At 40.8% G+C, this 72,089-nt stretch overlaps 2 protein-coding genes across 4 annotated transcripts; both read right to left on the bottom strand.

Moving 5' to 3' along the window:
* Positions 1–18,751: 18,751 nt before the first annotated feature.
* LOC135513054 (volume-regulated anion channel subunit LRRC8D-like) lies at positions 18,752–30,625 on the bottom strand. The gene is made up of 3 exons (XM_064935713.1): positions 30,135–30,625; positions 24,321–24,433; positions 18,752–23,524 (listed from the first exon to the last, which is right to left on the bottom strand). Exon 3 carries the CDS (start codon positions 23,520–23,522, stop codon positions 20,982–20,984), a length of 2,541 nt encoding a protein of 846 aa, XP_064791785.1. The 5' UTR covers positions 23,523–23,524; positions 24,321–24,433; positions 30,135–30,625; the 3' UTR covers positions 18,752–20,981.
* An 11,638-nt stretch (positions 30,626–42,263) lies between these two features.
* LOC135513053 (volume-regulated anion channel subunit LRRC8C-like) lies at positions 42,264–65,306 on the bottom strand. Of its 3 annotated transcripts, XM_064935712.1 has the most exons (7): positions 65,146–65,306; positions 59,396–59,541; positions 51,172–51,561; positions 48,207–48,814; positions 47,647–47,968; positions 47,204–47,566; positions 42,264–46,870 (listed from the first exon to the last, which is right to left on the bottom strand). In XM_064935712.1, exons 2-7 carry the CDS (start codon positions 59,531–59,533, stop codon positions 46,304–46,306), a joined length of 2,388 nt encoding a protein of 795 aa, XP_064791784.1. In that variant the 5' UTR covers positions 59,534–59,541; positions 65,146–65,306; the 3' UTR covers positions 42,264–46,303. The 3 variants fall into 3 exon arrangements, with proteins under 3 accessions (XP_064791784.1, XP_064791782.1, XP_064791783.1); XM_064935710.1 differs by lacking the exons at positions 59,396–59,541; positions 65,146–65,306 and adding an exon at positions 59,136–59,190 and having other exon boundaries at positions 51,163–51,561; XM_064935711.1 differs by lacking the exons at positions 59,396–59,541; positions 65,146–65,306 and adding an exon at positions 59,136–59,190.
* Positions 65,307–72,089: the final 6,783 nt, after the last annotated feature.

Raw genomic sequence — 72,089 nt, 5'->3', positions numbered from 1 at the left:
GAGACTATCACAGTGCAGGTGCATTTATAGAGAGACTTGATTACACACAGGTGGATTGTATTTATCATCATTAGTCATTTAGGTCAACATTGGATCATTCAGAGATCCTCACTGAACTTCTGGAGAGAGTTTGCTGCACTGAAAGTAAAGGGGCTGAATAATAGTTTGAAATATCCAATAAATGTCGTTCCACTTCATGATTGTGTCCCACTTGTTGTTGATTCTTCACAAAAAAATACAGTTTTATATCTTTATGTTTGAAGCCTGAAATGTGGCAAAAGGTCGCAAAGTTCAAGGGGGCCTAATACTTTCGCAAGGCACTGTATGTGCTTTCAGTTTTGCGTGAATGCTGCCATTAATCCACGGTTCCTGGTTAGTGAAAGTTTTAATATTCACCGTGGTTACAACATCTCCTATACACTTCCTTATAAACTCAGCGTATAAGTCAATGTTATTGTTTGAGGCTACCAGGAACATATCCCAGTACACGTGATATAAGCAATCTTGAAGCGTGGAATCCGATTGGTCAGATCAGCGTTGGATAGACCTCAGTACGGGCGGTTCCTGTTTAAGTTTCTGCCTATAGGGGGTGAGCAACAAGATGTCATGGTCAGATTTGCCAAAAGGAGGGTGAGGGATGGCCTTGTATGCATCGTGGAAGTTAGAGTAGCCGTGGTCAAGTGTGTTACTCGCTCACGTACTGAATTCAATATGCTGATAGAATTTAGGTAGCCTTGAATTTTGGTAGCCTCAGATTAGCTTTGCTAAAATCCCCAGCTACAATAAATTCAGCCTCAGGATATATGGTTTCCAGTTTGCATAAAGTCCAGCGAAGTTCCTTGATGGCCGCCTTGGTATCCGCTTGGGGGGCGATATACACGGCTGTGACGATAACCGAGGAGAGTTCTCTTGGGAGATAATACGGTCGGCATTTGATTGTGAGGAATTATATGTCAGGTGAACAAAAGCACTTGAGTTCTTGTATGTTGTTCCAATTACACCATGAGATGTTAATCATGAAACATTCACCCCCTCCCTTCTTCTTACCAGAGAGATGCTTGTTCCTGTTGGCGCAATGGCTGTACGGACTCCGACAGCATGTCCACAGCCTAGCCATGTCTCTGTGAAACAGAGTATGTTACAATCCCGTGATATCCCTTGGGAAAACAACAGTTGCCCTAATTTTGTTGACTTTGTTAACTAGGGATTGGACATTTGCGAGTAATATACTCGGAAGCGGTGTGTGGTGTGCGCACATCCGATGCCTCACTAGAAGACCGCTCCAGCACCCTCTCCTCCGACGGCGTTGCTTTGGGTTGGCCTCTGAAAACAGTTCAAATGCCCTGGGAGGTGCAGACAAAGGATCCGCTTTGGGAAAGTCATATTCCTGGTCATAGTGCTGGTTGTGTTGGTAAGTTGACATCTCTCTGATATCCAATAGTTCTTCCCGGCTGTATTTAAAGTTTTTCTGGGCTAACAATGTAAGAAATACATTAAAAAAAAAATACTGCACAGTTTCCTAAGGACTTGAAGCGAACCTGCCATCTCTATCGGCGCCATCTTGTCATGTGTAAATATGCCTATAATACAAAAATTATGTTTAAATGAGAATTACGCCGTTCTGATCAAAAAGAGAAAAAAAGGAAATTGTTGCCCCCTTCACCCATATTTTCACAAAGAAAGTAGTTTCAGTAGTTACACCACTACATGCAAAAGAAATTATTAACTACTGATTAGAATTGAGTAGAGCTACCACCAAGCTACTACAAAATGTAGATCATATACTAGTTGAGCGACATGAAGTTCACTACTCCCCAACACTGCAAAGAGATGAAGTGCTCTGAGTCTGTCACTGAACCCACCTCGCAAAAGGAATGGCTGGCTCTCCCCAAAAATGTACAGTTATTAGACAACAAAACCCTGGTCTGTCTGCTAGTCCCCACACACTCCTAAACCATGTGTACTAACTAGACAGAGGCCAAAGAGGCAGCCAGATTGCATCAGGACATCTGTCACTTTACAGCCACAGTCTCCTTAATAAGTGACACAGCTACCCATGATGCCCCTGGGCACGCAATTGGAAGACGAGGAGTGAGGGAGTGGGTGGTTAGCAGTGACTAGGGGCATTGACGGGGCGACACAGCTGTCAAAGTCATCCGATGCCCTTTTTCTAAAACAAGTTGTCCCAATTATAGCCAATCAGGACGATCTTTGGCCCTAAACTATCAGGCGCTTTGGCCAGGAAGGCAGCAGACTGGAGACATCAAAGCTGCCAACCAACATACCGCGGGTGCCCATGGTGCCCATGCGAGGTTCACACTGTGGTAATTAGTAGACTTCATAGAGAGTAGAGGGTGTGTTCCAAATGGCACCCTATTCCTTTTTTAGTTCATGACTTTTGGCCATGGCTCATAGGGTTCTGGTCAAAAGTAGTGCACTATAAAGGGAATAGGATGCCATTTAGGAAGCCTGCTAGAGAGTTTCATCACTAAATGTTTTCAAATTACTCTACGTCTTAATTTGTAGGGGGAAAGAGGGAAGGTGGAAGGGATAGGGGTTCGCACAGAGGGGGGGAGAAAGATGCCCTACAGAAATCATTAAAACATCATTTGAATCAAAGTGCTATCGCTGGAGATCTACTCCCTGTACCTCTGGGCAGAGATGGCGTAACAGGCCATACACTCATCCAAATTCCCCTTCACAACCCAGCCATCACTCTAGCTTCTCCCTTTATCGTGCACTACTTTGACCAGGGTCCACAGTACAATAAAGGGAATAGTGTGCTATAGTATTTGGGACTCAAACAAAATACATATTATCACACTTCCTGTTAACAGCTTAGTCCTAGAGTAAAAACACCTGCTCAATGGAGAATCTGAATAGAAATAGTTTTTAGTCCAGGACTAGTATTAACTTGTGCCCCGGAAACTCCACATGTAAAAGCCCCATAACATAAAACCACTACATTCTCATATTCCTCACTGTTCAGGTCAAATAGGTGTGCAACCACAGACCCTGTCCAATCACATTCCACACTGAGCAGTCAGTGATTCCTCCATGCATACCATGTCATTAAAACAATAACATTGTTTCCTTGTTGGACATGTCAACCTCTGTAGACCTATTAGACTGCCGAGCCACAGTTTGGGCTGCCAGTAAACCTTAAAGTACCCTTTAACACTGGACATGCTGTCTCTGTCCCCAGGCCACACAGGATGAGTTGAAGGCCATCGGTATGGTCAATGACCACCTCACAAATGGACAACATGGCAGGAGTCTTCCATGATGGAAGAGTACATTGAATGTTTGTGACCAAGGACAAGGTTATTCCTAGTCTTTGATTTCAAGGAAATAATGGGCTGGACTCTAGGCAGTGTTTTTCCCTGGTCAACCTGATAGGAGAGGAGTCATAACAAACACACTGTCATTCTAGGTCAAATTCATCTGCTCACCAGAGGAGGCTGGTAGGAGGAGCTATAGGAGGAATGGAATAAATGGAATGGTATAAAACACAAACATATGAAAACCATATTTGACTCCATTACATTTATTCCAGTCCAGCCATTATAATGAGTATGTCATCCTATAGCTCCTCCCACCCATATTTAACACTTCACCGTGACCTGTATCAAGTTATATAGTATATTTGTGACAGATTTTCATGTAAATATTCTACATTCTGCATAAAACAATATGTGCATATGCATTTCCCCCCGGAGATGTTTTCCATCAAACTGACTTTATGCGGATAAAAGTCTGTGCATGCTGACGTAGAGCACAAAAAAATAACTCTTGCCATTAAATTCCCATGTACCGAATGAAAAATACAAGTGAAATGGCATCACATTTTCAACTCTACTGGTGGTTTTGTCACAAAAACTGTTGTGTTGCGTTATATAGAAAATGGGCCCACTCTGACCTTGGCACATGCGCTCTAGCCAACATCTCGCAGAAACAATGCGGGTTGGCGACCTACATTATGAGATTATTATGAATATCATTTGTCATTTTCAAATCGGCAGGCTAGCAACATTCATCATGTCACCAGAATAAGACCCTCAATATTTATTGGAAAGGAACATCAAGCTCCTCACCGTGCACATTCACCACCCTGTGACATTCATCATAAAATGCATTATTTAATCTGTAGCTAAACCAAGATAGAACACAGCCTGCACTTCCAATGCAAACAAATTAGTCACTGTGGGCAGAACAAGCAAGGAGGTGGACAGAGCCAAGCACAAGCTAGCGAGATCCTATTAGCCTGTTCTAGCATTCATCTGCATATTTCCAGTAGGGAAAACCTACTCTGTGAAGTGCGCTTGTGCAATATCTCAATTCGCCTTTGCACTCCTTTTAAACAACGCAAAAAAACAAACATTTTGCAAAGGTTAAAGTCTACAAAGCGTAGTCCACTCTGTTCATAACAGATTCTAGTTTTGGGAACAGAAAACTGTATTGAGATCAAATCTTTCATTGATGAGAAAATTTGCAGAATGTCAGCAAAAATCCATCTCCTTCCACCATCTCCCACTGCCGGCCACTGGGCTTTCACTACAATGAGACAAATATTCCACCGGATTTATAAATGTGAAACCTCCGCTTGGCGATTCCACTCACTACCAAAACTATTATTTGGTAGTGAGTGGAATCGCCAAGCGGAGGCTTCACATTTATAAATCCGGTGGAATATCTGTCTCATTGTTCTAGCTGTGCCGGCACAGTGGACGAGTCATAATACCCATAAAACCTAGCGGTGAAACCCGGGTAATGGTTCCAATCATTTTTTCCCTGTTCATTTTTGCATCTCGAATTTTAGAAGTCCATATAAAGTCTGTGTTTCATGTAGGCTTAACCGGGCGTGGCGTTTTGACAGCCATGTAATTCTCTCAGACAAGGTGAGTTCTCAATATATTCACCTCAATTTACTAAAAAAAAATGAAATGCTAATTAGAAACAGAGAAGACTGTAGCAAGAACACAAATTCCTGCAGGAAGCTCCTGCACACCATCTATCGCCGACACTGTCAGCTACAGTTCACCAGCGTGATCAGAGAGACCTTTGTGCCCAATCGATGAATTTGCGTCCCCATTCTTGGTCTTTGCCTGCCACTGACTACACTTTAGCAGAGCAGTAAATCAAAAAAGCATTTTGCTTTACATAGACTAGATACTTTTTGTACAGTATGTAGACTTTGGTGTCTATTTCAGACCTTAAAGGGGAGAACACCACTATAAATCTGGCCATGTGGAAAAGTGCAGCTATTGCGAGAGGCAATTTACCAGTTTGGTCAGGGCCAGAATGAGGGATAAAGTTTATCCTGTGTCGGAGAGTGTAGCTATTAAGTTAAGTTTGAGCATCTTAGCAATACAATGCTTTCTAATCAGCTGTCAACATTCTCCAAGGAAAGAGCCACTTAATGAATGATACTGTATATTCATTAATCAGATTACCCCAAATACCAGACTTCAGTTCTAGAATGTTGTCATTGATAAGAATTCATCTAAAAATCTATTGACATTCAAAATTGACTTTGTTTAGACATCCAGCCTGTATTGTAGTTTCATGACCAGAGACAAATCTTCAAAGGCACAGTATTCATTTGATGTGCTACATGCATTCCCAAGTTATCAATTAAAAGTTTATGGAAAAACTGCACTTGTCCTCATGTGAAAATGACAGTTTATTAAATATTCTATAGCTGTAATGTCATCAATCAAATCAAACTTTATTTATATAGCACATTTCTTCGAACGAATGCATTTCAAGGCGTTTACAGTCGTTGGATGGAGTGTTGTCTATAAAGTGGGGCACAGATAACAATAAGGACATCAAGGCATTATAAATGGCTACAGTGAATGATGTGCAGTGGTCAGGGCTATAAGTCACAGGGTCTGGGATCCTGAGTGCACTGGATCAGCGTTCTCGTCTTGCCTCCTGTCAGTACCTGTTTTCAGGGAAGCCAATGGTCAGACAATATTACACATAGTTCATACAAACACATTAGCCTCCCAGAAAAGGTTATGTTAGATTGCTCAAAGCAGCCAACTAAAGTCATGTAGTTAACATTATCATGGGCACATTGGGGATTTATATCTGTGATGTTCAGATCCTTTGTTACACCATGTGTCTTACCTCCTGAAGGCCCCAGTCATCCCTGTCTGTACCTAAGTTCAATCACAAAGGCTGCTCTGAGTGCATCTCCTCACAATTTCATTCAGTAGTACAACGCAATTCACATTTTATTTTATCATGGGCATACTATGAATTTGTATATGTGATGTTTAAATTATTTCTTTGTTGTGTGGAGATTCCTTTTATAGTAAATGCAGGGACGGTTTTCTTTTGCAATGGAAAATGGAAGCTGCCTGTGTATTTACATTAATTAAAGTAGTTAGCAGATGCTTCCGCTTAACTCATTTTGACCTTATACCAGGTCATTTTCAAATGTCATAGCACAGCATCATGCCACTTCTCCTCAAACTATTATTTAGCCAGGCAAATTTGTATGTTTGTTAGCCAACTAACCAGCCAGTTTAAGTGGAATGATTAACTCAAATCAAATGACAACATTTAAATGACAACATTTCAAATTAACTACCAACAAGAACTCAAAAAGCTCCTTTGCCCATGAGTATTTCTGGATTTTCCTCTGGGTATAATAAGTTTTAAAAAATAGAGAGAGAGAGATAGGGAGAGAATTTCTTAACTTATTATACTCAGAGGAAAAACAAACAATACTCATGGGCGAAGGAGCAACAGCTCCTCTTGCAGCCAAATAAGTATTCTCCTGCCATAGCCTGAGGGTCACTTAACGACAACATCTGCATAGTAAGCAGTAACTTACTTATTATTGTTGTTATTACTATTATTGTTATTATTGTAATTATTGCAAATAGTAGAGGAATGGGTAGTAGGGGCGATGGAAATCATAATTTTATGATGGTGGTGGTAGTAGTAGTAATGATGATGGTAGTTGTTGCACTAATGTAATGGTGAGGGTGACCGTTAGTTATAGTTTCATTTTCCATGTTTAGCCTTTTATATTTCTACTATTGACTTACCATTTTATTGTTGTTATTTTTTAAATGTATTATTATTATTTACTACCATTTTATATTATTATTCTTCATTATTTTATTACGATGTATATTGTATACATTGTTGATTTGGCAATATTGACGCAATGTTTTTCACGCCATTGAGGCAGCTTGAATTTGAGGAATTATCTGGAATGTTCAACTATATGATCAGGACAGTCTAGGGTACTATTTGCCTGAAGAGGAGAGGTACTGTGATGAGTTAAGACTGTACTTCTAATTCTAATTCTCAAGAGGAAAGTTATAACCCTCCGCCTTGAGGTTCTTGAGGAGGACCAACAGTGACAGGGGGATTGTCTGAAAGGGACTGCCATGCAGAGATGTAGGATTAAGGTCACAGCCCAGCAGACCACAATTTCTACATTTAGGTCCTAAATGTTTGCAGTGTCAGGCTAGTTTGGCACATTTTATACTCGCCCAGTCTATAAAGTACAAGACTCGGGCTACCTTAATTTCCATCCCTGCTGACTTTGTATAACTGACTTCACAGGTCATTTGATTAGTATTGTACAAAAGACGCACTTGTGGAACAAAACTGTTTGTGTAAAACATTGAGTCCACAAGTCCTTTGTGAGCTAGCTGGCCAGCTCACAGTTCATGTACATTTTCCACGAGGTGACATGCTAGCTAATGTTAACCCACTAGTGCAGGAATATTTAGCTAACGGTTAGTTGCCTAGTTACATGAGCTCATCGCTCGTATAGTCAGACTTTCCCTCAGACCCCACTGGTGGTGACATGCTAACTAGTCCATGAGGGAAAGGATATTCAACATTAGCCAGTTAGTGCTAATTGCTAGCATGTCACCGCCTGTAGGGAAAGTCCGTCTACGCTATGGTGAGAAACTGTCAGGGTTGGGGAGTAACAGATTACATGTAAGGGATTACAAGATCTGTTACTGTAATCCGTTAGGTTACCAGCACAAATATTGTAATCACACTAGATGATTACTTCGAGGATTACTTTTACATTCAGAAAGGAGGTTAGCAAAAAAAAAATCTTTGACACTTAATATTCAAATCAGCATTAAAAAATGATGCAAATTGAAATTTGTTCCACCTGAGCGAGTCAGAGACCACTATACCAAATGTGTTTGATGGATCGTGGGAAAAGAGCAGGAATAGGCTGTTGTAGGGTACAGTCCAAGTTATGTATTTGTTTGCCAACTGCTGTCGGCTCCAAAGATTATCCAAATTGAATAAACGCTTGGAGGTAAGGATGACAGCAATGGTGTAGTCTACTGCGATACAGATATCACTTATTATTATCTAAATAGAGCATTGATGTGAATCACACTGCTATTCTCTCAACCACGGATTGTGGTTGTTGTGGATGAATGTTCACAATTCCAAATGTGTATTTCAACCCAATAATTGTTGAAATCAAAAAATGTAAACTGCCTATCAATCATTGTTTTTGAAACCAGTGGACAGTCAGTGAAAAATGCGCTCTTGCAACAGCTGCAGTGCGGATCCCAGCCTATGGAATAAAAGTGGGATTTTTATTGTTCAATCTAATTCATGCTGATAAAGAAATTACATCCATAGGCCTAATAGACACATGTTCAAACTCGTACACTTTTGAAAGACTTTGAAAGGGGAAATATGTAGTTTCTACATCAATTTTTGGATTTATAAATGATATATATCCATTGATTCTTGAAAAATATAACTTAGAAATGGCTCCATGAGCTTAGTTCAACTGTCACACTCCATGAGAACCCATAATATAAACTTGTTTTTCTCTGATGTTGGTAATCATTGTAAATGTAAATAAACACTGTATTGCCTCATAACATGGTTATAACATAGCTCTGTCTATTAATCTGAGAGCAGTTACATTTCTACAGGCCCATCCCTCAGCTTTTTACCAAAACAGACGCAGGGCAACTGTTGTGTTATTGTTTCATCAATTGAATTGTCCATTAAACAGCTGCATATTATCAAGATATCAAAGTGTCACCAAAAAAAAGTTCAACAATTGGTTTATAGCAAATGAAGCATATGGCTTTCATTTTCAACTCGAATCAATGAGCCCAATCAGTCCTCCATGACAACAAAATCATAAACAGAGTAAGGCTGGCTAATAAATCCTTACTTTTGAGGTTTTGCTCAAGTAAAACAATTTGGATAATCTATACTTCCATATTTCCAAGTCCTATTCTTGAAGATCAAGGGGTATAACATTTATTGGAATGACTGGTATTCTGATATATCTTTACATTAATAACCAAAGTCTAATTAAATCATTTTATTATATGTAGTACAAAGCAATGGGTTAGAAAGCCTACATAACCAACCCATAAAGTGAAATTTAACATCCATATATGGCCAGCTATGTAAACTAACAGATTTATCCTGCAATAGATGTGGTTCAATTGGTAACATACATTTTTGTCATCTTCTAATGCCTCTTAAGGGGAAAGTAATCTAAAAGTAACTGAATGTAATTAGATTACGTTACTAAATTTGGGTAATCCAAAAGTTACGTTACGGATTAAAATTTTGGGCAGGTAACTAGTAACTGTAACCGATTACATTTAGAAAGTAAACTACCCATCCTTGGAAACTGTGCAACCAAAGGATTTTATAACTTAACATATCTGTGGTGCAACATTAGCTAATGTAACCAACTAGCCAACCAAGGTGCCTAACTAGCTATACCCTTTCCCTGCTGGTCTAACGTTAGCTAGCAAGTCACCTCGTGAAAAAGTATGACTACACAAACCCTGAGCTAACATTAACGAGCTAGCTAGCTCACGAAGGACTCGTCAATAATAAGGACACTACAGTCATTTTGCTGGTTTTCTTTTTACTTGTCAGGAAGGTAATGTGCGTTGTTCACGTAACTACAATCAGTGGTTATCGAAGTAGTAATATTCACAAGCACCTAGCATTAGATAACAACAGATTTTTGACCGAACCAAAATAGCTTGTTACCAGCTAGCAAACAGGTCTTATCTTATCACATGGCTCCAGCAACGCCTCTCGATTACAGAGGTCGGAAAATGATGACATGACATGTCACTATACAAAACATGACATGCTTTACAGCCAACGCTAGACAAGCATTTGTGTAAGTTTATCATAGCCTAGCATAGCATTATGCCCGGCTAGCAGCAGGCAACATTTTCACAAAAATAAGACAAGCAATCACATTAAATAATTAACCTTTGAAGAACTTCAGATGTTTTCACCCATGAGACTCCCAGTTAGATAGCAAATGTTCCTTTTTTCCAAAAAGATTATTTTTGTAGGCGAAATAGCTCCGTTTGTTCTTCACGTTTGGCTGTGAAATCGACCTGAAAAATGCGGTCACTACAACGCTGAACTTTTTTCCAAATTAGCTCCATAATATCAACAGAAACATGGCAAATGCTGTTTAGAATCAATCCTCAAGGTGTTTTTCACATATCTATTCGATAATATATCCACCGGGACAATTGGTTTCTCATTAGAAGCGATTGGAAAAATGGCTACTTCTGTACTTTACGCAAGATTTTCTGCGGGAGCCATCATGTGACCACTTGCTCAATACCTAGAAAGCGTAAGCTCATTCGTAGCCCATTCACAGCCATATAAGGAGTCATTGGCATGCAGCACTTTCAAAATATGGGGCACTTCCTGATTGGATTTTTATCTGGGTTTCGCCTGTAACATCAGTTCTGTTGCACTCACAGACAATATCTTTGCAGTTTTGGAAACGTCAGAGTGTTTTCTATCCAAAGCTGTCAATTATATGCATAGTCGAGCATCTTGTCGTGACAAAATATCCTGTTTAAAACGGGAACGTTTTTTATCCAAAAATGAAATACTGCCCCCAGAGTTTCAAGAGGTTAAAGTAACTACTGTGTTTCCAGATTTCTATGAAATATGACCTATAATTCATTACAATATGAAATAGTATCCTTCCATTTTTTTCACATTAAGTATGTTAAAAAGCAGCTTTTCTGTGTTGGAATGGTGTTTTTATTTTTTTCTTTATTTTTTTTCTTTATTTAACTAGGCAAGTCAGTTAAGAACAAATTCTGGTGTGGGTGTACCCAAACAACATAATGGTGTGGGTGTACCCCAACAACAGAATGGTGTGGGTGTACCCAAACAACAGAATGGTGTGGGTGTACCCCAACAACAGAATGGTGTGGGCGTACCCCAACAACAGAATGGTGTGGGTGTACCCTAACAACAGAATGGTGTGGGCGTACCCCAACAACAGAATGGTGTGGGCGTACCCCAACAACAGAATGGTGTGGGCGTACCCCAACAACAGAATGGTGTGGGCGTACCCTAACAACAGAATGGTGTGGGCGTACCCTAACAACAGAATGGTGTGGGCGTACCCCAACAACAGAATGGTGTGGGCGTACCCTAACAACAGAATGGTGTGGGCGTACCCCAACAACAGAATGGTGTGGGCACAAACCGGTCATTAAGAATATTAATGCAAGGAAATGGCAAGCATTTTGAAACAGTCTATTTGAGATACAAGTTTGAGGTGGGGGCTTTATGTGGGAGGGTTTTCTCCAATTTATGCTTTGGCCACAAGTACGAGTATAGGGTGAGTCAACAACATCATTAGTTAAAAGAATATTAACTTTTAAAAGGGCAAGTTTGAGGTGGGGCTTTATGTGGGAGGGTTTTTCTCCAATTTATGCTTTGGAGTTTCTGAGTCAACAACATCATTAGTTAAAAGAATATTAACTTTTAAAAGGGCGACTTTCAAAGGACAATTACTTTTAAATTCATCCATACAATGCTTGTTTTGTTTTGACAGAAAACTGAGGACAGCATACAGTAGATGAAACATGATGTTCTCAGCCCTACAGTCCTACAAATGTACCTCCTCTGCAATGTGCCAAGCCTCGTCTTGATCTGGGTCTGCTTCATTGGAGCTGCTTTCCTCCTGGTCTTCACTCAACAGCTCCTCCTCCTTCCCATACGTCAATTCCAAATGGATCCACTCCCTGTATATACATCACCAGTATTTTCTTTGAACAGAAATTCTACTCATACTGGTAAATGTTGTAGACCTGAAACCATTTGAGCCGACACTTGTTAAGTGAAGGACAACAACTGGAGTAAAGTGTTGAAGACAGGACTGCAGGGAGGTGAATTTCACAGGCAGCACAGTGGACCATCTTGATCTTTCTCATGTAGTCTTCCTCTGTCACTCCTGGTATAGAGGGACAGGCTACTGAAGGAATATTTCCATTACAGACTGATTGTGATCAGACTGACTGACTGACCATCTGATTGACTGGATTATGGATTTTGAATGGGGAGCTATAAAAGGACAGGCTCATTGTAATGCCTATGAATGGCATTCATGGAAGGGTTTTGAACACATCAAACATCTGAAAACCACATGTTGACTCCATTCCATTTATTCCATTCCAGCCATTACAATTACCATGTCCTCCTATAGCTTCACCCACCAGCCTCCTCTGACATTCACAATCCAGGGCCTGTGGGTATTCTGAAGAAAAGCCATACCATCATACCTTTCATGACTGCTTTTGGGACCTCCTATTTTGTCTGCTTAGACACTATCTTCCGAAATTTACTCAACTTGAACTCCTGTACAAAAAACATGAACAAAGAAATCCCAAATGAATACTAGGCATTGGAGAACCCTGGATTTACATGCGAAAACTTGATTACTCCCTTTATCTTTGGCTTGCTTCCGGATATAGTCCAGTGTTTCATGAAGAGATGACCCTCCGAAGTGTCTTTATTCTCAATGTCTTTATTAAAAATACTTTAGTCACTATTTTTGATGACGAAATTAACTCTGTGATGATTTTAATAGTACCAGTCAAATAGTTCGCCTACGATGAATCATGCTAATTACCTCAGTTAGGCTACCTGTCTACATGCGTAGCCAGCAACTGGGATGATTGACACACCTGTGGGGCGGGCGGGACCACGCGTAACTTTGATTGCATTATTTGCTATGGATTAAAAACAGATAATTCAGTTTTATTTGAAGAGAAACATATCTAAATAACAGTGGTGTCAGTGAAGTAAGATCAATATTTTGATTTTGCTATGTAAATAGGCCTATCGACGAGGAAATAACCTGTATTAACGCCATCTGCCCACACGATGGCACTCCGAAACAGTTCACCACTAGGCCAGCACTCCATCAGGGACTCCAATAGGCTTTTCTTATGTTTATTTGTTTATTTTATTTAAACTTTATTCACTTTTATGTTGCATCCTCATTCCCAAGAAAAAGCGTGCAGATCTGAGAACCCCATTCAAAACAGATCGATAAACTGATCATTCATTGAAATAATAAAAAGTAATATTGGTAACTACTGTAAGTGTCAGAAGATGAAACAGGTCAAACATGTATTTCATTGCGTTTATTGTTCATTGAAAACCATCTCTTGCCTGTAATACATGACCTGAAAATTAAATTGACAGGTAGGTCTAACCAGGAGGAATTTGATTAGGAGTGGTTTGAGAGTGCTGCACGGATTACATTGTTATCGTCTATCCTAATGGCATTAATCATTGTCAGGTACACAGTGTAATAATAATATTACACAATGACAGTTGTCAACACAAATAGGATTGCATAACCTGGAATGATCTGTTAGGAAGGAAGTAGGTAGTTGTAAATAATGTATTTTTGGTGGTGGTGTAAGTGGACTCAAATTTAGCTTCTGTTGGTTTAACAGATATAGAAGAGATACATTAGAATATCAGATGGTTAAAAGACCAAATATTCTATTCAAATGCTTAAAATAATAATAAAATAAAAAAACTAAAATGCAGTTGTTGTTTTTCAGCAACTGTGGAAATACTCCCTTTTTAAAACTATAGAATACTAAACAAAAAATAAAAGCACAATGGCTTCATATGAGACCCCATTATTATTTCTGTTGTTTACAAAACAATGCATATTATTTTTTATTGGAACTTAATCAAGTAATCATTCCCTGCCACACACACACACACACACACACACACACACACACACACACACACACACACACACACACACACACACACACACACACACACACACACACACACACACAAAACACACACGCGCATACACAGACAAGCACACCTAATTTACGGATTGTCAAACATTACAAGTCAGAAATCAAGCTTTGACTAGAGATGGTTGCTGAAGGCCATTACAACAATGACTCACCTGTATCCCTCATACTAACCTTCTGGTTAGACATTATTCTCATGATTTTAAATATCAATACCCTGGTAAAAACATGTACTACAAATGTATACAATATAAAACAAGGAACAAACATTTCTCTCAAACAAGTTTCAAAACACAATCATGGAGATAATATAGTAATCCTTTGGAAATGGTAATGTCATCACATTATTCCATATTAACACTATTAAAATGCAGTTCATCAATAATGCATCAAACATGTACAGTACCTGTCAAAAGTTTGGACACACCTACTCATTCACAGGTTTTTCTTTATTTGTACTATTTCCTACCTTGTAGAATAATAGTTAATAGATCAAAACTATGAAATAAGTTGTGACAAGGTAGGCGTGGTATTCAGATTATAGCCCTGGTAAAAGACCGAGTGCATATTATGGCAAGAACAGCTCAAATAAGCAAAGAGAAACGACAGTCCATCATTAATTTAAGACATGAAGGTCAGTCTATCCGTAAAATTTCAAGAACTCTGAAAGTTTCTTCAAGTGCAGTCGCAAAAACCATCAAACGCTATGATGAAACTGGCACTCATGAGGACGCCACAGGAAAGGAAGACCCAGAGTTATCTCTGCTGCAGAGGATAAGTTCATTAGAGTTACCAGCCTCAGAAATTGCAGCCCAAATAAATTCTTCACAGAGTTCAAGTAGCAGACACAGCTCAACATCAACTGTTCAGAGGAGACTGTGTGAATCAGGCCTTCATGGTCGAATTGCTGCAAAGAAACCACTACTAAAGGACACCAATAAGAAGAGACTTGCTTGGGCCAAGAAACATGAGCAATGTCTGTGTAAGACGCAGAGTAGGTGAACGGATGATCTCCACATGTGTGGTTCACACCATGAAGCATTGAGGAGGAGGTGTGACGGTATGGGGGTGCTTGCTGGTGACACTGTCAGTGATTAACTTAGAATTCAAGGCACACTTAATCAGCATGGCTACCACAGAATTCTGCAGCGATACGCCATCCCATCTGGTTTGCGCTTAGTGGGACTATCATATGTTTTTCAACAGGACAATGACCCAACACACCTCCAGGCTGTGTAAGGGCTATTTGACCAAGAAGAAGAGTGATGGGAGTGCTTTATCAGATGACCTGGCCTCCACAATCACCCAACCTCAACCCAATTGATGTGGTTTGGTATGAAGTGGACTGCAGAGTCAAGGAAAAGCAGCCAACAAGTACTCAGCATATGTGGGAACTCCTTCAAGACTGTTGGAAAAGCATTCCAGGTGAAGCTGGTTGAGAATGCCAAGCGCATGCGAAGCTGTCATCAAGGCAAATACTGGCTGCTTTTACAAATCTAAAATATATTTTGATTTGTTTAACACGTCTTTGGTTACTACATGATACCATGTGTTATTTCATAGTTTTGATGTCTTCACTATTATTCTACAATGTAGAAAATAGTCAAAATAAGTAAAACCCTTGAATGAGTAGGTGTGTGCAAACTTTTGACTGGTACTGTACATGCTAATATTCTATCATTCTAATCTTTCGATGGTCCACATTGTGATTGTTTCTGAAACCAAAGTGATACATTTTGATTTTGGGCTCCAAAAATTGAAATCTATACTTTGCAAGTGCAATCTACTACTCATAAATCCATGAGCTTGTCATCAAATCCATGCAAGACTGGACACCGTTGATTTGCTTCGCAATTCCTTTATTGACTTGCAATTGTCATACCTTAACATTCAAAATAGTTTAACTACACGAGACTCAAATTAAAGGGAACGTTCACCCAAATATCTACGTTTGTCAGATGATACAATGCAACAAAAAAGTGGTATTATGTTGAGGTGAATCCATATTTAACCGCATCTGTTGTGTAGAACAACCCAAATGCATTAGGAGATATCTGCAGGTCTGAATCCCAAATTAATGGAAAAGATACATGCCATATAACTAAATGTGCACCACCAATGGAATGCAAGAAAATAAGAAACTTTTGACTGATTGAAAGGTGCAAAACAATTAAACCTGACCTGGCATGGCCTGCATCACATTCTGGTAGCCTACAACCATATCAGTGGTTGTAGGCTAGTTCAAATGCTTGAAACATATTGTGAAATCACTAGACATACGGGACATGGTTTTATTTGAGTATGAATGCGTCATAGGGTTACGAACATGTGTTGAAAATGTCTGCTGAAAACAGTTAAATACTTTACTGACACATTTATGAGCAAACGACTAGGATAGTAAACATATACATGCACAGTCATTTAGTTAGCAACCAAGACCATATTATAGCACACCAATTATGCATAGGAGTTGTCATATCAAGGGTGCACATTTTGTTTTTTGCCCTAACACTACACAGCCAAATCAAATTATCAAAGCGTGATGATTAGTTGATTATTTGAATCAGCTGTGTAGTGCTAGTGCAAAAAAAACAAACGTGAACCCCTTGGGGTCCCGAGGACCGAGTTTGGGAAACCCTGCAATAGTGTTTTATAATCATCCTTGTTGATGGATTCTTCAGTCTGTTCCGTGTGGTTCTGACAGTAAAGTACTACCACAATAGGGGCATAGGCAGGCTTGTTGACTGGGTTGTCGCATTTGTCGGAGAGTTTAGTGGTTCCTTTCACACAGTTGCAGGTAATATACTGAATTAAAAATACATAACAAAAGACCAAAGTAACAATCGAGAGAGGACTCCCGAAACTGCCACATATAGTTGCTGTCTGATGAAAACCTTAACATTTTTGAATGTTTAATTTTTTTTGTACATTTATTGAAAGCATTAACTCCCCTCAATGTACTCTGAACATTTCATGACAAAACAATGTATTCAAAATAGCTTATGAAGTTTTATCTTAAAACACACTTTTCAGGGAATAGAAAAAAATTACCCTATTTAACCAATAACGAACATACAATTATGAGAGGTTTCCATCTGACAGCCATGATATGGACTTTCCTGGATTCAGGTAAAAAGTAGAGAAATGTTATGGAACACCGTTTGGGTCTTTGTGTGTCAAAAAAGATACACGTCAAATAACAATATTTGACACGTTAAATAAGCTTTTAAATTTCACATGTCAAAAAACACAGTTTAATTGTAGAATGTTGTGTTGGACCGCAACTTCTGGGGTAGTTGGCTAGCTTTAGCTTGGTAACGTAAACTCACTCACTTTTGTACATCGCCCTGGTAGATACAATTGACCTTATTTTAGCGCCCCAAAAATGTAATACTTCCAGATCAACTGTAATGTAATACCATTGTAAAGCACAATTTCTCCCCTTTCCAACAGAATCAATTACATGACCCCCACGCTGCCCATTTCTGCATAATTCAAGCAGGCAATGAGCCCCGTCAGGTCTTTTAAAAATGGAGGGTGGGGAAGCGAAACTAATGCGTGATAGTGAGAAGGAGAGATGTTGTGTGGGGAAAAAAAAATTTTTTCACTCGATCTGTCCAACTTATCACCTTATCGCCTCTAAAATGTAAATAAAACACTATAAAGACTTTATATAGTGTGTCATTACATACCCATTTGAAGGTTTGTGTCGAATTTGAATCGAGTTTTTAGGGCGGTGCTAAAGTGATCTTAGAAGTAAACAGCGGCTTTGAGAATGATGATCGCATGCAATGATGACGCAAAAAATGACAAGGTATCCCCCCTTACCCCCGTCACTGTCCATTTCTTGTTTTTAAACGATGATAGAAGTGCTACACCTGGTGGAGAGAGATTGTAAGAGTAATTATTAGAGTAATTATTAGCTAGGTAGCCACTTGTTGTTAACCTATTACAACTGAACTTCAGTTCATGTAAATAAATAGCTAGCCAGCTACTAAACCCTGTTGCCAAAAGCTAACGTTGTAAGCAGCCAGCGAGCTTCATTAGGCACGACCTGACCGGGTTATGTGTTGTGAAGCTAGCCTCAATAAGGATTAGGCACAATTGTGGAATTTGCGATTTGCCTTCAAAATAAAAGCATCTATTTGAAAGTGATGCAGAAGGTTGCAATTGGAGGAATCATGCCATATTTAGATGAGATCATGTTAACAAGGTTGGAATGTGAAGCAATTAAATGGGGTATCAGTCTACTTGGTGACACCCATAGAACACAACTGTGAAGAGTTTACGCAAGTATTAGTGTTGTAGCTCTTATCGCAGGAGTGTGACTGTGTGAAATCCCCTCCCTAGTCAGCCTATTGTGTGTATTGACATTCATATGGCACTGGACAGCTTTACCTAAGGATTGGGGATCAATGAAATGGGGTATCAGTCTACTCAATACATTTTTTCCCCAACGTCCTCCTCAAGAGTTATCAGGCTCAAACATCCACACAGCATTATTTTTCCTCTGGAAGAGTGTTCAATACACATAGGTTGACAATAAATGTGTCTCAATTCACAGTCTCAGAGTTCCACAATAAGAGCTACTGTAACGGCTTTCTTCTGTTGAAGGAGGAGCGGACCAAAATGCAGCGTGGTATTTTTGAGACATGTTTAATGAAGAACGAAAAAACACGAACAATACAAAAACAACAAACGGAACGTGAAAACCTAAACAGTCCTATCTGGTGAAGACACAGAGACAGGAACAATCACCCACACCAAAACACTCAAAAGAATATGGCTGCCTAAATATGGTTCCCAATCAGACACAACGATAATCACCTGACTCTGATTGAGAACCGCCTCAGGCAAACATAGACTATACTATACGCCCCACAAAAACCCCAAGACAAAAACACACCACAATAACCCATGTCACACCCTGGCCTGACCAAATAAATGAAGATAAATCTAATATATTTCGACCAGGGCGTGACAGCTACGATGCTAATGTTCTCTGTGTGTCACTGAGTAGACTGATACCCCATGCCATTGATCCACAATCCTTAGGTAAGGCTGTACAGTGAAATAAGTATGCCCCAATGAAATTCTAAAGTCTAATACATCCAGTGTGATTTCAACAAATTTTGGTCAAATTAACAAATGATTGTATTTTGTTGATTTTATATACCATTCCAAACTCGTTTATCATGATCTATTCAATTATGGAATAATTCTACAATTTGTATTAATTTGCAACACTGTCATTGACATACTTTTATTTTGAAGGCTAATCCTTATTGTGGCTAGCTTCACATAGATGGGTCCGACCACCATTAATCAAATAAGAACTGTCTTGTAAATTAGGGTTATTTTAGAGGATGATACATAAATATATAGTTAGCTAGCTAACTATAGCTACTGAAACAGATTATGTCGTTTTGTTATGTTTTTGGGGAAGACATTGTTTGCATCCATGAGCTAGCTAGCTTTTTTATGACCAGCACTGTACTAGCATCATAGCATACGTATCGAGGAATCGCTGTGACATATGAAATACGAGTGAGTGTAATCAATGTGTAATAACTACGTAAAACAAATTATGAACACGTTAAATTATTATGTGACGTGCAGTCATATTCAGGTCCTGATTGGTCAACAAGCTGATTTGACACATCAAATTGTGTTATTTGACACGACAAAAAGTGTTATTTGACACGACAAAGTGTTATTTGATGTGTATCTTTTTTGACATGCAAAGACCCAAACGGCGTTCCATAAATTGTTGCTATAAAACAAAGAAAACAAACATAAAATCTCATCAGACCATGTATCCCTCGCATCTATAAATTCTACACCACCATTCTCTGTTCCATAATTAAGAGGACCATCCATTTTCCTCAGAACATTGACTAATAATTTTGTGGTCTAACACAAACATGGTCGTCATTCTAGAACTAGCCGTCACTCTGGAACCAGACCCTCATTCTGGAACCAGGGATGTAGTCATTACGCCGAATCTGTTGCAAAACATTTCTTAAACAAAAGCAAATGGAATGAAACGGGGAAGGACCTACCTGAATTGTCCAATAGAAACACTAGTTTTAGTTGCAAAATATTCTGATTTGCAACAGTTTGGACTAATGATTGCACCCCAGTCCATCATTCTGGAACTAGCCCGTCATTCTGGAACCAGCCCATCACTCTTGAACCACCCAATCGCTCTTGAACCACCCAATCGCTCTTGAACCACCCAATCGCTCTTGAACCACCCAATCGCTCTTGAACCACCCAATCACTCTTGAACCACCCAATCACTCTTGAACCACCCAATCACTCTTGAACCACCCAATCACTCTTGAACCACCCAAACACTCTTGAACCACCCAAACACTCTTGAACCACCCAAACACTCTTGAACCACCCAAACACTCTTGAACCACCCAAACACTCTTGAACCACCCAAACACTCTTCAACCAGACCATCACTCTTCAACCAGACCATCACTCTTCAACCAGACCATCACTCTTCAACCAGACCATCACTCTTCAACCAGACCATCACTCTTGAACCAGACCATCACTCTTGAACCAGACCATCACTCTTGAACCAGACCATCACTATGGAACTAACCTACCATTTTTGAACTAGACCATACTTATGGCTTTTTCCACAGTACCTGGGATCTTCTTTCATAATGAGTGATCACAGTGCCATTTTATACCCGTCTAAAACATAATGTTCTTTCATGACGAGTCAGCCCTGAGCAAAAACCTTTCTTTCAGTTCACTTGTTGTAATTACAAACATGGACTGTGGACAGTTGTCTGATTTTTGTAATCCCACTCCTGTATGGGTAAAGTGACTCTCACTGTCCTGCCACACTCACACCCCATTAGCAAAGGGCACGTTGGCTTCCTGATTGATACTCTCCTTGATCTCTAGGGGGAGTGAGTCAAACAGGTGGTCCTCCACCACCAGGCAGTTCCTGCGGAGGAGGTGACACTGGCCTAGCTGGGGCGGCAGGCGGTCCAGACAGTTTCCCTTCAGCTCCAGGTTTGTTAGCTGCACCAGATTGCTGATCTTCTCTGGAAGGACGGCGATACAATTGTGTCCCAGACTTAGTGTCCTCAGTTTGGTGCACTTAAACAGCTGTTTGGGTACTACCTCCACCTTGTTGCCTGTAATGGCAAAGTGCTGGAGGTTCTGCATAAAACCAATCTCCAGCGGAATCACCGCTATGGAGTTGTGGCTAATGTCCAGATACCTCAGCTTGAGCAGGTTAAACAAGGGTACGGGCAGAGATTCAAGTTTATTGTGAGAAAGGTAGAGGGACTCAAGGTTTTTGACATGGCTTATTGACAATGGAATGGTAATGATTTTATTGTGCCATAGTTTGAGACAGATCAGCCTCTTGAGGTGCTGGAAGCTGATGACCTCCTCAATGGTACGAATGTTGTTGGATTTCAGGTCCAGCTCCTGCAGGTTGGTCAAACTGAAGATAGCATGAGGTATCCTCTCCAGTTCACAGTTGTGAAGCTCTAGTTCAGCTAGGTTCATCATTTTCTTCAAACTGTTCAGTACCAGGAGTTTAGTACCATCATTGTGTACCACCAGCTTGATCAGGTGTGGAGAGAGATCTGTTATGTTGGTCGGGACCTTCGTCAAATTGCTTTTTAGATGCAGAATCTTTAGATGCCTCAGGTCTCTGAGAGATTCTAAACCGATCATCTTGTTGTTTTCAGAATTCAGATTCCCGACCAAGTACAGCTCCCTCAAACCTTTCAACAGGTACACCCAAGTGGGGATCTCGGCTACATCCGTAAACTTGACATGAAGGCACCGGAGGTGGTCACGAAGGAAACTGAACGCGGTCTCCTCGACTTTGGCAGGACAGTGGTAGAAGTGTAGCTCCTGAATGTTGATCATCTGGGAGATCTTGGCTGTTATCCTGGCCTCTGGGATCAGCTCCAGCTTCAGGATCTCCAGATCTGTCAGGTCAAAGACAGCGTCTGGCAAACCTGACAGCATGAAGAGATGGAGCTCCAGTTTGTCCTGAGCATTGCGGGTTACATGCTGTCTCAGTTTCTCGAATGTCCACTCGTGATTCAAGCTGATCTCCCGCAGCTTGTTCTCACTGACTTCAGAGAGGAAGACACCAAAACGCTTAGAGTACAGCTGGTCGTACTGATCGACCATGTGCAAGAGAAACGCAAAGTCGTTCTTCACGTCAGGAATGTCACTGAAGCTACTCTCCTCTCTGACTTTCTCGAAAGAGTACTCCTTGAGAGGTCGTCGAAAGAGCCAGAAGAGAGTGTACATACAGATGAGGCCGTATATACAGACGAGGGAAATATAGCTGACAAGCAGCTTCCTTAACATGAATGCCATGTTATGTGTGCATTGGAATTTAGTGTATCCAGTTAAATGTTTTATGTCAGGCTCACACACATGGTCAAAGTCAATGGCAGCAACAAACGTCATTGTGTAACACAAGATCAAAATGAACTTCACAGTTTTGATCACTGTTTGGGCAACGTAGAGCTTGTAGATCAAATCACTGTCTTCCACGTGGGTACGGAATTTCCTAACCTTTTCAAATAGAGCCTTGGCCTGCTCTCCATCTTTATTGTCTAGTATGGTCATGCATGGGACTTCAATGACAGGCTTATCAGCAGTGAACTTGACCCCAGACTTAGCCAGCATCGGGGTGGACTGGTTAGGACTTCCCTCTTCACTGCTGGTTGAGAAATGTTTTGGCAGGAAAGGGGCACCAGTGAGCCTTTGCTTATTCTCCTCTGAGTCCTCACATGCCGTCTCAGATAATGCCTTGGTCGTCCAAGGAGACTCAAAACACTTCCCCAGAATCCCCACAAAATGCTCTATTTTCGAACAAGTCTTTGGATATTTGAACCAGAAGTTACTGCTGACCATGAGGACGATGGTGTGTATGAGAGCAAGGTATGGGAAGTATTTAGAATACCACGGCAGGGCGACATGGTAGCACATCTGATTGACAAAAACATATTGCTGAAAGTCCAGGTTTGTCCTGAGGCCTGTTGGCAGAGGCTGCTGTCCAACACCACCAGAATGTGTAAAGTGAATCTGATGAACAACACTATCCGGTAGATCCTTAGTCACTAGGGGAGTGGCGGCTAGAGTCACCCTACTTCCTCCGTTCCCTGACCCAAAACCAGACCCCTCCGCTGGCTGCGGTGTTGTGAAGCCGCTGGGGTCCTCTGAAGCTGGTTCCAGGATAGGAAGGCAAACCACCTGGTCTTTGGTTAACTGCATGGTTCCAGAAAATATGGCCAGCATCAGCATGACGACGCCCAGGTAGTCCATAAAGACGTCCCACCATGGTTTCAGGATCCGATAGGTTGGCTGGATGTCATTCAGGGCGGCTACCTCGGTAAGAGTAAACATCACTGCAACAGAAAGCAGACATATTAATTAAACAGTGACAAACATAATATACACGATTTAACAAACAAGTGCAATTAAACCTTCCGAAAATGAATTAAGCCCAAAATGTTAAATCTGTGGGATTTACATTACATTAAATCTATTGATTAGATTCACTATGGGTCCTAATTTGACTACATGCAATTTGGAAAATCAGTCATCACTAATAAACTCAGATTTTTGCAATACAAATGCAGAACACACATCATTGAAGAAAAGAACAATACATCTTCAAAAACATGAGGCGGCAGGTAGCCTACTGGTTAGCGAGTTGGGCCAGTAGTCGTTCTGTCGTTCTGCCACTGAACAAGGCAGTTAACCCACTGTTCCCCGGTAGGCCGTCATTGTAAATAAGAATTTGTTCTTAACCAAATTGCCTAGTAAAGAAAAAAAAGAAAAAAAATTGCATATGGCAACATTCCCTATTATGACATAGCCTCTCGGCTATCTGCCACTCATTTCTTTAATTACGCAAAATACAATTTTATTACGATACTTAGGTGCCAATACCATATCTACTGCGATTTTCATGATTCTATATACTGCTATCATATATATATATATATTCTATATGATTCAATACTGTGATTTTATTGCAATTCGATGTGCCAAATATATTGCTCACCATACAGTGCATTCGGAAAGTATTCAGACCTCTTCATTTTTTCCCTCATCAATCTACACACAATACCCTATAATGACTAAGGAAAAACAGTTATATACATTTGCAAAAATAAAATAACAAAAAAAATGAAATACCTTATTTACATAAGTATTCAGACACTTTGCTACGAGACCTGAAATTGAGCTCAGGTGCATCCTGTTTCCATTGATCATCCTTGAGATGTTTCTACAACTTGATTGGAGTCCACCTGTGGTAAATATAATTGGTTGGACATGATGTTGGAAAGACACACACCTGTCTATATAAGGTCCAAAAAACCAAGCCATAAGGTCAAAGGAATTGTCCATAGAGCTCGGAGACAGGATTGTGTCGAGGCACAGATTTGGGGAAGGGTATCAAACATTTTCTGCAGCATTGAAGTTCTTCAAGAACACAGTGGCCTCCATCATTCTTAAATGGAAGAAGTTAGGAACCACCAAGACTCTTCCTGGAGCTGGCCGCCTGGCCAAACTGAGCAATCGGGGGAGAAGGGCCTTGTACAGGTAGGTGACCAAGATCCCGATGGTCACTCTGACAGAGCTCAAGAGTTCCTCTGTGGAGATGGTAGAACCTTCCAGAAGGACAACCATCTCTGCAGCACTCCACCAATCAGGCCTTTATGGTAGAGTGGCCAGACAGAAGCCACTCCTCAGTAAAAGGCACATGGCAGCCCGCTCGGAGTTTGTCAAAAGGCACCCAAAGGACCCTCAGACCATGAGAAACAAGATTCTCTGGTCTGATGAATCCAAGATTGAACTCTTTGGCTTGAATGCCAAGCATCACATCTGGAGGAAACCTGGCACCATTCCTGGGGAGTGTCGTGGTGGCAGCATCATGCTGTGGGGATGTTTTTCAACGGCAGGGACTGGGAGACTAGTCAGGATCGAGGGAAAGATGAACGGAGCAAAGTATAGAGAGATCCTTGATGAAAACCTGCTCCAGAGCGCTCAGACTGAGGCGAAGGTTCGACTTCCAACAGGACAATGACCTTAAGCACACAGCCATTACAATGCAGGAATAGCTTCAGTACAAGTTTCTGAATGTCCTTCAGTGGCCTAGTCTGAGCTCGGACTTGAACCTGATCTAACATCTCTGGAGAGACCTGAAAATACCTGTGCAGCGACACTCCCAAACCAACCTGAGAGCGCTTGAGAGGATCTGCAGAAAATAATGGGCGAAACTTCCCAAATACAGAGGTCGACCGATTAATCGTAATGGCCGATTAATTAGGGCCGATTTCAAGTTTTCATTAACAATCGGAAATCAGTATTTTTGGGCGCCGATTTTCCGATACCTTTATTTAACTAGGCAAGTCAGTTAACAACACATTCTTATTTTCAATGACGGCCTAGGAACGGTGGGTTAACTGCCTTGTTCAGGGGCAGAACGACAGATTTTCACTGTGTCCGCTCGGGGGATCCAATCTTGCAACCTTACAGTTAACAAGTCCAATGCAATAACGACCTGCCTCTCTCTCGTTGCACTCCACAAGGAAACTGCCTGTTACTCGAATGCAGTAAGCCAAGGTAAGTTGCTAGCTAGCATTAAACTTATCTTATAAAAAACAATCAATCATAATCACTAGTTAACTACACATGGTTGATGATATTACTAGATGTTATGTAGCGTGTCCCGCGTTGCATATAATCTGACTGAGCATACAGGTATCTGACTGAGCGGTGGTAGGCAGAAGCAGGCACGTAAACATGAATTCAAACAGCACTTTCGTGCGTTTTGCTAGCAGCTCTTCATTGTGCATCAAGCATTGCGCTGTTTATGACTTCAAGCCTATCAACTCCCGAGATGAGGCTGGTGTAACCGAAGTGAAATGGCTAGCTAGTTAGCGTGCGCAAACTAGAGGGACGGAAGCAATACTGTTACACTGGCAATACTAAAGTGCCTATAAGAACATCCAATAGTCAAAGGTTAATGAAATACAAATGGTATAGAGGGAAAGAGTCCTATAATTCCTATAATAAACTACAACCTAAAACGTCTTACCTGAGAATATTGAAGACTCATGTTAAAAGGAACCACCAGCTTTCATATGTTCTCATGTTCTGAGCAAGGAACTGAAACGTTAGCACTTACATAGCACATATTGCACTTTTACTTTCTTCTCCAACACTTTGTTTTTGCATTATTTAAACCAAATTGAACATGTTTCATTATTTACTTGAGGCTAAATTGATTTTATTGATGTATTATATTAAGTCAAAATAAGTGTTCATTCAGTATTGTTGTAATTATCATTATTACAACAAAAAAACGTTTATTTTTTTAAATGGCCAATTAAATCGGTATCTGCTTTTTTGGTCCTCCAATAATCGGCATCGGCATTGAAAAATCATAATCAGCCGACCACTAATACAAATGTGCCAAGCTTGTAGAGTCATACCCAATAAGACTCAAGGCTGTAATCTCTGCCAAAGGTCCTTCAACAAAGTACTGAGTGAAGGGTCTGAATACTTATGTAAATGTGATATTTCCATTTGGACTTTTAATACATTTGCGAAAATGTCTAATAACCTGTTTAGGCTTTGTCATTATGGGGTAGTGTGTGTAGTAGATTGATGAGGTTAAAAAAGCAATTTAATCAATTTTAGAATAAGGCTGTAACAACAAACAAAAAAGTTAAGGGGTCTGAATACTTTCCAAAGACACTGTATATCCGCTGCAGAGGGACAAGAGAGAGCCATGAAAAAACAAGTTTTGATCAGTGCTGATAAATTGGCTTCCTATTTAAAAAAATAAGATGGAAAACAAGCTATGAAGAACCAGCAGAACAGCAGGGCTCTGCATTTTTTCCCATTTCTAAAGCTAATCGACATGGAACATGTCATGACTATGCCTATCTAAAACTCTACTTTATTATCTAATCAAAACCGGTTTGTCATTACTGTCTTTGTTCTTTGTCTTTGCTTATCTTCGTTATCTCTAGCTTTATACATACCCTTCATCATATGAAACTTATTTGGGCTTTGATGTGACTAACCCACACGTTAAGAACAAACCCAAAGCCTTACTAAAAACTGACTGCCAGATAGAAAAGATGGCAGGGGAATTAAGAATGTCTGTCTTGCAGAGAACTAAAAAAACAACAACAAAGGGTGGTCCCTAATTCTGTCCTTTGAATAGAGACCTGGAAAGTAAAGGGAACAGTCAGACAATCAGTCACACGTTTGCTATAGGCAGAGTACTCTGTAGCTCATTTGTAATTATGTGCATTTAAGCTAATTGCGGTCTCAAACATCGTAAGTCTAATTGTACATATTGTCTTCAAATAAATAAATACTTCAATATAATGACTATATCATCTGAGATCCTTAAATTCTGATACCCTATAGGATAATTCAACATTCATTCTCAAATGTCATTAATGGGTACCATCATCTTTTAACCTTTAGAAATACAGTTTAGTCTCACTGAGTTAAAATCCATTTTGCAAGATAAACCTGTCCAAGATGGCAGTAGTCTTGGAAGTGAACTGAATACACTTTCATTCATAATACTGTAGGGAAAGGCAGTGCAGTAAAGGGAACCTGGGTTTGCTGGCGTGAAAGGCAAACACACTACGCATCCTGCAAATAGGGTTAACCCCCTTGGTGGGAATTGTAACATGGCTCATAGAGCGAGGATCGCTACACTGCCCCCTCCCAATGGTAAATGCATGTCTCCATGCTTCAACTACTCAGCCTCCTCACCAGTCTGGGTAGTGCGTTCCGATGGCCTCACAGCCGCCATCCCACTTCTGGGAATTGTAACATGGCTCATATAGCAAGGATCGCTACAATACATTCCTCTGAGACCTGCTGTCCAGAGTGATGCACTTGGCCCATGTTATCACCTTCAGTGGTTCATCATTCATTCATCCAGAGGGTAACCTATCGACACAGCCTACAGGAATAGCATGCCACATATTCCCTAGTGCCGTCATAATACCAACATGACCAATGCCCTAAATGTCCTTCTGCTTACCACAAGACTAAGGATGTGTCCCAAATGGCACCACATTCCCTATATAGTGCAGTACTTTTGACCAGAGCCCTTTGGGCCCTGGTAAAAAGTAGTACACTATATAGGGAACATCTGTGTATAATTCCTCTAGCTAGCCTTTCTCCACTGCATATAAATGTGTAAAAGACAAAAGCAGAGCCCACTGACACCATGCCAGAGAGAACTAGTGATTAGCACAATGCCCATGTGTTTTTATGAAGGTCACACTTGCAAGCAGACTAGACTGTGGTTTAGTTTCAGTCAAATGTGGTTAAGGGTGTTGGTGGAAAAGTCATGTGGATGCAAAAGTAAGTTTTCCACATCCAAATCTGCTCAGACAAAATGCTGAAATATAATGGAAATCAACTGGTACACGTTTCTGTACTTCAGTGGCAGTGCAAGTTGGGGATCAAGTTGCCACCCTATTCCCTACACACTACACAGAGGCCCAGATGTTGGGGTTGCTTTAAGACGGAACTGAACTCTTGCGTGAGCAGAAATGTATACAGTACACTGTGTACTTGTCCCAGCTTCAAGATTTAGTGACACATTTGTTATCGTTTACCTTTATACATTGGTTGAGAATACTTATGTTGTTATAAATTGGAGCGGCAGGTAGCATAGTGGTTAGAGCGTTGGGCCAATAACCGAAAGGTTGCAAGATCGAATCGCCGAGCTGACAAGGTAAACATCTGCCCCTGAACAAGGCAGTTAACCCACTGTCCCTTGGCTGTCCCTTGGCTGTCATTGTAAATAAGAATTTGTTCTTAACTGACTTGCCTAGTTAAATAAATGTGCAACTAAAGCAGACATATATTCCAAGTTCAAATAAACCACTATGCCAACTCTATATTTTCAGCTATATTGCCAGCTGTGCACAAGAGGGTTAAGACTAGAACAGCAGCTTGGAGGATTATGCAAGTTATGTAGAATTTGGTTGGCATACTGACTGAAGACCTAAGCTAACCTCAGTATGGACATTTTCCAAAGTAGGTCAAGTGCTGAAGAGCTATGCAAGTCACTCATTTGTCAACAGATAATGATTGGCATCTAAAATATCCAATCAGAGCACTCAGTAGACCCATTGACATGAAATTGACCATATGATCTCTCAATGGTGAGCATTATCACACTGCAGAAGGCTATGGTTTGCTGGGCAGATCACTACTCTACCCAGCCTTGTGCAACATGCCCATATTTTAAACTGAGAAAGCATATGCACTAGATTGTTGCATGCAATTGATTTATTTGGATCCCCATTAGCTTTTGCCGAAGCAGGAGTTATTCTTCCTGGGGTCCACACAAATACATAAAACACGACAAGTAACAAAACACTGATAGGCAAGAGCAGTCACACAAACAAAATGTCATGAAAATTTGGTCAAAGCCTGGGTAGGTGAGAGGAGAAATTGACATTTGAACTTCAGAGACAGTAAAATATTAATTTTAGGCCTACCATAGATCCAATGTCTTATCCTGAATAAAAATAGAACTCCATGTCAACTATTTAGTTGTAAATATAACATAGGCAGTACAATGCTGATGTAGTATTCACAAATATGTGGGACATATGTGGGATATGCAAAGCATTGATAGAGGTAGCCTATATAGCGTTTTAACATCAGCGGTGGCTTTGTCCCAATTCCACAGCATCCCACAATCAAAAGTGGCCATGTTTGCGGTAGCTACGCTGTTAACTGGGTTTCTCAACATCGTGGAGTTGATTAAAAACTCGTCTACACTACTGTAGGCTACTGTATTCACAAGCTGCTGGACCACATTTAAGGGCAGTAGTCAGATTTTAAATATGCCTTGTTTACATTGCCATGTGACAGAAAGGCTAAACACTGCGTTATACATCAGCTACTGTAGGTTATATGGTTCCTATATTATGAAGAGCTTCGGCTACTTACTGTGTTCCAAAATGGGATCAGTACACCGACAACTGAAATTGCATAGGCTACCCACCACCTCCTCCTACATAGAACATGATGTTCACCAGCGCTACTGTAGGCTACATAAATTGAATGAAAAGTCCAGTGGCTGTATGTGACTATGTCGATTTTAAAAATGTTATAACACATAGCGTGGTAAATACATCGCCGGTTTAGTCGACCAGACTGGATATATCCCACAACATCATCGATGGCGCACTGAGCGCATGCACTGGCTCTGGCTCAGACTGGCTGGCACGGGATGCGCGTGAGTGGCCTCCAAATGTGACACAGCATTTTTCCTCCTCGCTATAGCATTTTGATAGCACTGCGAATGGATGATGTCTTATCCAGCGTATTTGAACTATATCCAAATAGCACAATTCAATGCACATTGCCCAAGGTATTAGAATAACATCCACAAGCTATTTCTACGCGGTCCACTTGGATTCGTTTACCCCAAAATCCTATAGTCCAATAGCGCATGTACGGAATTGCTCAATACCGACTTGGGAAATAAATCTCGGCCATTTAATGTCCTGTTTGGGAGTGAAATGGTTACACAACATGCGTTCTATTTCCAATTTCGAATGTATAGTTTGTGCTTCATACGAGGTAGCCTACGGGAGATCCAATATTGCGCGCCTGAATCTGCATTGAAATATGTTCGACGGGGCGAAGACAGTCTGTCTAAAACACCTTGAAGTACATCTCTCTTTGCGCTATGATACACGTTGAAAATAGAAATGGTTTAAGCTAACCAAAGATAATGGATAAATAAAGAGTTCACTCAGTCCGTTTACCATTGAATAACAGTGTCACTTCCGGTCTACTTAACTGGGTGGGTCTCCCATAGACACCAACGCAATAGCAGCTGGGTTTGGTCTACAAAGTAAATTCTTCATTGACTTTCATTGAACCAGAAAAAAACAGCGAGTGGAATATTTCGATTCCTCTTCCGTCTCTGAGCCTAACGCTAGAGCGTATAGGACAGGTGTAGACAACTAGATTCAGCCGCGGGATAATTTTTGTCAAAGCGGATGGTTTGAGGGCCGGTGTGATATGAGAACTCGATCCGGTGGAATACGATGATACGAGCGCATATTTCAGAGCGCTCCTTAAGCCACGCCCCAGTGGGAAGAGCTTGGCATGTTGGACTGGGACACCGAAGATTTGTATTACTTAACCAAGATAGACCATTGCCTGTCGTTTCCAATGTGAACAAATTAGTCAAAGTGGGCAGAACAAGATAAGAGGTGGACAGAGCCAAGTACGAGCTAGCGAGATCCTATTGGCGGATATTTTTATATATTTTAAAACATGTTATTTGACCTTTATTTAACTAGGCAAGTCAATTAACAACAAATTCTTATTTACAAACCCTAACCCAGACGACGCTGGGCCAATTGTGCGCCGCCGCCCTATGGGACTCCCAATCACAGCCGGTTGAAATGACTTAAATGTAAATGTTGTGATACAGCCTGGAATCAAACCAGGGTCTCTAGTGACGCCTCTAGCACTGAGATGCAGTGCCTCACACCGCTGTGCACTCAGGAGCCCGTGTGGTGCATCTATATGGGGCGGCAGGTAGCCTAGTTGTTAGTGGTTAGAGCATTGGACTAGTAACCGGAAGGTTGCAGGATTGAATCCCCGAGCTGACAAGGTAAAAATCGGTCGTTCTGCCCCTGAACAAGGCAGTTAACCCACTGTTCCTAGGCCATCATTGAAAATAAGTATTTGTTCTTAACTGACTTAAATAAAGGTAAAATATATATTTCCGTAAGGCAATGCCTCCTCTGTGAAGTGCGGGTGTGCAATAACTAAATTTGCCTTTGCACTCCTTCTAAACAATGTGATTTTAAAAAATATTTCCCAAAGGGTAAAGTCTACAAAACCTAGTCCACTCTGTTCATAACATATTGCAGTTTTAGGAACAGAAAACTGTATTGAGATCAAGTGTTTCATCGATGAGAAAATGTGCAGAATGTCAGCCAAAATCTGTGGTTATGTGTTGCCTAGTTATGCTAATATATTTGAGACCAGTGTATCACAGTTAATTTCGTCTTTGACTTAATACGTCAAATATCTTTGAGTAGTCAACAGGGAAACAACAGTGAGCCCGAGACAGTTCGCAATAGAACATACCAGAGGGGGCATCATTTACTAGGTAACCTAAATTATTGGGATCGTCTGCTTACCACAAGTCTTTGGAATAGGGTCTTGAAGTGTGAGTACTTTCTCTATAGCCATTATGGTTATTGCCTGAGCCTGCTGGCCTGCTGAGCCTACTGGTATTGCCCTTTCCTTATTGAAGTGGTGGATAAAGGAAGACTATGCTTTCATGTTCAATTAAAACACAATGAAGACATTGTTAGATAGAATGTATGCTTTTATATTGCCTGTATCTCTGTATTACAGCAAATCAAATAAAGATTCGTACAAACTGGATATGTGACTTCTTTCCCAAATGATTTCCTAAGGCTTAAAGTACTTTGTCAATTATCAGTTATTCTCTACCAACGCTAGATGAGGCTGAATGGCAACAACACCACACACAACTGCAATAAAACGAATTCATCTAATTTGTACATGCCTGTTCAGTCTGTTGAATATTTCATCAAGGAAAACATGGACAACCATACACAATAAAGGGTGTTAATCAAATTAAGTCATAGACAGGAAAAGTAATTTACTGCATTAATTATAGTCACAGCCTCTCCCCTTCATTTGCTAAACTGAGTGAATGGGATGGAGATGGTTTACAATAAGCTGGGTGGGGCTCATGGCTACATAGAGCCATGACTACATGGAACTCTATTCCACATCAAGCAACTTATGCAAGCAGTAAAATCAGATAAAACAATTATAAAAAGACACCTTATGGAACAGCGAGGATTGTGAATAGACACACACACAGGCACAGGCACATGCATTCACACACACACCCATGAAAACATACACATGGATTTTGTGTTGTAGATACAGTTGAAGTCTGAAGTTTACATACACTTAGGTTGGAGTCATTATATGGCTTTAGAAGTTTCTGACAGGCATATTGACATAATTTGAGTCAAATGGGGGTGTACCTGTGGATGTATTTCATGGCCTACCTTCAAACTCAGTGCCTCTTTGCTTGACATCATAGAAAAATCAAAAGAAATTATCCAAGACCTCAGAAAAAAAATTGTAGACCTCCACAAGTGTGGTGCATCCTTGGGAGCAATTTCCAAATGCCTGAAGGTACCACGTTCATCTGTACAAACAATAGCACGCAAGTATAGCACCATGAGCCGTCATACCGCTCAGGAAGGAGAAGCGTTCTGTCTCCTAGAGATTAATTACTTTGGTGCGAAAAGTGCAATCCCAGAACAACAGCAAAGGACCTTGTGAAGATGCTGGGGGAAACAGGTACAAAAGTATCTATATCCACAGTTAAACGAGTCCTATATCGAAATAACCTGAAAGGCCGCACAGCAAAGGAAGTTCCACTGCTCCAAAACCACCATAAAAAAGCCAGACTATAGTTTGCAACTGCACATGGGGACAAAAATCGTACTTTTTGGAGAAATGTCCTCTGGTCTGATGAAACAAAAATAGAACTGTTTGGCCATAATGACCATTGTTATGTTTGGAGGGAAAAGGGGGAGGCTTGCAAGCTAAAGAACACCATCCCAACCGTGAAGCACGGGGGTGGCAGCATCATGTTGTAGGGGTACTTTGCTGCAGGAGGGACTGGTGCACTTCACAAAATAGATGGCATCATGATGAGGAAGGAAAATTATGTGGATATACTGAAGCAACATCTCTAGACATCAGTCGGGAAGTTAAAGCTTGGTCGCACATGGGTCTTTCAAATGGACAATGACCCCAAGCATACTTCCAAAGTTGTGGCAAAATGGCTTACAAAGTCAAGGTATTAGAGTGGCCATCACAAAGCCCTGACCTCAATCCTATAGAACATTTTTGGGCAGAACTGAAAAAGTGAGTGCGAGCAAGGAGGCCTACAAACCTAACTCAGTTACACCAGCTCTGTCAGGGGGAATGGGCCAAAATTCACCCAACGTATTATTGGAAGCTTGTGGAAGGCTACCTGAAACGTTTGGCCCTAGTTAAACAATTTAAAGGCAATGCTACAAAATACTAATTGAGTGTATGTAAACTTCTGACCCACTGGGAATGTGATGAAAGAAATAAAAGCTGAAATAAATAATTCTCTCTACAATTATTCTGACATTTCACATTCTTAAAATAAAGTGGTCATCCTAACTGACCTAAGACAGGGCATTTTTACTAGGATTAAATGTCAGGAATTGTGAAAAACTGAGTTTAAATGTATTTGGCTGAAGTGTATGTAAACTTCTGACTTCAACTGTATGTGGTAATAGAGTAGTGGCCTGAGGGCACACACTTAAAGGACATTTCCACCGCCAAACTATATTTTGGTATTTGTTTCATTAGTCCATTGTTGACATAGTCCCAAAATGTTTTGCTTGTCAGCAATCAAGATATGTAACTTAAAAAAAAAACGGAAAACAGAAATATAATGTAATGTTTTTAAATGTTTGCAGCCGCTAATGAGGATTCATAATAAATACAATACAACAGGCAGAATGTGTCCCAAAGGGCACTATTCCCTGTAACTTTTCCTTGTATAATGCACTACTTTTGACCAGAGCCCTGGTCAGAAGGAAATATGGCTTTTCATAAAGATGGGGGGGAGGGGTTCAGTAACTTGAGGGGGAGCAGCAGGCAGGTAGCAGGTTGAGTGTGGCCAAGTGTTATTGGGCCAGGCACATCCAGGTGTCAGTCCAGGGTGTACTCAGTCACAGTCTAAGAGCCTCAGGCCACACCTGTTTGACCTCGCTGTACTTTACTGTAGGCCTACTTATGGTACTTTTCTGTGTCAATTCAGGTATCATCATATGTCCTGTGTTTATTTTTTTTAAGAAACACAATTTATTTAAATATCTAGTTAAGTAAAATACGTTTTTTTTGTTCTGGTCACAAGATAATCCAGAAAAATGCGGTAAACAGCACCACACTCAGGCAGAAAACTGAATGTTGGGCCTCTCGAGTGACGCAGCAGTCTAAGGCACTACATCTCAGTGCCTGAGGCGTCACTACAGACCCGGATTCGATCCCAGGCTGTGTCACAACCGGCCGTGACCAGGAGTCCCATAGGGCGGCACACAATTGGCCCAGCGTCGTCCGGGTTAGGGGAGGGTTTGGCCGAAGGAGCTTTACTTGGCTCATCGCGCTCTAGCGAGGCCTTGTGGCGGGCAGGGCGTCTGCCACAAGGAGTTTCCCTGGCAGATTTGGCTTCTACTTAGAAATACTGTAAGAGTAAATTAATAGATGACATTCACTGCCTATACACCTGTCTCCAATATAATCGCATAATTTACACAGACCCACCAAGGACCTTCATGTGAAAAGGCGTCTGTTTTTTCAACAAGCTCAATGTATTCCAAAGACTTGTGGTAAGCAGATGATAATAATAATTAATAATAATAATTTAGGTAGCCTTGTAAACTATGTCCCCTTTGGTATGTTCTATGTTCTATTGCGAACTGTCTGGGACTCGTTGTTGTTTCCCTGCTTACTACTTTACTACTAGATATTCTACTTACTAATTCAAAGACTAAATTAACTGCAATACACTGGTCTCAAATATATTAGCATAACTAGGCAACACATAACCACAGATTTTGGCTGACATTCTGCAAATTTTCTCATCGATGAAACACTTGATCTCAATACAGTTTTCTGTTCCTAAAACTTAAAAGTTATCTCATTACACCGGAACATAATTATAATAATTTGTACAGTGCAAATTGACCACAACTACAGTAAGACCAAAAACAGTGTATTTGAAAATAACATTTTTCATACCTTGATTACATTGACACATAATTACTTACTCTATTTCTCAGTTTTAATTAGTTGGAATACTTGATGAACAGATTTCCTAACTTAAAAGCATTTTTTGCTTGAAAAAAATAACTCAGTGGCAGGTTTTGGCACTTGTAGCTAACCCTGGTATAGAGTATAGAGCTTGCCAGCTTGTAGTCCTAAAAACCGGAAATGAGGCCCTTCCCATGTGGGAAATTCATGGGGAAAGAATGGGGTTTTGGGATAAATACAGAAAATAAGATCTGAGGTTAAAACAGGCTGTTCTGTGAGATAATATCCGTCTGTTAACATGACCTTTATGAATTATGAAGACTTTGTGCTTGTTTTGATTAGAAAAATGCTTAATATTCACAAACTGTGACATTAGCTGATGAAAATCACATTAGCTGATGAAGAAGGCTTGGATCCACTCTACAAAAAATCTCACTCACACTTTGCCAAAATCATCTTTATCACTATCGGGACGAGGCTCAAACTCGGCGGTTGTCACCGCACCTGCCACTGTAGTTATCTCATCCTCACTCTAGTCATGTTCAATTTCCTTCTGCAGCACTCCATATTTACACTTAAAATGTTCTACTGTCTTCCTTTTTTTCCTGCCCACCTTCTTACCGACCCTGACTCGATCTCCAAATCCGACAACCATTAGGGTGTACCCGCCATCTTGTCCCAAACCTCATTACATTCTCCCCCCAAACCTTCCTCTTCCATCTCTGCTGGAGCGACCATATACAGTCTTAGGGAGCTATGCACTTTTATCACACACTTTCTGTTTTGATGAGACAGGAAGTGTATTTTCATGAAACACCCTAACAAACTTATCAGCCAATCAAATGCATAGAAATAGAAGGGCGGGCGCAGTGATTGAAAGGTAAATAATCCAATGAAACAAACAAAACCAAAAGTGAGGTGTGACGGTTGAAAATTACCAATCAAATGAAAGCGATTTGAAAACTCTGCCATAGATACACACGGCGAGGCATGACGTGACCATGCCACCGAGTTTGGTTCAGCCATAGGGTATTCCCTTCACTCCCATGTTAAATGGCCTATTTTACTCATAACCCAACAATGGCTGTATTTTTTAAAATCATTCTATAAACATTTAGGATATTCTTGGTTGGTCGTTTTTTACATACTTCCATGTCTTAATCAACAAACTACATCATACATAAAAACACTTTGGTTCTAAATGTAAAAATGGTAGCAGGAACAGATACTGTCGCATGGAATGTACATCACGATTATCAGCCAAAGAGACGATTCCAATTGACTTTCTTCAGCTAGCTAACTTTAGTTAACTAACCATGCTTTTATAGCTAAGATGTCGAAATGCTGTTGCATACTGTTTTGTTTGAACAATAGTAGGAGAAAAGACCACCAAATGAAGTTTCATCAACTGTCCAAGGACCAGGTTAGACAAACCTCATGGTTTCAGGCTATACGCTGCGAATATGATAGAAAGCTATGCGCTCCGGTTACTCAATACATTTGTGTGTTCGAAGCATTTCATTCACGGTAAGTCACTAGCTAACACTTGTTTGCATCTAACTAGCTATGTCTATTGCCCATGTAAACCTGGAGATTCCAACAAGTAGGTGTAGATATCTCCATAGGCTACTTTGGGCCATTTGGTAGGGTTGTCTGCACAGCTGATCCACTTAGAAATGTCCTTGTTTTCCAAGAAAACATAAATGAAATGAGTTGCAAAATGAATAGGACATATAGTCAAGACGGTGACAAGGTTATAAATAATGATTTTTATTAAAATAATAATTGTGTCCTTCAATGTTTGCTTTTATCAAAGAATCCTCCATTTGCAGCTATTACAGCCTTGCAGACCTTTGGCATTCTAGTTGTCAATTTGTTGAGGTAATCTGAAGAGATTTCATCCAATGCTTCCAGAAGCACCTCCCACAAGTTGGATTGGCTTGATGGGCACTTCTTACATACCATACGGTCAACCTGTCCCACAACAGCTCAATAGGGTTGAGATCCGGTGACTGTGCTGGCCACTCCATTATTGACAAAATACCAGCTGACTGCTTCTTCTCTAAATAGTTATTGCAGAGTTTGGAGCTGTGCTTTGGGTCATTGTCCTATTGTAGGAGGAAATTGGCTCCAATTAAGTGCCGTCCACAGGGTACAGCATGGCATTGCAAAATGGAGTGAAAGCCTTCCTTTTCAAGATCCCTTTTACCCTGTACAAATATCCCACTTTAGCACCACCATAGCACCCCCAGACCATCACATTGCCTCCAACATGCTTGACAGATGGCATCAAGCACTCCTTCAGCACCATTTCATTTTTTTCTGCGTCTCATGAATGTTCATCTTTGTGATCCGAACACCTCAAACTTAGATTTGTCTGTCCATAACACTTTTTTTCCCGATCTTCCTCTGTCCAGTGTCTGTGATCTTTTGCCCATCTTAATCTTTCTTTTTATTGGCCAGTGTGAAATTTGGCTTTTTCTTTGCATCTTTGCTTAGAAGGCCAGCATCCCAGAGTTGCCTCTACACTGTTGATGTTGAGACTGGTGTTTTGCGGGTACTATTTAATGAAGCTACCAGTTGAGGACTTGTGAGGCGTCTGTTTCTCAAACTAGACACTCTAATGTACTTGTTCTCTTGCTCAGTTGTGCACCGGGGCCTCCCACTTCTCTTTCTATTCTGGTTAGAGCCAGTTTGCTCTCTTCTATGAAAGGGAGTAGTACACAGCGTTGTACGAGATCTTCAGTATCTTGGCAACTTCTCGCATGGAATAGCCTTAATTTCTCAGAAGAAGAATAGATTGACGAGTTTCAGAAGAAAGATCTTTGTTTCTGGCCATTTTGAGCCTGTAATCAAACCCACATATGCTGATGAGCCAGATACTCAACTAGTCTAAAGGCCAGTTTCATTGCTTCTTTAATCAGAACAACAGTTTTCAGCTGTGCTAACATAACTGCAAAGGGGTTTTCAATTGGCTTTTTAAAATGATAAACTTGGATGAGCTAACACAACGTGCCATTGGAACACAAGAGTAATGGTTGCTGATAATGGGCCTCTGTACGCCTACGTAGATATTTCATTGAAAAAATCTGCCGTTTCCAGCTACAATAGTCATTTACAACATTAACAATGTCTACACTGTATTTTTGATCAACTTGATGTTATTTTAATGGACAAAAAAATGTGCTTTTCTTTCAAAACAAGGACATTTCTAAGTGACCCCAAGCTTAGGAGGTAGGAGAATTTTATAATGCAACAAAATCATTTTTTTAAACTATAAAATAAAGTTTCCCTACCGGGCAAGGATTGTCTAATTTTGAAGATTATCTGAGCTAATTTCCTGGTGGTGTAAATAATTGTAAATAATTTATTGTAAATAAGAATATAATATGTATTCTAAACACTTCTTCATTAATGTGGATGCTAGCATGATTAAGGATAATCATTAATTAATTGTGAATAATGATGATATATAGAAGATAGCCCTATTTGGTAAAAGACCAAGTCAATATTATGGCAAGAACAGCTCAAATAAGAAAGGAGAAACGACAGTCCAGGTCAGTCAATATGGAACATTTCAAGAACTTTTAAAGTTTCTTCAAGTGCAGTCGCAAAAGTCATCAAGCGCATTGAAACTGGCTCTCATGAGGACCACCACAGAAAAGAAAGACCCAGAGTTACCTCTGCTGCGGGTCTTACACTACCGGTCAAAGGTTTATGTTAGAATGAAATGCTGTGTCTCTCAACATGAGGGTGGTGTTAAGAAGACAGATTTCAATTTCTATTAACATGGAAAATAAAGTAACTATCTATCCTGTGGATGATTATTATCAATACTGTGCCTATGTGCCATTCAGAATGCCACTATATTCTCTGTAACATGCCCTTCATAGAACAAGCCATGTTTGTGGGCCAAACAAATGCTGCATTGCACAAATATAGCTATTGTCTTGGATAGTCTTGGATAGCACAAATATAGCCATTGTCTCAGCTTGCCAGGAACATGGAACAAAGGGAGGTTGGAGCACTTCTGTTGAACAAAAGCCAAAGTTATGAATCATTATTTTATTTTGGATGATCATTAAGAGTATTCAGTACAGATGTAGGATCTTAATTTGAGCCAGTTTGCTATAGCAGGCAAATAATCCTACAGCAATAGGAAATCTTAACTATTATGTGGATTTTAATTAATGGACATTTATGTTGGGTTTGATACATTTTTCGTAACCGAAATTCAAGTCTGAAATTTTAAGTGGATATTACAAACTTCAGAAGTATTTTAAAAACTCAAAATACACTACAAGTTTAAAATGTCTTGGGTTCCGCCATCTGTATAATGACAGCTCTATTTCTTTACGCTAATAGGCCTACATGTAGGTTACTGCACAATCAGTTCTTTGTCTCCTTGGTCCTGCCCCTCTGAAAGAATCTGCCTTGTCAATTCTTAGTTATATACAGTGCATTCATAAAGTATTCAGACCCCTTGACTTTTCCACATTTTGTTACGTTAAAGCCATATTCTAAACTGGATTAAATCGTTCCCCCCCCCTTATCAACAAAGCAAAAACAGGTTTTTATTAATGTTTTCAAATTCAAACTGAAATATCACATTTACATTAGCATTCAGAACCTTTACTCAGTACTTTGTTGAAGCACCTTTGGCAGTGATTACAGCCTCAAGTCTTCTTGGGTATGACGCTACAAGCTTGGCACACCTGTATTTGGGAAGTTTCTTCTAATTTTCTCTGCAGATTCTCTCAAGTTCTGTCAGGTTGGATAGGGAGCGTCACTGCACAGCTATTTTCAGGTCGCTCCAGAGACGTTTGATCGGGTTCAAGTCCGGGCTCTGGCTGGGCCACTCAATGACATTCAGAGACTACTGCATTGTCTTTGCTGTGTGCTTAGGGTCGTTGTCCTGTTAGAAGGTGAACCTTCCCCCCTGTCTAGAGGTCCTGGGCACTCTGGAGCATGTTTTCATCAAGTATCTCTCTGTACTTTGCTCCGTTCATCTTTCCCTCGATCCTGACTTGTCTCCCAGTCCCTGCCGCTGAAAAACATCCCCACAGCATGATGCTGCCACCACCATGCTTCACCATAGGGATGGTATTGGCCAGATGATGAGCAGTGACTGGTTTCCTCCAGACTTGAAGCTTGGCATTCAGTCAATCTTGGTTTTATCAGACAAGGGAATCTTGTTTCTCATGGTCTGAGAGTCCTTTAAATGCCTTTTGGCAAACTCCAAGCGGGCTGTCATGTGCCTTTTACTGAGGTGTGGCTTCCATCTGGCCACTCTACCATAATTGCCTGATTGGGGGAATGCTGCAGAGATGGTTGTCCTTCTGGAAGTTTCTCCCATCTCCTATCCACAGAGAAACTCTGGAGCTTTGTCAGAGTGACCATCAAGTTCTTGGTCACCTCCCTGACCAAGGCCCTTCACCCCCGATTACTTACTTTGACATGGTGGCCAGCTCTAGTAAGAGGTGGTTCCAAACTTCTTCCATTTAAGAATGATGGAGGCCACTGCGTTCTTGGGGACCTTCAATGCTGCAGACATTTTTGGGTACTCTTCCCCAGATCTGTGCCTCGACATACTCTAGTCTCGGAGCTCAACGGACAATTCCTTTGACCTCAAGGCTTGGTTTTTGCTCTGACGTACACTGTCAACTGTGGGACCTTATATAGACAGGTGTGTGACCAAATCATGTTCAATCAATTGAATTTACCACAGGTGAACTCCAATCAAGTTGTAGAAACATCTCAATGATGATCAATGGAAACAGGATGCATCTGAACTCAATTTCGAGTCTCATAGCAAAGGGTCTGGATACTTATATAAATGTGTAGAATTGCAGGAAATTAGCTTGAAAATATTTTGAACAGTTTGGGGTTACATGTGTTGTGAGGTGGGGGTTTGTTACTACACTGCATAATGACAATATTCATCCTGACCTTTGCCACCTAGGAAATTTGTGTGACCAGACCTTCTCAAATAGTAATTGAGTACCCCTTGAGTAAAGAATTTCCCTCAGACACTTGAACATGGCTATATTCAAAGCACAACACTGCCACCTAGGGTGCAACTTTGATTCCACACACAACAACAATACACTTGGTTTACTTTCTCTGAGGGAAACCAGGAGTGCAGCTATACATGAAATGGGATGCAGCATGGTTTATAGGTATAGGATAACACAGAGTACAAAATATTTGTGCCACATTTAAAGCAGCTGCCATCTGGCTGTTTTTATTAATCAACATGAAGAACCAAACACAGCAAAGATGATCTGATAAAAAAATATGCACAAAATATATGCCTTTTTATTATCTTTCACTCTTTACCATCTGTATTAATTTGGTTGGAATATTTAACATTAGAATATAACGCCCTAAATATGGTAGGGATACTGTTTTTATAAATTAGGATAGCAGCTAACCATGGCACCTTTGCAGTGATCCACAGCTCTGATTATGATACACTGTAATGTCTAAGGCGTGGACTTTATTGTCCTCTCTATCTATAAGGCGTGTGCAAGGGGTTTGTGGATTGTAATAAAAATATGTTAATTACAACATGGCTGTTCTTTTTTAGCTTGTGTAAACTGTGAGTAACTAAAACTAGCTATCCCTCCTGATAAATATGGTCTTGCCACAGGCTATTGACAAACAGTTACAGCTGAGTCCACATTTCACTTGTAGCCAACTACACTGTTCTATAAAGTACTTTCTTTATCCGAGTACTACATAATATAGAGACTGAGTAGAAAAGTTCTTTCAAAAAACATTTCAGTATATCTATTTTAGAATATCTTTGGACAGTGAATTAAGTCCAAATATGAGGCCCTTCAGGATAATACATTCATATTTTGATTCTTGTATATATTCAATCTTTCTGATTATAGGCCTACATTCTATCCAGTGTATGTTCATTGAAGCTTGTGCTAGACACTTCATAATACAGTATAACAAGTGTAATAAATAACAATATCAATAATACAAGAACAAGCAATCCTGTTGTTGAGTTCCTCTGATAGACAGTATACCTTAGCCTGGTCCCAGATCTGTTTGTACTATCATTTCACAAACATTATGTTTGGCATAAGACACAGAGTACAAGGAGTCAAATTTTAGCACAAATAGACTGGTAGCCAGGCTAAGTATTAGTGATGCGCGGGTTGACTCATAACCCGCAGTCCCTGAGGTTATATCCACGGGACGGGTGGGTTTAGGGTCATGAAATATTGTGCGGATGAATGGTGGGTGGGTAGCGGGCGGCTTGATTAAAAAGAAAACAATACTTAAAAAATCTGTAAATGTAACCTATCATTCTTGTGAAATGTATATCTATAGGCTACATTGACGTTTTTCTTTAATTATTTTAGGTTATCTGGCATTGGTGCATAAGCTTAATCTTTAGGGCCTAACTGTAGGCGCGCCAAATAGCCTACACACCAAAACTCAAATGAACTTGGGAATGGGCAGAAAAAAGTGAGCGTCTATCCATGGAGGCAAAAAGGACAATGTCGGATTTTAATTCAATAAGAGAAAAGCTGTGAAATGGAGAGTTGAAAATAAAGAGGAGGGACAGAAAAGTAATTTTTGGGAAAGAATTGGTGAAGTGGTTAAAGAGGATGATAGCAGTGCTGGCAATGTTGTGTGTGTGATGATTGTAAGGCACTATACAAATTCCACAGTCACAAGACGGACTTCAAATAGGCCTATGGCACGTCAAGGGAACTGTAGCCTACTGTTCAGATGAGTTAAATGAAAACTGAAATCTGAACACTGACTGTAGGTCTATAACCTCTCACATAGACTTAATATTAATTCCTGCAGAATTAAGCATTTATTTAAGTAAAATGATACATCAAATGTAAGCAAAATTTGAACTTGGGAACAAGAGTGGAGAAATTAGATTTCTTTCTTTCAGCATCTTGAGAGAATATGAATGCGCAGTTAGATAGTGTCTATAGAGGTGATATCTTTATCAGCATCATAAAAGCTGACAGTAAGCTATTTCAACCACATAAAATATGCATCCAAGCTGAACTGAAATCTTATCAGAAACATGTTGGGTCGTTTTCACACTTTTCTGTTTCCTTAGAACAGGGCAAACTGATGTAATTTCGAAATTTTGCACAGAGAATCTTTTTTACCTATGTCAACTAAATTTAAGCATTATTTCTATCAATGTATAACATTATTCTTGTGATCAAAGGTTTATTTAGTCTTCTAGGGCAACATATCGGCCTAATGACAAGTTGAATAACAAATAGCCTACAAAATGTTGGAAATTATAACCAGAAACGTATCTAAATCAGGCAAAAAAGAATCCTGCGCCCCTGTAAAATCGTTCCTACATCTCACACTATCCTGCAGCAAAATAAATGATATTAGCAAGTTAGATTTTCACTTTATCACATATAGACGGGCGGTTGCGGATGGGTTATTAGCAATTGTGGGCAGGTGCAGATGAACAACGCCCCATTACAAAATATACCTTTCCTGTGACTAATTATATTGTTAAGAACCATTTAATTACATCACAAAGCTTTATTCCGTTCTGACACTTAGACATATTACTCAAAACATACACCCACACAGCAAATTAGCCAGTGTTACCTAGTGTTGATTTTTCAGTGTAACATTTCTAGTGTTGATTCAGGAGTTAAATTAAATTTAAAATTAACACTCAGTAGTGTAAAATAACCCCAGTGTTAGTGTTTATATCCAATGTTAAGTGTGAGAATGTGATTGTGTCAGTTTTACTCTGTGGAGAGTAAAACATTCCCAATAAAACCATGCCCATCATTATCACATTTCCCAGCATGCTCTACTGGAGGTAGTCATTTTTAGGTTTGTTTTTAATCTGTGTTTTGCATGTACATTGATTGATTAATATTATGGTATACAATTTTTAAATAACATAACTTTTTCTCAACTAATCCAATCAGATGGATGCAATAAATGCAACTATTACTTAAATGCCTGTTCCAGTTTAAATGGTTTAGATAAGGGGTGGGAAACTCCTGATTGGTGTCACCATTTTGCCCTAGCAAATTTAGAACGTAATTAGTTTAATCAGCTGTGTTTGCTAGGGATGGGGGAAAAGTGTGACACCCTTCTGGATGCTGAAGACTGGAGTTGCCCATCCCTGACTTAGGTAGTCTCCTCACAATGTTCCTAACCCTTACAGTCATTCTGAATGATTCAAAATCTGTCTGGTTTCCTATAGGAATTACATCCCTTTGCAAGCCTGCATAATGTGACTTGCAGATGTGGCCTGTAAACCAGGATTGTCCTCACACCACTGATAGGCTAAAACTTGGCCATCAAAGTAAGGCCTTATATATTTAATGTATTGTCCTAAAGAATTATATTTTAATGATAACATTCACCTCTAGTGGGAAGTCCACAGGAGCGAAATTAATCAATTCAACAACCATGTCTCTGTCACTAACACATACTGTCATGGGTGGTAAATCTACAATTAACTTGAAAAGGCAAGGCACTGGGAAATTATATTGGAGGTGTGGCTTAGTTGAGGCATGGCTTTAAATTCAATGGTTTTGGCACCCATGAATGGAAGTGTTGTATCAGTTTAAGTGGTCTATGGTTATACTTATTTAAGTTAGAATATGTCTTCTGCTAGTCCTGAAGTCTTTGTAAATTCTTACATAATAACAAGTAGCATTAAAGATGTTATTATTATTGTAATCTCCTTAATCCAACACAAGTGACCTTGTCAACAGATACAGACCTCTTTGCGTAATGGTTAAAAAAATACTATATAAGGTGTTATTGCATAACACCATTAGTGTAAACTATATACACTTCCTAGTGTTAAAAATACTATATGAAGTGTTATTGCATAACACTAAAAGTGTTAATCATGTGGATCTTTATAGAAAAAATTGTCACTGTAAGTGTTGATTTAACACTGGAGAATTTGCTGTGCATGAATATCACAATTTCCACCCCAGAATAGTATACTACTTAAGAGTTTGATTATGATAAACTAAGTATACAGTAAAATCTACCATTTTGGTAGACTATGATTGTCAGATTAAGACAAGATTGGCATTTTCTTTTTGCACATATAAGTAACTTGCTTTGTCCGAGCCAGATAGGCCCATAGGACAGGATCTCCTGTTTATGTAGTCTGAGGCAGCATGATGTACAAGTACACCCTCTGGACAGGATAGTAATTTATCGCAGGGTCTTTTGCACAGATTCTGTAAGGCATTTCACTCAGCCTTCATTTTGTCTCTGATATCCGAAGGCAAGGTTTCAAACAGGACGTCCTCCACCACTAGGCCGCCCCGCTTCAACGCCCGGCAGAACCGCAACTCTGGAGGCAGGAGCTCAAAATGGTTGCCCTTCAGTTCCAGGTGTGTCAATAGAACCAGGTATGAGATCTTTGGTGAGAGCAATGACAGCGTATTCTTGCCCAGCTTAAGGGTTTTGAGCTTCTTGCAAAAGAAGAGCTCGTCTGGGAGGTTCTCGATCTTGTTGCACGTCACAGAGAAATACTGAAGACTCTGTAGGACGCCGATCTCCGGCGGAATGAACCGGATGTCATTGTTGGACAGGTCCAGGTAACGAAGCTTGTTGCATAAGAACAGGTGCGAGGGCAAGATCTCTATCTTGTTGTGGCTGAAGTAGAGGCGCTCCATGCTGCCAAGCTTCTTGATGTGCTCAGGGATGTAGCAGATACTGTTGTGCCAGAGTTTCAGGCACGTCAGCTTGTGGAGGTGCTGGCAGCTGACTATCTCCTCAATGGAGCGCAGGTTGTTTTCCTTCAAGTCCAACTCCTGTAGAGTTAGAGTGATACAAATGTATTTTTTAAGTGTCACTCCACAATATTACAGGAATTGGCAATACATATGACATATTTGAAGTCAAGAAAACAGCCCAGAACAGAGTTAGCTGGAGATGCACCTTTTTAGGCCCTTTGCTCAACTAGGAGCTTAAAGTCATTACATATTTAAAAACCACATTGTGGGCCACTCAGTGTGGAGACACTGTAGGGAATCGTACCAGACAGTCATAGTACTGTAAATCAAACCTGTAGGTTGACCATTCTAGATAGAGTTTGAGACACTGTAGGCAATCATTGCAGGCGGTCAAGGTACAGCATATCATACCTGTAGGTTCGTGAGGCTAAAGACAGCATGTGGGATGCGTTCCAGGTCACAGTGCACCAGCTCCAGTTCAGTCAGGTTCACCATCTTCTTCAGGTTGTTGAGCATCACCAGCTTGGTGCCATCGTTGTAAACGTACAGCCTCTGCAGGTGGCTGGACACGTCTACGATGGACTGGGGAATCTTTGTAAAGTTACTTTTGAGCGAGAGGGTCTTCAGATTCTTCAGCTCCCTTAGAGACTCCAGAACCACATTCTTAGAAGCGTCAGGACTCAGTGAGCCAATGAGATAGAGCTCCTCTAAATTCCGCAGATGGTACAGCCAATGAGGCAGTTCCCTGCTGTCATCAAACTTTACCCTGAGCACCTTACATAAAGATAGAATGATACTTTATTATAAAAAAATAAATAGAACATGCCACACCAAAGACTACCAGAATAGCATACCTTAAGGTTATCCTTGAGGAAGGAAGTGGCTGTGGTGTGGCTCTTTAAGCAACACTGATACAGAGATAGCTCCTGGAGGTTTTCCAGCTGGGCGATGGAGGCTGGGATGGTTACATTGTTGATGATCTCTAGCTTCAGGGATTGGAGCTCTGTCACCTCGAAGATGGTGTCTGGGAGCCCAGACAGCATGAAGAGCTGCAGCTCCAGTCTGTCATTGTGGTTGGTCAGCAGTCTCTGACGCAGCTTCTCTGGTGTCCATTCATGGTTCAGGTTCAGCTGTTTCAGTTTGTTCTCACTGACCTCAGACAGGAACACTGCGAACCTGAGAGAAAGAAAGATGAAGAATATGCTATTGTCCAATGTAAACAGATTTGCCATGAAAACCTCTTCTTTTGTCTTCTGCTTTATTCCAACCCCGAACGGTTGGAGCAGAGGGTAGCCATACAACTGCACCCGAGTGGTTTGTTTTACAATTTGAGGAATTACATACTTATCAACAGCAACGGAGAGCTGAATTACTTGAAACAATTTACAATTTTCAAAAAATATATATTTTACACCTTTTGGAGTACAGTGGGTCGTACTGGTCGATCATGTGCAGCATGAAGGCAAAGTCATTCTTCACATCTGGGATGTCATCGATTCCCGTTTCTTGCCGCACGTATTCAAAGGAGTATTCCTTCAGTGAGCGGTAGAAGAGCCAATAGGAAGTGTAGAGGCAGGTGAATCCGTACACAGCCACAAAGCACAGGTAACAGTACGACAACTTAGAGAACAGGTGGGCCATGGTGTGATTACAGGAGAAATGCTTATATCCCGTCATGTCCTGTATGTCCACACTGCACTTCACTGTGATCTGCACCTCAGAGACTAAAGCACTGTTATACGCGATGATGAGGAGGAACTTGAACACTTTGAGAACAGTCTGGCGAACATACATAACATAGAGGATGTCCCCCTCTTCTACGTGCAGGCGGAACTTCTTCACCTTCTCAAATAGAGCTTTGGCCTGTTCTCCTTCCTTCTTATCCAGGGCGCTGGCTGTGGGCTTGTCCACTACGATCTTCTCTGGAATGGATTTGAGGGACTGGGTCTTCTCCAGGCAGTCCAGGTTCCCCTCTACAGACACGTTGAGGATCGCTTTGCTGGCACTGTTGTTCTTGTTGTCCTTGAATGAATAAATTAATTAATTTATTAATTAATGCATTTTATTTGAAATATTTCAAATATATCCAATACAGGGCTATTTCCCGGATACAGATTGAGCCTCGTCCTTGAAACAGAATTTTGAAAGGAGATTCTCCATTGAGTTTTCAGTCCAGGCCTAGGCTTTATCTGTGTCCAGGAAACTGCCCCATAGTTTCCTCAGCAATTCGACTACAACAATACATACAGTTGAAGTCGGAAGTTTACATACACCTTAGCCAAATACATTTAAACTCAATTTCAGAGTTCCTGACATTCAATCCCAGTAGAAATACCCTGTCATAGGTCAGTTAGGATCACCACTTCATTTTAAGAATGTGATATGTCAGAATAATAGTAGAGAGAATGATTTATTTCAGTTTTTATTTCTCATCACATTCCCAGTGGGTTAGAGGTTTACATACACTCAATTAGTATTTGGTAGCATTGCCTTTACATTGATTAACTTGGGTTAAATGTTTCAGGTAGCCTTCCACAAAATTCCCACAATATGTTGTGTGAATTTTGGCCCATTCCTCATGACAGAGCTGGTGTAACTGAGTCAGGTTTGTAGGCCTCCTTGCTTGCACATGCTTTTTCAGTTCTGGCCAAAAAATGTCTATGGGATTGAGGTCAGGGCTTTGTGATGGCCACTCCAATACCTTGACTTTGTTGACCTTAAGCCATTTTGCAACAACTTTGGAAGTATGCTTGGGGTCATTGTCCATTTGGAAGACCCATTTGTGACCAATCTTTAACTTCCTGACTGATGTCTTGAGATGTTGCTTCAATACATCCACATCATTTTCCATCCTCATGATGCCATCTATTTTGTGAAGTGCACCAGTCTCTCCTGCAGCAAAGCACTCCCACAACATGATGCTGCCACCCCCGTGATTCACGGCTGGGATGGTGTTCTTCGGCTTGCAAGCCTCCCCCTTTTTCCTCCAAACGTAACGATGGTCATTATGGCCAAACAGTTCTATTTTTGTTTCATCAGACCAGAGGTCATTTCTCCAAAAAGTACGATCTTTGTCCCCATGTGCAGTTGCAAACCGTAGTCTGGATTTTTTATGTAGATTTTGGAGCAGGGGCTTCTTCCTTGCTGAGCGGCCTTTCAGGTTATTTCGATATAGGACTTGTTTTACTGTGGATAGATACTTTTGTACCTGTTTCCTCCAGCATCTTCACAAGGTCCTTTGCTGTTGTTCTGGGATTGATTTGCACTTTTCGCACCAAAGTACATTCATCTCTAGGAGACAGAATGTGTCTCCTTCCTGAGCGGTATGACGGCTGCTTGGTCCCATGGTGTTAAATCTTGTGTACTATTGTTTGTACAGATGAATGTGGTACTTTCAGGCATTTTGAAATTGCTCCCAAGGATGAACCAGACCTGTGGAGGTCTACAATTGTTTTTCTGAAGTCTTGGCTGATTTATTTTGATTTTCCCATGATGTCAAGCAAAGAGGCACTGAGTTTGAAGGTAGGCCTTGAAATACATCCACAGGTACACCTCCAATTGACTCAAATTATATCAATTACCCAATCAGAAGCTTCTAAACCCATGACATAATTTTCTGGAATTTTCCAAGCTGTTTAAAGGCATGGTCAACTTAGTGTAAGTAAACTTCTGACCCACTGGAATTGTGATACAGTGAATTATAAGTGAAAGAATCTGTCTGTCAACAATTGTTGGAAAAATTACTTGTGTTATGCAAAAAGTATATGTCCTAACCGACTAAAACTATAGTTTGTTAACAAGAAATTTGTGGAGTGGTTGAAAAACGAGTTTTAATGACTCCAACCTAAGTGTATGTAAACTTCTGACTTCAACTGTACATTTATACACTGCGTGTACAAAACATTATAAGCACATGCTCTTTCCAAGACATAGACTGGACCAGGTGAATCCACGTGTAAGCTATGAACCCTTGTTGACGTCACTTGTTAAATCCACTTCAATCTGTGTCGATGAAGGGGAGGAGACCAGTTAAAGAAGGATTTTAGAGCCTTGAGATAATTGAGATTGTGTATGTGTGCCATTGAGAGGGTGAATTGGTAAAAAAAAGAGTTAAGTGCCTTTGAACGGCGCACCGGTTTCTGTCAACAGTTTTTCGTGTGTATCAAGAATGGTCCACCACCCAAAAGACATTCAGTCAACATGATATAACTGTGGGAAGCATTGGAGTCAACATGGGCCAGCATCAGCATCTCTGTGGAGGGGGAGGTTCAACTCAATATTAGGAAGGTGTTCTTAATGTTTTGTACACTCAGTGTACATAGAAACATATATACATTCATACATATAGTACATACTGTACAAACACATACCAACAATACCTTCTCCTCTGGGTTCTCTCCAGACACCTCAGACAGAGCTCTAGTAGTCCAGGGGGAGTCAAAGCACTTTCCCAAGATGGAGATGAAATGCTCTATCTTAGAGCTGGAGCCTGGGAACTTGAACCAGAAATTGCTACACACCATGAAGATGAGGGTGTGTATGAGGACTAGGTAAGGGAAGTACTTGGCGTACCAGTGCAGGGCTTTCTCGTAGCACATCTGGTTGATGAAGCTGTACTGTTGAAGGTCCAGGTTGGTTTTCAGGCCCATCATCTCATGCACATCCTGAGACACTACAGGTGAGACCAGCTCGGTTTTATTTGGTACGGGTATTGTTTGGTTCGCCATTGACATTCTCTGTGGAAGGCAGATGATTTTGTCCTGCACCACCTGAAAGAAAAGAAATGTGAAAAAAGACATTCACAATAAAGCAAGCAACCTTAATGTAAGATGACAATAGAACTGTCAAACAAGACCTAATGATGGCAATATATACACAATATCACAATAACTGAGTAGTAAACAGTTCTGCAATATTGAAATTCTTCACTGATTGTAATTTTCCTAAGATTTTATTAGGCACATGTATTTTTTTGCTCTTTTTTATTTTTTAATAATGAGCTAACCCACTAGGCAATTACATTGAATCAACATGGACTAGATGTTGAACTGACGTCTGTGCCCAGTGGGAAAGTGAGTACAATTTCCAATGAATTCATTACAAAAAAGTATATTACAGTAACTTAGATACAATGTTAATACAAACAACAGAGGGGGATATCGGATGTTATTTCTCATTTCCTTCTGTGACAACATTGGTAGGACTGTGACTCAGACAGGAAATGACCAATTTGTGTTTTAGCCACAGCAGACTAAAGAGGGAGTCAGACTGATTGTGACGCTATGCAATACTGTACCACCAAATGATATTTTATTCTTTGACCTACCATTGCACTTTTATAACACTTACAACATTACCAATTTTTCTACTGCAATTATAGACTGATCATGAATGTGGTGATGTATATACAGTTTTTTTCTTCAGCTTTGTAAATATTTGCTTTTCTTATGAGCCATACCAGTGATATAGCCTAAATACCATGTGGTTCCTGAGGCAGAGGACTCTGTCTGGAAAATGTGTCTAAAGAAAATGCCTGATCAGCTGGAAAAGGGGGAAGCTCTCTCTTTTAATGCAGGACAGGAGAAATTAAAAGTCAGATTTGCTGAGTACAGTGTTGTGTCTTTGGCATCATTCATTAAAAGTGGTGACTGTTATTTTATCAAATCAATTCTCTGTAATTATTATTACGTGATTCAACTAATAATGTATATGTAATTAACTAGGAAGTCGAGACACCACGGAAAATCTTCAGATTATAAAGTTATCATTTTCCGAATATTACTTCAGATATTTTAATATCTGATCAATTAGTCTTCTATTAAATTAATTATTATTTACCTCACGTCAGTCTCATTCCAAATGTCGTAAATAGTTGGTTATCTGCATGAACCCAGACTAAACTATGAATTATCCATACACCTGTCACGCTCGTCGTAATGAGTAGACCAAGGCGCAGCATGAGTAGAGTTCCACATATTTTAATAAACTGAAACTCACCAAAACAATAAAGCACAAACGAAACGTGAAGGTACTGGTGTGCACTCAGGCAACTAAATGTAGACAAGATCCCACAAACACAATGAGGACAATAAGGCTACCTAAATATGATCCCCAATCAGAGACAATAGAAAACAGCTGCCTCTGATTGGGAACCATATCAGGCCACCATAGAAATACATTTCACCTAGATGACCCACCCAAGTCACTATCACACCCCAACCAACACAGAGAATAAACAGCTTACTATTGTCAGGGTGTGACAGTACACCCCAAAGGTGCGGACTCTGACCGCAAAACCTGACTCAATAGGGGAGGGTCCGGGTGGGCATCTATGATGGATGACAGGGCGTCGGGGGTGGCTCCGGTGCGGGGCACATCGCCGGAAGCTCCGGACCGTGGATTGTCACTGGAGGAACCAGACAGTAGATTGTCGCAGGAGGCTCTGAACTGAGAACCCCTGCTGAAGGCTCTGGACCGCCAACCGTCGCTGGAGGCTCCGGACCGCAGGCCGTCTCAGGAGGTTCCGGACCGTAGACCGTCTCAGGAGGTTCCGGACTGTAGACCGTCTCAGGAGGTAGCGGAAAGTGGACCGTCGTTGGAGGTTCCAGACTGGAAACTACGCCGGAAGCTCTGGACTGGGATCTGTCGCCGGAAGCTCTGGACTGGGAACTGTTGCCGGAAGCTCTGGACTGGGAACTGTCGGCGGAAGTTCTGGACTGGGAACTGTCGCCGGAAGCTCTGGACTGTGAACTGTCGCCGGATGCTCTGGACTGGGAACTGTCGCCGGAAGCTCTGGACTGTGGAGGCACACTGGAGGCCTGATGCGTGGTGCCGGCACTGGTCGTACCGGCACTGGTGGTACCGGGCTGGTGACACGCACCTCAGGGCGAGTGCGGGGAGGAGGCACAGAACGTACTGGACTGTGGAGGCGCACTGGAGGCCTGATGCATGGGACCGGTACAGGTGGCACCGGGCTGATGACACGCACCTCAGGGCGAGTCCACTGGACTGTGGAGGCGCACTGGAGGTCTAGAGTGCAGAGCTGGCACAACCCTTCCTGACTGGATGCTCACTCCAGCCCGGCAAGTGCGGGAAGCTGGCACAGGACGCACTGGGCTGTGAAGGCACACTGGCGGCACAGTGAGTAGAACCAGCGCCGGATATCCTGGACCGAGGAGACGTACTGGAGACCAGGAGCGCTGAGCCGGCACAATCCGTCCTGGCTGACTGCCCACTCCAGCATGGCAACTGCGGGAAGCTGGAACAGAGCGCACCGGGCTGTGAATGTGCACTGGAGACACTGTGCGCATCACCGCATAACACGGTGCCTGACCGGTCACACGCTCCCCACGGTAAGCACGAGGAGTTGGTTCAGGTCTAAACCCTGACTCTGCCAATTTCCCCATGTGCCACCCCCAAAAAGGTTTTGGGGTTGCCTCTCGTGCCTCCGTTGCTGTTCTAACTCCTCGTATCGTCGCCGTTCCGCTCTCGCTGCCTCCAACTGCTCCCTTGAATGGTGATACTCTCCGGTCTGCGTCCAGGGTCCTTCTCCATCCAGGATTTCCTCCCATGACCATTCCTCCTGGCCATGCTGCTTGGTCCGTTTTAGGTGGGTTCTTCTCTCATGCTCATTGTAATGAGTAGACCAAGGTGCAGCGTGAGTAGAGTTCCACATATTTTAATAAACTGAAACTCACCAAAACAAAACAATAGAGCACAAACGAAACGTGAAGCTACTGGTGTGCACTCAGGCAACTAAATGTAGACAAGATCCCACAAACTCAATAAGGACAATAAGGCTACCTAAATAAGATCCCCAATCAGAGACAATGATAAACAGCTGCCTCTGATTGGGAACCATATCAGGCCACCATAGAAATACATTTCACCTAGATGACCCACCCAAGTCACTATCACACCCCAACCAACACAGAGAATAAACAACTTACTATGGTCAGGATGTGACAACACCAATTGGCTTAATCATGTATTTACTAACTAACTAAATAATCACAGAAATGCATGAACAAACAAACAGTAGATATTGCTTACTAACAAGGATAGGGAAGATTCCCAAGTGGGCTAAGCCGATATGACGGCTTGGTGGGCAAAGGGTAGTGGGTGTGGACTGAGAAAGAAGCGGGAAAGACAAAAGGGATCACTATACACAGTATATACAGTGGGGCAAAAAGTATTTATCTCAGCCACCAATTGTGCAAGTTCTCCCACTTAAAAAGATGAAAGAGGCCTGTAATTTTCATCATAGGTACACTTCAACTATGACAGACAAAATGAGATTTTTTTCTCTCCAGAAAATCACATTGTAGGGTTTTTAATGTATTCATTTGCAAATTATGGTGGAAAATAAGTATTTGGTCAATAACAAAAGTTCTCAATACTTTGTTATATACCATTTGTTGGCAATGACAGAGGTCAAACGTTTTCTGTAAGTCTTCACAAGGTTTTCACACACTGTTGCTTGTATTTTGGCCCATTCCTCCATGCATATCTCCTCTAGAGCAGTGATGTTTTGGGGCTGTTGCTGGGCAACACAGACTTTCAACTCCCTCCAAATATTTTCTATGGGGTTGAGATCTGGAGACTGGCTAGGCCACTCCAGGACCTTGAAATGCTTCTTACGAAGCCACTCCTTCGTTTCCTGAGCAGTGTGTTTGGGATCATTGTCATGCTGAAAGACCCAGCCACGTTTCATCTTCAATGCCCTTGCTGATGGAAGGAGGTTTTCACTCAAAATCTCACGATACATGGCCCCATTCATTCTTTCCTTTACACGGATAAGTCGTCCTGGTCCCTTTGCAGAAAAACAGCCCCAAAGCATGATGTTTCCACCCCCATGCATCACAGTATGTATGGTGTTCTTTGGATGCAGCTCAGCATTCTTTGTCCTCCAAACACGACGAGTTGAGTTTTTACCAAAAGTTCTATCCATATGATATTCTCCCAATCATCCAAATGCTCTCTAGGAAACTTCAGACGGGCCTGGACATGTACTGGCTTAAACAGGGGGACACGTCTGGCACTGCAGGTTTTGAGTCCCTGGCGGCGTAGTGTATTACTGATGGTAGGCTTTGTTACATTGGTCCCAGCTCTCTGCAGGTCATTCAGTAGGTTTCCTAATGCGGTTTCCTAATAATTGCTCCTACAGTTGATTTCTTCAAACCAAGCTGCTTACCTATTGTAGATTCAGTCTTCCCAGCCTGGTGCAGGTCTACAATTTTGTTTCTGGTGTCCTTTGACAGCTCTTTGTTCTTGGCCATAGTGGAGTTTGGAGTGTGACTGTTTGAGGTTGTGGACAGGTGTCTTTTATACTGATAACAAGTTCAAACAGGTACCATTAATACAGGTAACGAGTGGAGGACAGAGGAGCCTCTTAAAGACGAAGTTACAGGTCTGTGAGAGCCAGAAATCTTGCTTGTTTGTAGGTGACCAAATACTTATTTCCGAAAATAATTTGCAAATAAATTCATAAAAGTCCTACAATGTGATTTTCTTTATTATTTTTTTCTCATTTTGTCTGTCATAGTTGAAGTGTACCTATGATGAACATTACAGGCCTCTCTCATCCTTTTAAGTGGGAGAACTTGCACAATTGGTGGCTGACTAAATACTTTTTTGCCCCACTGTAATTATATTAATTGAAATACTAATCCTTTGCACACAATGCTCACTCATTCGGGAATAATTGCAATCATATATATTACGCCCATGTGTCGTTGTGATCTTCTCTGTTGGAATCCGGTGGAGAGTTAATCCGAGTCTCTCTCTCGCTTTCTGTTTCCCTGAAGATCAAAGTCGTTCATGATTAGAATGGATACTTCAGAGTACCATTCAGAAATGTTGTCATATTATAGATGTTTTGGCGGTTGTCTGTATTCTCGTCCCAGGTTTACATCATGTCTAGCTGCAGACTAGTAATTAGTATCTAAGATTTGCTCTTATTCTGTAGGGATCGCTAGTCTCAGGGTTTAACCATTTCCAGCCGTGTAGCCAATGCTCCACGTGGTATGGTAATTTAATAACTATTCGCAATCAAATCTCACGCTGTGGATTTGCTTAGTCTTGGCACTCAAACCTGTGCCACCTCAGCTTACACCGAGGTATGCGTGGTCTGAAGAGGATTTCCTCAGGAGGGGGTTTTATTCGTAACAATAGGAAAGGGTCATGTCTGTACTTATGGGAGTGGGCCAATGACTTAGTTAAACTTTAAAGGGAATACAATTCTCTCACATTAAAGGTCTAACATCACATTACATAATTTCACAAATAGTTTCATCTTTACTCATTCATTTTATACAAGAATTAGATGCAAACACCATAATTGAGAAATGTGTGTTTCCTGTCGTCCGTGAGGTCACTAAATGAAACACACTCAACATAACTGTCCTTTAAGTGTCCACGGACTCTTCCCACAAGTGGACATATAGTTTCATTTTCACATTTTGGGGATTTAGGAGTTCAGCCACATGAAATCCTTTGTTCACTCTGTGGTCTCTCTTTCAGCATGGCCAGGGGGAGATAGTCTCCGCCAGGAATTTACGACCTGAGATAACAGAACCTGGGTGTAGGAGAGAGTGAGAGGGGGAAGCCACGATCTATACCCAGAAAGAGCCACATCATGACAACAGATATCAGCAGAATTCTACACACCCTGGTCATCTCCCTCTCACATGCATGCACGCACATACACACACACACACACACACACACTTCTCTTTCTCACTCTCCTTATCTCACTCTTGATCTTTCTCTTCTTTTACTTTCTCTCCCTCTCTCTCTCTCTCTCTCTCTCTGTCCTGCTCTCTTTCTCTCTCTGTCTTTCTTTCTCTCTGTCTTTCTTTCTCTCTCTCTCACCTTCCCCCTTACCGTTCATCTACATCCGGTAGCTACACTTGTGTGTGTGAAGCTAAAAAATGTCCCTTTGGCAGAGCCAGTGTTTACCTCCACTACTGTAAACTGAGACAAACAATCCCATAATGCCAGGAAATGTATTAATTAGGGACAGTGCTGTCTGCTTTGACTAGGCTGCGGTTCAGTTCACCATGTAAACTACCAATGTAAACTAATGAGGGTCATCAGATTGGTCATGTTTGGAAATCACCCACTATTTACAAACTGTGAACGCAGTTTTTCAAAATAGTCATTATTTTTGTAGTGATCCTTCCCTTGTTTCAAGGGACAACACGGGATATTCTCACCCCAATAAACAAGTTCCTGTCAATGGTGTTTTGGGCTTTTCTAAAAAATAATGACTTATAATCTATAGAGGAGAAGGATAGCGGCTCGGGTTAATCCTTACAATTTCACGTGGAAAAACATGATTTCACATGTGTAGTTTCATGTTATCACATGTTGCTTCACATGTTGTCACGTTATAACATTAACTTCACATATAATCACATGTGACCAGATCAAAATGTGATTGTGGAACACACACATGTGATCATGTGAAATTCATGTTTTTTTTCCGTAAGGGAGGGTTCCACCCTCTCTCTCTGCAGCTGGTCAGAGTTGTGAGGGGAAGGGAAGTAACAGGCCACTGGTCGCTGGAATCATGGCTGTGTTCCAGTTGGCTCTGGACAAAAGAAGTGCACTAAGTATATAGGGAATAGGGTACCATTTCGGATGAAGCCCATGTGTTTATGAAGACGTGGTGAGGCAGGCGGGGGAGACATTTTTGGTGCGCAGTGTCTGTGTGAGTGTGTGTATGTGTGGAGTGCAGGAATGTTTTCCCCTTTCCGTTGGTAAACTTCCACTATACTGTGCAACTTACATGAACCCAACACTGGGCTTTTTGTGACTACAGGACAGGACACAGTAGATCCACAGAGCAGTGAATCAGCAAGTTACTTTAAAGGCTAATATCTGCTATAACAGGCATACTGTGTGAATTACAAAATATTTCTCATTATGACATCAATTCAACCACTTTTGCCCCACTAGGTATAGGACTATGCTACGAGATAAAGTTATAATATGTATGCACCTTGTTCATTAGATAGTCAGGCCTTTTGGACACTCTGAGGCGGGGAAATCAGACATTGTGAGGTTTGAAGATACTGACCTTGTACTGTGTATCCGAACACTCCGATCATTAGCATGATGACAGAGAGGTAGTCTGTGCACTAACCTGTCGGGTGCATCCGAACACTCCGATCATTAACATGACCACAGAGAGGTAGTCTGTGCACTAACCTGTCGGGTGCATCCGAACACTCCGATCATTAGCATGACCACAGAGAGGTAGTCTGTGCACTAACCTGTAGGGTGCATCTGAACACTCCGATCATTAACATGACCACAGAGAGGTAGTCTGTGCACTAACCTGTAGGGTGCATCCGAACACTCCGATCATTAACATGACCACAGAGAGGTAGTCTGTGCACTAACCTGTAGGGTGCATCTGAACACTCCGATCATTAACATGACCACAGAGAGGTAGTCTGTGCACTAACCTGTAGGGTGCATCTGAACACTCCGATCATTAACATGACCACAGAGAGGTAGTCTGTGCACTAACCTGTAGGGTGCATCCGAACACTCCGATCATTAACATGACCACAGAGAGGTAGTCTGTGCACTAACCTGTAGGGTGCATCCGAACACTCCGATCATTAACATGACCACAGAGAGGTAGTCTGTGAACACATCCCACCAGGGCTTCAGAACCCGGAACTGTGGCTGCTGCTCTGAGAACTGCCGGAACTCCGTCACAGGAATCATGGCTCCCGCTGAGACAGAGATTTAGGGATTGTTTGCAAACAATGTATTTATAAACAATGTATAGCTTCAAAATATATTTAGTCCTTATATGTGCCAATCTTTACAATCAGAGCTCCATTTATGAATTTAAAAGTGGTTACATTTCTCCATTCCCATCCATTAGATTTTTATCAAACCAAGTGGCAGGGCTGCCTTTTGGTTGAAAAAAAGTCTGGAAGCTCCATTTAAATGGCCTTGTCACTTTCCTGGAGGATGCTGACCTACTGTATATGTTCAACATGGCCAGCTTCCAGACTAGTTGAACACGCAGGGGGAATTGTAGGGGGAAATGTAGCTAGCCTTCACAAGACAATACTTGGAACTAATTCTTTAATTTCCTTTGTGTGTGGGGTTGGGGTGAATTAAACTCTGCTTCCTGTCATGCTGTTAAACATGAAAAGAAACCATGTTGCACCTATACCTGCGTACATGAACATGTGTGTCAATTCGTACTGGTGATACTGTTAATGATTTGACTGTACAACAATAAACCGAGGCATGGCAGTTGGTCTAGATCAAAACTTCATGGCTGACATACCCTAAACAATCTGCCTGTTGGATAACTGAATCATAACGTAATATATAGAGCCATGCTAGTAGCATCATCAAGGCCTTATAAGCACCTCTCTCTCTCTCATCAACAACATCTGAGTCAGAGGAACATTCTTCAACATTAAGAGAAAAGGATGTCAAATGTTTTTCCAATGATAATCTCTTATTTTGGAAAGTTATTTCTCAACGCATGAGTATGATTCTACTCTGTTTGCACATTTATGAAAATGTAAAACAATACAACCAGAATAGTAACCCACTGGGCACAAACTGGTTAAATCAAACTGATTACATATACAAAAAATCATGAAGGTAATGGATTATCAGGACTTTTTGTATTTTTTTAAACTTTTACCCTAAATCCAATAAGATGGTTAACATTTTTGTTGATTTCATTTTGACTTCACGTTAGTTGACAACTGACTCAAATGTAACCCAAAACTAGACGTTGAACTGACATCTGTGCCCAGTGGGAAGCATTTACATTATTTGGCCTATATAGTTTACTCTGTAAAATGTCACATTTACATGATAAAGTATGTATATAGGCTACTTACATATAAATATATGTATGTGTATAAGTATGTATAAGGACACAACTAAATAATTAATAAATATATCATATTCTAGAAGTTAGATATACTTGACTGTGTTTGTTTGTCGATGGTTTTAATTTTGTTCTAAATTCATGTACAGTATATATAGTCTTCAGCACTAAACAACCACACAAGTGTATAGTCTATGAAAACATATCTCAAGAGAGCTTCAGCTAAATATGTGAGACTTTTAATAACACAGCTGTACTGTTTAGATAGAGCACCGTGCTAAAAACAAACAACCATCTTTAACCAGAGTCGGAAAGCCTAAAACTTTGTCTCAAAGTCACAGATGTACTGATTTTACTGTGGAAACTAGACCTATAGTGTCATTTCTATTGTCCTTGTATTGTTCTACAACTGAACACACTGTTCCCTTGAGGAGTTACTGAGATATGAAAATAATGCATGTACGTACCTCGACATTAAGGGTGGAAGAAAGTTCAGATTCAATACAATTATTTTTAACATGACACTTAACTTGTATTAATGGAAATGTATACTGAGTATACCAAACATTAGGAACACCTTCCTAATATTGAGTTGCCCCCCTTTTGCCCTCAGAACAGCCTCAATTTGTTGGGGCATGGACTCTACAAGGTGTCGAAAGCATTCCACAGGGATGCTGGCCCATGTTGACACCAATGCTTCCCACAGTTGTATCAAGATGACTGCATGTCCTCTGAATGCCACACAAACACAGTCCATCCCTCAATTATCTCAAAGCTTAAAACTCCTTCTTTAACCTGTCTCCTCCCCTTCATCTACACCAGTGGTTCCCAAACTTTTTATAGTCCTATACCCTTTCAAACATTCAACCTCCAGCTGCGTACCCCCTCAAGCACCAGGGTCAGCGCACTCTCAAATGTTGTTTTTTGTCATCATTGTAAGCCTGCCATACACACACTCTGTGATACATCTATTAAACTTAAGAATCCGTGTGAGTTTTTCTCACAACCCGGCTTGTGGGAAGTGACAAAGAGCTCTAATAGGACCAGGGCACAAATAATAATATAATAATCAATAATTTTGCTCTTTATTTAGCCATCTTACATATAAAACCTTATTTGTTCATCAAAAATGGTGAATAACTCACCACAGGTTAATGAGAAGGGTGTACTTGAAGGGTGTGTTCTTTTGCCCATCTTAATATTTTATTTTTATTGGTCAGTCTGAGATATGGCTTTTTCTTTGCAACTCTGCTTAGAAGGCCATCATACCGGAGTTGCCTCTTCACTGTTGATGTTGAGACTGGTGATTTGTGGGTACTATTTAATGAAGCTACCAGTTGAGGACTTGTGAGGCGTCTGTTTCTCAAACTAGACACTCTAATGTACTTGTCCTCTTGCGCATTTGTGCACCGGGGCCTCCCACTCCTCTTTCTATTCTGGTTAGAGCCAGTTGGTGCTGTTCTGTGAAGGGAGTAGAGCACAGCGTTGTACGAGATCTTCAGTTTCTTGGCAATTTCTCACATGGAATAGCCTTAATTTCTCAGAACAAGAATAGACTGACGAGTTTCAGAAGAAAGCTCTTTGTTTCTGGCCATTTTGAGCCTGTAATCGAACCCACAAATGCTGATGCTGATACTCAACTAGTTTAAAGAAGGACAGTTTTATTGCTTCTTTAATCAGACCAACAGTTTTCAGGTGTGCTAACATAATTGCAAAAGGGTTTTCCAATGATCAATTGGCCTTTTAAAATGATAAACTTGGATTAGCTAACACAACGTGCCATTGGAACACAGGAGTGATGGTTGCTGATAATGGGCCTCTGCACACCTATGTAGATATTCCTTTTAAAAAATCTGACATTTCCAGCTACAATAGTCATTTACAACATTAACAATGTCTACACTGTATTTCTGATCAATTTCTAACTTTTGAACGGTAGTGTAAGTGCTCCACAATAATATGGGGCTTGCCTGTCTTAGCCACTTGGAAGCTCAACATATAAGACGCTTCCAGCACCTTCTTATTAATGGTATCAGTTGCTTTCATACATGTCTTACTCGGAAGTCATCTTTATTCTTGCTCAAAGGGGTAGCCTAGTGGTTAGAGTGTTAGACTAGTAACCGCAAGGTTGCAAGTTCAAACCCCCGAGCTGACAAGGTACAAATCTGTCGTTCTGCTCCTGAACAGGCAGTTAACCCACTGTTCCTAGGCCATCATTGAAAATAAGAATTTGTTCTTAACTGACTTGCCTGGTTAAATAAAAGTAAAAAAAATAAACAACTCTCGCTCATAAAACTCCTGTGGCTTGTTTTTCAAATTGTCATGTTTAGTTTCTAAAAGTCTGCGCAAGAGTGAACATTTCCTACGACAGAGTAACGGTTAATGTGATTGGATGTTAAATATTTGACTAGACTACCTGTATTTGTGTAAGGTTTTGTATTTATTTTCTTAGTCAACCTTGTGTTCTGTTTCGTTTTGTTCTTGAACATAGCCCTGTCTTTCATTTTTGTTCATTGATTTCACCTGTGTTAGTTACTCACCTGGTCTCATCAGCTCCTTATTTAGTTCAGTTCATTCTGTTTGTGCCTTTGTGAGGTATTGTTCGTTTTGACTCTACTAAGCCTTTTCCTAGGTCGTTTGTGAGAAGCAGTGGTAGCCTTCTGTCCTAGCTTTGACTCACCTGCCTGTTTGCCTACCTGTGTATGACCATTGCCTGCCTGTGACCACGATTCTTGCCTTCTGCAAAGGTGAAATCAACACCTGCCGCACTCTGCGTGTGAATCTACACCTTTTTCTCCCTGAGTATTCATTAACATTTTTCATTGTGCTGTTATTTAGCTGAACACTCACCCAAATGTATAGCCCCGGTGGAAAATATAAATGCACTGTTTGAAAATGTGTTTAAAAAATGTGAATCACATTTTTATTTGCCGTTTCCCCCGACGTCATTGTACCCCAGTTTGGGAATACCTGGTCTACACTGACTGAAGTGGATTTAACAAGTGACATCAATAAGGGATCATAGCTTTCACCTGGTCAGTCAATGTCATGGAAATGACAGGTGTTCTTAATGTTTTGTATCCTTAGTGTATATTGTATAATACAAATGTATATGAAGTTCCAATGGGTATAAGGCATTAGTAAACACTGTATCGGTTTAACTCCAATCAACTATAGTGGGAAAAAACTGTACATAGCCTTTGATCATTTTTTAAAAAGTATTCCTCCCTAGCCTAGATAAGTTGTTTGCTTTGTCAACTCAGTGAGCTGGCCTGGATGTCTGGGCCGCCTGGGTTTTATCCTTTGCCTGGCTCTTCCTGACAGGAAACTCTGCAAATCTCCAACACTGACTTATTGGGCCTGCCCAAAACAGACTATGACTGTGTCCCAAATGGCACCCTATAGCCTATATAGTGCACTACTTTTGACCAGAGCGCTCTCAGGATACAACATATAGGGAATAGGGTTCCATTTGGGACAGACATGAATGTCTGGATAGATCACACCCAGTCCCCAGTCAGTCCCAAGGATAACACATCCTGTCCAAGATGGGTTTATTAGTTAGGAGGACCATGGAAAAACTATGTAGAAAATATTAGACTCCAGGGTCACTTTGAGAGAATAGGGGTGATTGTAACAATATGTCTTAAATGATAACAATAACGCCAGACTTATGTAAGTGACTTGGGACATCTTTTAATAACCTGTACAATGAAAATCCCAAATATCTTATACTACCAGTATTATTCAACTACATACTGCATACTGCATGCGGAGCCTATCGGTTAACCTTAGCCGACTTCTCTTAGTTCACCTTCAAACCACATAATAGAAGGTAACAACATTGCATCTCTAGATAAGATTAAGATAAATATGACACCATCCCCCAAAAAACAAAACAACTAAACATAAACCATTCCCTCTCCACAGGGCACTGACAAGCTCAAGGGTTTAGTATGAGGGTATACAGTATATGGCTAATCTATGGTGTGAATTATCTGTCTTCCATAAATAGGCACTCATACTCTGCTAACCAGTTATTCATAAGGAGAATAATATTTAAGAACTATTTTTCATCTTCTTTCCTTTTTGTGAAGAGGGGGAAGGGATGGGGGAATAGGTGATATCATTATCCAAACTTGAGAAATTCCCACCACGTTTCATATTTCTAGCCTTTAAACAATATAATAAAGCATATGTGTAACTCTAATTGAGTTACAGTACATGGCATATACCTAACTCAATGTTAGCATTATTCAGAGGCAGTGTCAGCTAGTGCAGGAGGCTCGGGTTACATGGGCTATAGACAGGACAAAGTTAAAATGTATATTTATATTGCTATGCAAACATGGCAACAACGTTTAGGCTAATTTACAGTAAAACCCGAATACAATGTAACGAAATATGCGCTATGAAAACAACATGTACATTCATCATCAATCATGTAAGAATACAATAACAAAATGTGCCTTACCCTAGTGATATCCGTCTAACAGCCTAGATTCTATAGCGGTTTGTCGATGGGTGTTTTTTAGGGCAGCAGCGGCAATCATGTCCTTGTGGATCTGGCGTGGTCCTCAGCTTTCCGTTATTTCTGACTGCAAGCTAGTTCAATGTTCCTGTTTGTGATGCACAAAGACTATAGCCTACTGACTGACTGACTGACGCGGTCAGGGCGGGGACTAGCCGGTAAACGTTTAGGGCTAGTTTGAATTGAGGAGGGTAGTCCATAAATGCAGACGAAGGACATCAAGGAAAAGCTCTGTATTGAGGGACGGTCTAAGATCCCTCCTAATATATTGTCCAATCTCATTAAGCATTTGGCTCAGTGCCATTCTCCTCGCATGGTGAGGCATTATTAAAAGGTATTGAGAACAGCGGTGCCAATCATTTTGACCCCTATCTTTTTGAGAAATAAATATCACTTGGTAAACAAAATCTATTTCTCTGAGCAAATGTATTAGCACAAAATAATGTAATTTTTTTTTGGAGCATACAATATAGCTCAGTATATATATTATTTTGCTCATCTTCATCAAGGATGGAAAGAGTACTGAAATATACTACTCAAGAAGAAGTACTGTTACCTTAATGACATTTTACTCAAGTAGCAGTACTATTTTCTGTGTAAAACAAACTACAAGTAAAAGTAAAAAGTAGCTTCCCTTCCTTGATCCATTTCCTTCCATAGCTTCCTTTCCTCCTTTCCTAGCATAAATCTGTATGTAGAAAAATGAAGGATTTGCCAAAAATTGTGTTAATGTCACACCCTAATCTGTTTCACCTGTCTTTGTGCTTGTCTCCACCCCCCTCCAGGCGTCGCCCATCTTCCTCATTATCCCAAGTGTATTTATACCTGTGTTCTCTGTATGTTTGTTGCCATTTCGTTTTGTTTCTTCAAATCTACCTGTGGCTTTTCCTGTGCGCCTGTCTGTCATTAGTTCCTGTTTTCTAGCTTTCCTGGGTTTTGACCATTCTGCCTTCCCTGAACCTGCCTGCCGTTCTGTACCTTTCAGACTCTGCTCTGGACTACTGACCTGGACTACTGCCTGCCCTTGACCTGTTGTTGGCCTGCCCCTTTGTTTTTGTAATAATCTTTTGTTACTTCGAAATTGTCTGCATCTGGTTCTTCTCCTTAGCCTTGACAGTTAACATTTGAGAGGAAAGGAAATTAGGAAAGGAAAGGTGAAAATGGAGCTGGAGAGGAAAGAAGAATGGGATCTAGAAAAGGAGGGAAGAAAAGGGAGCTAGGAAAGAAAAGGAGGAAAGAAAACAAATCCCAGAATGGAAAGTAGAATATGAGGAATGGATAGGAGGAATGGAAAGGAGGAAATTAAAGGGAGCTAGGAAAGGAGGAAAGGAAGCTAGGAAAGGGATCAAGGAAGGGAAGCTTAGAATGTATAGGAAGAAAGGAAATGAGGAATGAAGATAGGAAGGAGGAAAGGAGCTAGGAATCAATTATAAGGTGACCTTGGAAAGGAAAGGGAGAAAGGGAGCTAGGAAAGCACTGTTGGGGAGGGGAGGAAAGGAATGGGTGCTATCATAGGATGCAATGAAAGGGAGCTTGGAAAAGATTAAATGAAGTAAGAAAGGAAGTGGAGCTTGGATAGGAGGAAAGAAAAGGATGAAAGGGATCTTGGACAGAAAAGGAGTTCACATGCATGTGATAGGGATTAACTGCGTCCGGTAGATGGCGATAGTAAGCTATTGGATTTAGTGAGAGGTGAGTTTTATCTGCTGAGTGGCTGCTGCTGGGGCTTGGTTTGTGGCCCTGGGTTACTTATCTCTCTGCTGGATTATAATGCATTCCTATGGGATTTTACCGAGAGTGACTTATACTGGGCAGGTTTGCTGTCCCATTCCTTAAAAGTTACAGAGTATATAATATTATCTATCATTGTAACCAGTAGACTTCAGATAATACTAAAGAAAATATTTAAGGGTTTGAATGTAAAACAAAATTTAAACGAGAGTGAAATCATTGACAAAAAAATGTAATCCGGTTAGATTTTGGAGCACTTTCTCACCACTTTCGAGGACACATAAATTATATATGCCATATCTCTCCACACCACCTCAAACATTTTAAGCAGTCATTGGGCATTATATGGCAATTATTTATGGAAATACAGCCATGTGAATCCTGTCCTATTTGGTGCCATGGAACTGGTTGCTGGCCATATTGGAAAACAGCTGCCCTATAGTGGAATAGATTAAATCTGCATTGTTACTATACTTAGACATGTTGTGTCATCATAAAGGAATTTTGTTCAAATGGGTTACTTACAGTACCAGTCAAAAGTTTAGACACATCTACTCATTCAAGTGTTTTTCTTTATTTTTACTCTTGTATACATTGCAGACTAATAGTGAAGACATCAAAACTATGAAATAACACAAATGGAATCATGTAGTAACAAAAAAAGTGTTAAACAAATCAAAGTAGCCACCCTTTGCCTTAATGACAGCTTTCCTTCCTTCTTATTGCACTTTAGCAAATCAGTTGTGTTGTGACAAGGTAGGGGGGTATACAGAAGATAGCACTATTTGGTAAAAGACCAAGTACATATTATGGCAAGAACAGCTGAAATAAGCAAAGAGAAACAACAGTCCATCATTTCTTTAAGACATGAAGGTCAGTCAATGCGGAACATTTCAAGAACTTTAAATGTTTCTTCAAGTGTAGTCTCAAAAAGCATCAAGCTCTATGATGAAACTGGCTCTCATGAGGACCGCCACAGGAAAGGAAGACCCAGCATTACCTCTGCTGCAGATGATATGTTCATTAGAGTTAACTGCAGCAGAGATTACAGCCCCCCAAAATACTTCACAGAGGTCAGAAACATCTCAACATCAACTGTTCAGAGGAGACGTGAATCAGGCCTTTGTGGTTGAATTGCTGCAAAGAAATCACTACTAAAGGACACCAATAAGAAGAAGAGACTTGCTTGGACCAAGAAACACGAGCAATGGACATTAGACCGGTAGAAATCTGTCCTTTGGTCTGATTAGGCCAAATTTGAGATTTTTGTTCTAACATGTCTTTGTGAAATGCAGAGTAGGTGAATGGATGTGTGTTTCCCACCGTGAAGCATGGAGGAGGAGGTGTGATGGTGTGGAGGTGCTTTGCTGGTGACACTGTCAGTGATTTATTTAGAATTCAAGGCACACATAACCAGCATGGCTACCACAGCATTCTGCAGCTATACGCCATCCCATCTGGTTTGTGCTTAGTGTGACTATCATTTATTTTTCAACAGGACAATGACCCAGAACACACCTCCAAGCTGGGTAAGGGCTATTTGACCAAGAAGGAGAGTGATGGAGTGCTGCATCAGATGACCTGGCCTGCACAATCACCCAACCTCAACCCATTTGAGATGGTTTGGGATGAGTTGGACCGTAGAGTGAAGAAAAAGCAGCCAACAAGTGCTCAGCATATGTGGGAACTCTTTCAAGACTGTTGGAAAAGCATTCGTCATGAAGCAGGTTAAGAGAATGCCAAGTGTTTGCAAAGCTGTCATCAAGGCAAATGGTATGTGCTTTGAAGAATCTCAAATAGAACATATTTTGATTTGTTTAACACTTTTTTGGTTACTACATGCATGATTCCATGTGTTATTTCATAGTTTTGGTGTCTTCATTATTATTCTACAATGTAGAAAATATTAAAAATAAAGAAAATCCCTTGAATGAGTAGATGCCCCCCCCCCCCAATTTTTTGGGGGGGGTTGATATCCAATTGGTAGTTACAGTCTTACGGACGTGGGAGTGGCGAAGGTCGAGAGCCATACATCCTCTGAAACATTACCCCGCCAAGCCACACTGCTTCTTGACACAATGCTCGCTTAACCCGGAAGCCATTAGCACCAATGTGTCGGAGGAAACATCATACACCTGGCGACCGTGTCAGGGTGCATTGCGCACAGCCCGCCACAGGAGTCACTAGAGCGCGATGGGGCAAGGACAAACCCTCCCCTAACCCGAACGACGCTGGGCCAATTGTGTGCCGCTTCTCCCGGTCTGCTGCGATATGGCACCAGGTGTGTCCAGACTTTTGACTGGTACTGTATCTTCCTGCTGGATATAATGCATTCCTAAAGGGATTTTACCTATAATGATGTGTACATTACATATTTCCTGTCAAATTTCCTCAAAGTGACACTTTATATAATATATTATATATCATTGTTTCCAGGAAGACTTCAGGGATGATGTATATACCTTTCTTGGAGTGTTAAAGGTTATTTTGTATTTAATACTGGCTTTTCATCATTGTTGCGATCATCAAGGTAAACGCAAAGACCATGTGGTTTTGATTGCTCCCCAAACCAATACAAACATTTTAATCTACACTACATGGCCAAAATTAATGGATTTGGCTATTTCAGACACACCTGCTGCTGACAGGTGTATACAATCGATCACACATGCGTGCAATCTCTATAGACAAACATTGGCATTAGAATGGAAGCTTAGAAGCTCACACAACAGGACCACTGAGTGCTGAAGCGCGAAGCTCGTAAAAATTGTCTGTCCTCGTTTGCAACACTCACTACCGAGTTCCAAACTGCTTCTATAAGCAATGACAGCACAATAACTGTTCGTTGGGACGTTCATGAAATGGCTTTCCATGGGCGAGCAGCCGATGGAAACAAGCCTAAGATCACCATGTGCAATGCCAAGTATCGGCTGAAGTGGTGTAAAGCTTGCTACAATTGGACTCTGGAGCAGTGGAAACGCGTTCACTGGAGTGATGAATCACGTTTCACCATTTGGCAGTCCTACGGGCAAATCCTACGGGTTTGGTAGATACCAGGAGAATGCTACCTACCTGAATGCATAGTGCACACTGTAAAGGTTGGTGGAGGAAGAATAATGGTCTGGGGCTGTTTTTTATGGTTCGGACTAGGCTCCTTAGTTCCAGTGAAGGGAAATCGTAACACTACAGCATACAATGACATTCTAGACGATTCTGTGTTTCCAACTTTGTAGCAACAATTTGGGGAATGCCCTTTCCTGTTTCAGCATGACAATGCCCCCGTGCACAAAGTGTGGTCCATTAGAAATGGTTTGTCAAGATCGGTGTGGAAGAACTTGACTGGCCTGTACAGAGCCCTGACCTCAACCACATCGAACACCTTTTGGATGAATTGGAACACGGACTGTGAGCCAGGCCTAATCGTTCAACATCAGTGCCCGACCTCACTTATGCTTGTGGCTGAATGAAACCAAGTCCCCGCAGCAATGTTCCAACATCTAGTGGAATGTCTTCCCAGACAAGTGGAGGCTGTTATAGCAGCAAAGGGGAGACCAACTCCATATTAATGCCCATGATTTTGGAGTGAGATATTCGACGAGCATGTATCCACATACATTTGGGACCACGTCGATCTGTAAGAGCAGGCAAATGCATTTTCACTATTGACCTATAGGGAGAGCTACAGGCTAACCTGAAAATTGTTGAACTGGCACTCTCAGGTTTTGTTCAAGGTAAAAAAAAAATATATATACAAGTATGCCAATTTTCACGCTTCAAAACCAAATCGAACAATATGGCATTTTTGGGGAGCTTATTTACTAAACTATATATATATATGGTCATAGGCAAGGTTTCCTCTAAACTGCGCGCAGCTCCCCGAGACTGCAATGCAGAATAAATATGAGCCTGCGAAGAGAAGCACGAGATTGAATTTCACTCAACGTTCTAGTTTTCCCCGTTAACACTATCAACGTTTCCCTTTACTGTGTGATCGAATCAACGCAATATTAGCACATTTCAATGCAATATACCGAAGCAAAACGAACTATGCAAGACTTAGTATGTAAAACGAACTATGCAAGATATTTTATTGTAGGCACAACGCATCGGAGTAGGATTCTATTACATTGACATGCATAACTCAGCCATACTCTACATAGACCGATGCAGAATAACCAAGATGGCTTGTTTTGAGATCAAAGCTCATATCCTGTTCATGTTCTTTGCTAGTTAGTGAGTTATTTGCCCAGTTACAGACAATTTGTTGTCAGTAATCGGGAGTGATTGCTTCCTACAATAATTCAAAACGTTTACATATCTAGATATCTTTGAAAAGCGAGTCTGGTAAATAGCTTTTTGTCTTCAATGAGCAGTGTTGTATTTTGAGACAGGCTTGAATAAACTAAATCGCCAATAGGCAGACGGTAGCATAATTTGTCTGATTCTCTGTAATAATGGTATGGGAATAATAATGCATTTTATTTTGTAAAGTGGTTTCTTGCATCAAACACAACATTCAGTCACCTCCTTGTCTGAACTACAAGTAGATTAACAGGTTAATGTCAAGCCCTGCATGCTATTTGTTTTTCAAAAGTCATGGAATGTCATTGAACACCACACACTGGCTGCTATTGTAGACCGAATGATATAACAGCTTTTTCCGTGTTAAAAAGTTTAATGCGTGTATTTTATCTATTGTTTTTGATGGTTGGCCATTCTGGAAGGCTTACATTGTAATCAAATAGCCACAGTAGCCTACTTGACCAATGTAAGAAACGGTTGATACAGCCTCCGTGTTCACAGTAATCACGAACTGGAAATTGCACAGAATTTTCACAATGTTCAAGTTAGCGCTCTACAGACCTGATATTTACTAGGTGCCGAAATAATTATGGGAAATACGGTCACAGGCTACTCCTAGTGCATGAGGCGCAAGCCTCATTTATGCACGAGTGAAACAACTTTCAGTATTAATTTACAGCAGGGAAGGTAATTACTTGCATGTGTGTGCAGTTATGATGCAGATATATGATGTAGTCTGTCCTATGCAATTGCATGACTCTCGTTTCAAAATTTAAAGTTATTGCATGCTGGCATGGATCAAGGTAATTCATGATTTATATATTCTGTAACCCAAAACAAATGAATTGATGAAT

This window comes from Oncorhynchus masou, chromosome 24 (assembly GCF_036934945.1).
Source record: "Oncorhynchus masou masou isolate Uvic2021 chromosome 24, UVic_Omas_1.1, whole genome shotgun sequence".
Taxonomy (NCBI): Eukaryota; Metazoa; Chordata; class Actinopteri; order Salmoniformes; family Salmonidae; genus Oncorhynchus; species Oncorhynchus masou.
The sequence above is the reverse complement of the archived record's forward strand: the minus strand, read 5'-3'. Positions and strand labels throughout refer to the sequence as shown.

Coding starts and splice junctions, on each gene's coding strand:
- LOC135513054 (XM_064935713.1), bottom strand. CDS start 23,522: ATGTTTACTCTTACCGAGGTAGCCGCCCTGAATGACATCCAGCCAACC.
- LOC135513053 (XM_064935712.1), bottom strand. CDS start 59,533: ATGATTCCTGTGACGGAGTTCCGGCAGTTCTCAGAGCAGCAGCCACAG. Junction 51,562..59,395: donor TGTTCGGATGCACCCTACAG/GTTAGTGCACAG, acceptor CTTTTCTTTCAG/GTGGTGCAGGACAAAATCAT. Junction 48,815..51,171: donor GAGAGAACCCAGAGGAGAAG/GTATTGTTGGTA, acceptor TATTCATTCAAG/GACAACAAGAACAACAGTGC.